This window comes from Hemibagrus wyckioides, linkage group LG17 (assembly GCF_019097595.1).
Source record: "Hemibagrus wyckioides isolate EC202008001 linkage group LG17, SWU_Hwy_1.0, whole genome shotgun sequence".
Lineage (NCBI taxonomy): Eukaryota > Metazoa > Chordata > Actinopteri > Siluriformes > Bagridae > Hemibagrus > Hemibagrus wyckioides.
In genome coordinates, this window is record NC_080726.1 from 9401868 (window position 1) to 9455167 (window position 53300).

Consider the following 53300-nt stretch of genomic DNA (forward strand, 5'->3'; position numbering starts at 1 on the left):
TTGTCAAACCTGTGAGATATCAGGGATTTCCTTCCCTTCTGACTGGCTGGAGTTGGATGTAGAATATTTCATTATGCTTACGTCCGCTCCTGCTGAACCTTTTCCACAGAAACTAAAGTGATTTCCTATTAGCCGATACGATCCTGAGGTAGCACCATTTATTCTCTTACATGTGCTTAAGTAACTCTGAACATATTGTACCTGTAACTGTGTGAGTAGTTTTATTCTCTATACTTTTCACTCGGCATGACACACTGTGGATAAATAGAATTATACTACTCTATTTTACCTAAATAAATGAATTCTAATCACATAAGAAGAATACATGAGGGTTCTCAGGCTGTCCGATTTGAGGCACGTCCTTAAAGGCTCTGTGTAGATCCCTACAAGAAAGAGGTCTCTTTTTATTAGCAAGAATTTCATACTAACAATATTTCTAGCAACCATTAACTATACAAAGACACCGTTAGTCTTTACAGCATGTGTAGACATCCTATCTAGTGAACAGAATGTTATTTGTGATTTGGCCTAACTCTACTATGTTATTAGGAACATGATTTTCTAAAATGGCACCCAAAATATTCAAAGTTTAGACACTATTTCTTGTACCTTTTCCTAAAAGCATGTTATTCGAATGCAAATTATAGGCTTATATTCGTTAGAATGTATTTGAATGTGACTCATTTTATGTAACACAATAGTTTGCAAAACTGCTGACTTTATGGTCACATTTATGGCAGATTCCCTTATCCAGAGCGAATTTTATCTCATTTATACAACTGAGCAGTTAAGGCTCTTGCTCAAGAGCCCAGCAGTGGAAGCTTGGTGGTGCTGGGATTTCACTCACAACCTTTAATCAGTAGTCTAATGTCTTAACCACTGAGCTAGCACTGCCCTGGTCACGTCACCTATAGCTTAGTGAGTCTGACCTTTTCAATCCTAGCATATTCTGATTGTTTACTGACATACACATTTAATTTTGTGACAAAATAAAGCTTAAAGGGGTGAACATTGAAACCCAGTGTTGGACACATTTTGTAACAATCCCCTGGACCCCCATGTAATTATGCGACAGGTTGAGAAACACTGGCCTAGTTACCTAGTTATCAAGCACATGAGTAGGAATATCTAGTGAAAAACTACTTTCTGCTTTCTTACTCAAGTAGTTACAGTACCGGTAAAGTACACTATAGTAACAGTACTTTTGACTGAGTAAGGATTTTGACATTTCTATTAGCCGATTTTTTAATATAATGCAAGCAGTTCTGGCCTCACAATTTGTTGAAGCTGTAAAAAGAAGACAAATTGTCAGAGCGTCCGTGAAGCTAAACCTGTAGCAGACCTGCCTGCATTATCCTGTAGCAGCCATGAGGGACATAGAACACACTTCAATGGGACAGTTCATTTTAAACAAGAAACCTTAACCACCTTACATCTGCACCGAAGTGACGTTATCAATAAATTCCTTTGCTAATCATGGTCGCGCATTAAACTAGCTTTACGCAGACTGACGTTGCACCTGGCGCTGTTTTCGACTTGCGTGACCACAAAAGCTAGGAGCAACCTGACGCTTTGTCATCTGTCTCACTTTTCCGTCACTGTTGTTGGGTTGTCTAGGTTGCCTGGGGAAACAACATCAGCAATCATAAGTCTGACACACCCACACGTTTCTGTCGAGTTCAGGCGGAAAATACAAGTGCTTGTCCCAAACATTAGACAAGCACGTGAAAGTGCAATTTAGTCTTAAGCTAAAACAGTTGGAAGCTGGAAACAATGGCTTGATGTGATTCATTAGTTAAACCAAAGCATCAAGATGTGTCAAATAAAGGACAAATGCCAGTATAAACAGAAGTACTTTTCTATTTTTTATTAAACTGCTTTCACATATAATGTATTGACAGTACAGTGGATTTAATGGCTGAGGTGCAATGAGTGCGTTTTATTTTTTAATCTTCTTATAGGGACAAAATGTGTCTGTTACATTTGAGACATTTGGCATGAATATTTTATATATATATATATATATATATTTTTTAACAGAAAGTATAGCTTCGATTAAAAATAAAATATACTGCACTTCAGATTTCTTCTGGGTTACTGGGATTGAGGTGGGATGCATCACTCTTTAATCATTTAATTACAATACAAACATACATGTAACTGGAAAAAATCCAAAAAGAGGATTATAAATGTAGTGTGTGTGTGTGTGTGTGTGTGCTGACCCTGGTGCCTCAGGCTTGTAGCATCTGTCCAATAAGAACAGGGTTTCTGTCTCTGATAAGAGATTCTATGATCTCTGTTAGCCTTTCTACAGACCTCTCCCAGAGCTCAGGGACCTGAAGGAACAAACAAAGACACACACACACACACACACACACATTACAAAAGGTTACACAGGTGTCATAACTAACGGCCCTTCAGCAAAGGATAAATGGGGTGTAAACAGAAAGCACAAACCACTTTTCCTAGTTCCGTTCAGGACAAGAAAGTCACGAATATAAAAGACCACAAAAAACCCCCAGCAACAAAACATAAAAAAGTGCAGAGATAAACATAGAGTCTTGCACAAAGCCTGAGTGAGTCAATGGACCCACCCCAGCACTGTGAGAAAGCAGTTAAAATGATGGGGAATGTACTTTATTACATAATCTGGGCAGGTTTCTGACTGTAACACACATGTTTAATATTTAGTTTAACCAGTGGCCTTCGTCGAGGAGATGTCCGACACGATAGCTCTGCGGAATTCTTAACAATTTACAGGCTGTGATATTAGGCAGCGAACACATCAAAGCCACCAAAAGAGCTTTTATTTGTTAAATCAGTCAAGCTCTTGAAAATGTTTATCTTCCTCTTACGGTCTCTCCGTGTTCGCGTTTGTCTTCTGGCGTGGTCTTATTTCATGCGACGTATGCGTTTTTAACGACCGCTCTTTTCCCGTCCCGTGCCGTGCACCGTCTGCTAATTGCCGTGCAACAAATAACGTCGATCCCGCTCCTAATTTGTCACCTGAATTGCTTTTCTGCGTGGAAATGAAATCAAAATGAAAATGGAAATTCCATTTGGATACAACGTTGGGTTTTCCACGTAATATACTTTCTCTGTTCGGGTTCAAACTCAAAGGGAGTGCATGCTTTCAAGTCACTTTCACTCAGGAATAAACTGTGTCACCCTGCCGTAGTTTATTTTTAATGAATTCCAATCGTGTGACGTCTCGTGTGGCTCATGCTGGAAATCCCACTTCTGACACTAATGTTTTCGATTTCAAAGAACGTCCATACGGCACGTAGTAACTCTAATGCTCGATTAGAACAAAGGGCTGCATTTTTTATACGATTTACGCGCTTAAAGCATAGCATAGAGTTTGCCAAGCTTATTATTATCTGTTAGGGCAGGGGTCGAAAACCTTGTCCATATATCAGAGGTGGGCTTATCATAAATTTATTCCACTAAAAGCTCTAATGTGCTTCCAGTCTCGTGTTTTGGTCGGCCACAAGCAATTGCATTAAGGGTATATCCCGGCTTCCCCCTAGAATTTGGCTAAAATGCATCATTGAGATGTCTACACTATTCATTAAGTTGGTGTAATTTAATATTTTAGCAAATCAGATGATTCAAATTCACATTTGAAGCCCAGACACAGCGCTAATAGATGCCCCGGGCATCAGTTTGTGTCTGTTAGATGTTTGTGTACTTTGTGTTTAAATGGGACTAAAGACTAACGTTCATTTGGCAACATTTTGAGTCTCACTAGCTGTGACTTTCTTTAGTATTAGTCTTAGAATTTGTGTAGAGTCTCAAATACAGTCCCTGTGGATTACTGTAGAACGGAGAAGTTGTTGGAATGAGCACATTAACCTCCAGTCAGCATTGTACATAATGTAATCATGTAATGGTGAGTTAAAGCATGGTGAGTTAGTCAGCATTATTACAGCCTTAAAAAATAGATGCTGACTCACAAGAAGTAGTAATTATCCTTTACAAAAGAAACAGTTTAAGGTAGCGCATCACGTTGGCAAAAAGTCAGCAAGTCGATTGGTTACAATTCTATTTTATTCATGTAGCGCTTTTAACAATGGACGTTGTTAAGCAAAGTTGCAAAGCAGCTCAACAGGAATATAAAAAATTCCGAATAACATTCACAAAGTTTAATATTTCAACTTATATTTAGCCTTAATGAGGAAGCCAGAGACACAAAAAAAAAAAACTCCCTGAGGCGATGGAAAAACTGTTGATCCATATTTAGCTACGCGTTGTGATGCTTTCTCTCCACATCTCATATAACAAATATGATCTGATTCTGCCTTGTGTGGCAGGATAGCTTTCCCAACCCCTTTTCCTTACCCTTGTTCCTGCCATACTTTTGCAAAGTGACTGCTTTTCATGCTAGCGAGAGAGATGTACAACTTTATTGTGTTTGGTTTTGTCAGTGCTTTGGTGTTCCTGTTTTTGTAAAGATCATAGTTCACAGTTTCGCTGTGGTGTGATGTACCTCCATGCTCTCTAATCCATGCAGTCTAATCAGATTAGTCAAAGCTAATGTGGTGTGTGTGTAGTGCAGCAGGAAGTGCTTACGATTCAGAATGAGTTTCAACACTGAGGTAAATCATACCACATAACATAACAGTGAGTAGTTAAATCTGAGAAGATGAAAACATTGCTGACCACCAGCCTGTCGTCAACTATGAATAAAAAAACGATAACCCGGACATGTAACGTCTCCGTCCTGGACTGCGCTGCTGATTACCTCATAAATCGAAGCCACACTGAATGACTTCAAGAAAGATTGCTTGATTAAACAAAGGAAACACCATCCCATCGCAAATAAGACAGGACACCATGCCATAGGGCCACTAGCCATACACTGACCGTGACTGAACAATTTCAGAACCAAAAAGTTATGGGTTTTGATCTCCGTTGTCTCTAAAACCAACAATAGGAAGTAAATGAGTAGCAAATGCACCTACAGCAGATTCTGTCCATGATCTAAAATCCATGCCTCATGACACAGACTTTCCACACGAGGGTCTGTTTGTGAACTTGCAGATGATTCACGACTCGCTTATTGATTAAAGTATTGCTTTCTCTAAGCACATCAAATTAAGAGTTGAAATCATAAATCTAATCCCAGCATTTCTCATGCAATGCGACACTGTTTAAATTTTTATTTTTGGCACCGACATGAAAAAAATGGCCAAAAGGTTTCCTGTTTTTTTTCTTATGTAACAGTCACTATATTTTGACTTAATTATTTTTAAAAAAGTATTGGCGAAGAAGCCACGCCATCTGTGTGCAGTCAACAGAAATACTCAATACACTGTAAAGCCAAAATCTCTTTACACAGTCTCTATATCTGACAGCTCAAACCGAGACATTTCCATACATCAAATATGCATGGAGGATTTTTTTTTTTTTTTTTAGTAGGGATTTCTGTCATATCTGCGTAGGGCGATGTTTTCCTCCCATCCGCAACTGTTTTACAGTCCTGTTGCAAAAATGAACCACAGCTAAACACAAAACTGTTCATGTGGTCGGTTTTGTTATTGGGCTGACATCAATACTGGCAAAATGAAAATGAAAGAAAGAAAATAAGAAATAAGTTAAGTCATGAAAGCCAGTGAAAGATCACCAAGGAGGATCAAAGATTCGACGCCTGCATAAGATCCTATATTAAACGGTTTCCACTGAGGAATATTGATGGTGGAATATAAATCATATATCATGAGAAAAGGTCAGAGTAAGTAAGAATTTCCTGGTGCTGATTCAGAGTTGGCTTTCTGAATGACTTTACCTTATTGCCTTAGTTTTCCACTGAATTTGTTCAATGGTAGGCCCAAGACAATTTATTAATTAAATGTAAACAGAAAGTAATAGTTTGGCCTTTTAAAATGCCCAGTTCCTTTAACAGGATTATTGTAATTCTGCTCTAAACTAACCAAGCAAGAAAACAGTAAAAAATATAAAAACGCTATTGAGAAAACGCCAGGAGATCTTAAATTATTCCTGTCCTGCCAATATTTTATGTTTATCCACTGCTGAGTTAAAGGTGTACTTTTCTCAAAGATCAAATGAGCTCATGCTATTCTCTGGTTAATAACAGAAATGAGATTTCTACTCTGGTTCGCTCATAAAGCCTTACTACGTTATAAAAGAAAAGTCGAACCCCACAGGAGTCGGAGAAACGTGCTAGCGGTGAAAAACACTCCGATCTGAAATGACCCAGCACTGAGAATTCAGTGCCCCATAAATCAGTCAGAGTTGGAAAAGAAGTGATGTGTGAAGCACCCAATACTCTCACGCTTCACTACGTTTCCACTGCGAACTGACAGCAGTCCAGGGGAAGCGGCAGAAACCCGACTAATGAGCTCGACTCTGTCTATTGTTATGGCTCATACTTAAAGAAAAGAGGGAATGCAATATGCACATCTTAATTCCTCTTAAAAGTCTCCATCTAGCAGACGTAATAACTTGTCACTTGTAATGAGAGAACTTTCCACCGATGCCCGGTGTCTTTTCCAGCTTTTTCTAAAATGGATAAAACATTCACTGGTGCTTTATGCAGCTCCAAGTTGAGGCACATGTCCTCTTATAGTGCAGGTTGATTCAGCTGGGAATTCAGACCTATAACTTTAGTAAGCAGTACAAAATCCTGCAGGAATTCAGATCAAAGCTAAATAAGATTTACAATCATTATATTAGACATGCATAAAGGTGTACTGGTGAAAACTGCATTGCTTTTAAATATGTTTGGGGAAAAATTGAATTGTTGAAACAATGTGATTCAAAGTAAACTGTGAACTTGAGAGAAAAATGCATTTGAAGACAAAACCTGATTGGTTGTGTTCTTGCTCAGAAATTACCCTGTTTTTGCTGCTGGTGGAATAAAAATGAATGGGCCTGAGAGCTGCTTTACCAAGATGTAGAAAGCTGCTGTTAATAAAGATGATAAATTTGATACACTTGGCCAACAGGGATTCTGGGAGTCGGGGCTTTGTGTAAACAAAACATGTGTCTCCATGTGAGATCTGCTGAAGATATCTATGGATAATTTTCATTCATTCATCCGTTCATTCATTCATCTTCAATAACGCTGACCTTCCATTGAGAGATGGAAGGAGCATGTTGAGGACTTACTTAATTAAATAGACATGGCTTGCTTTCAGAAGTAATCTTCATAGTGCAAGGTTATGGGGTAGATGAGATTCAGCTGGAGATGCTGAAGGCACTGGATAAGGATGGGGTTGTTTGGTTAACGCACTTATTCAATGTTGCATGGAGATCTGAGGCGGTCTTTTCTTAGACTAGAAAAATAGCATGGTGGTCACTCGTTTAAAAAATGGGGTCATTCTAATTATAGGGGTTGTTCCAATTATAGGGGAATCACACATTTATAGCAGAACTGTACAGCTTTGGGAGGAGTCAGAGGAGTATGCAAATCAGGTATATATATATATATATATATATATATATATATATATATATATATATATATATATATATATATATATATATATATATATATATATATATATATATATGTGTGTCTGAGGCCATGGTTCTCTCTCTAAAAAGAGTGGGAGGTTCCCTTAAGGTGAAGGGTGCAACCTAGCTCAAGGCATATGACTCTATAATATCTTATTATCTTATGTCTTTGCTTCTTATGATCAGGTCAGTGGCGATAGTGTCACGGCTACTGTACTGATTTGTGGTGGTCGATCTTCAGGTGCTGACTTTGCAGACAAAATTTGCCACTCAATCTACCTCACCCATCCTCATCCTTACCTATGATCATGTGTTATGGGTAGTGACCAAAAGAATAAAGGTGACAGGATAGAGATTCCTCCCCAGGACTGGTGGGTTTAATGTCTGAGACATGTTGAGAAGTTTGACAATCAAGAAGAGACTCAGACTAGAGCCACAGCTCCTACAAATTAAGAGGATCCAGTATAAGGATACCCCCGGTCAGTAGAACTGTGTAAGGTATGTCTCACTTGTTTGAAAAGACTCTCGGACAGACCCAGAACGCACTGGAGAGAGCTCCTAGCTGGCTTAGGAATGTGTGGGGATCTCCCCAAGGGAAGCTGGATTCTGTAGCTGGGAATAGAGTCTGGAATTAATTTCTCAGCCTGTTGGTACCACAAACCCAACCATGAAAAGCAGAAGAAATGAATGAATGAATGAATGAGCTACAATTTGATGCAATTTTGTTTATTAATGTTATATTATTGTTACTGGTACAATTGTGGAAAGGTCAGCCAATGGATTTGTTTTTAGATTTGTCACTAGTTTGGTGGACTGTATGCATATTACCTTTTCCCCAATGTCACTATTAAAATACACAACTTCTAAGTTAAAGTTCCTACTGATCTTGGATATAGAATAAAAAAGCCCAGAGAAAAGCAGATTTTGTGACACACCTGTAATTTCTAAAAAATCTTGCCTTCAAGTTCAGTTGAAAGATCACACTGGCATAGTTTCGAGCAATAACCAAAATGCAGTGGCACACATTGGGCTGGTTTTGTTCGAGAAAGGAAAATTTGCTGAAGAAAAATGGATGGCCCTTATGCCAGCCAGACCACACAGTGAGAAGCCATAGCCTAACTGTCCTTGGAAATTCCAGAGCTGCAATCAAGCTTTCCATCAGCAGCAAGCGAACCACCACTGCCTCGCACCAGCGCACACTTTGAAGATGGATCTTCAGCAATTAGGATCTCAACACTAACAATTTGCACCACTCCCTGGCCAGATTCATTGCTTTTGAATGGTCTTACACCTCCTGACATCACCTTTAGTGGAAAAAAAAATGGGGAAGAAATATAACAGTTTGGATCTGGTCGAGAGAAAAAGAGACTTTTTAATAAGCTGAGCACTAGCTCTCTGATTTAAATGACTAAATCACTCATGACTGGATTAGAAGTGTGTGTTAGAGCGATGTTTCCCAGCTACCACAAGAGGGCACCACCTCAAAGGAAGCACGAAAAACAATGCGTTGCAGACAAATTGTTATCATTTAGATTGTTATTAAATCCTTTATGCATGCTGAAATCATTTTTATGCTTTGGAAGCTCAATAGTCAACGACTTTTTGAGAACGATCACATGATGATTCATGATTTCCAGACTAATGTCTTGAGAAATTCCAACATTACAAAATAGATTCTGAACTCCACAGACGTCAGATAAATGTCAGTGAACGAAAACATTAGCAAAACACAGAGCTCATGAAAAATGTGGATGTTGTTCCATTTCAGAAGAAAATAAAATTACAAACGCTGACTTTGCCCTTTATCATAATCTTAATGGCTGTGACTGAAGTTACATAATACATAGTAGTACAAATTGTATTAAGCAATACGAATTAAGTTGTAGAGATTATTACAAATGGAGTAAAAGAAAGAGGTAAAAGAAAACTGAGAACAAATGCATGCTAGAAGAAACATTTCTTTCTTTCTGCAAAACAACATCATCGAGCCATATACTACTTCATAGTTCTAAGCTATGTCATGAGAACGAAAGCCTGACACAATAGACTTAAAAGCAGTGCTGTCTCTGCCTAAGCAGTATTGCATTTCTTGCTCTGACAGTGCATTTCTTTTAGGGTATTATGATAGCTCTGGGTACAGACTGACCCCCCCTTTCCATCTCCAGCCTCCATTCAGTGGACAGTAGCTAGAGGGGAAGACCATGACAGAAATCTCCAGCTCATATACCATCAGCTCTAGAGATTTGATATGGGCCTAAATCCCAGTGTCGTCCTCGGTGAAGTGTCCTCTCATGTGAAGATGGCTACTTTCGTTATGGATGAGCTCAAATCAGGTGGCAGAAGGGGTCACGCAGGGTTGGAGCTCATATTTGATGCGTTGGTGAATAGAAAATGACAACGAATCTTAAATCAAGTTGCTTTTTCGAACCTGGTTTTGATTGATTCCAGCCGCTAGGGACTCGCTATATTTTTTTTGTCATAAAGCTGAAACTAGAGCCTTTTGCCATGGAACAAAAAAGCCGTGTTGTCATAGTGCTTTTGATTAATTTGACTTCATAAATTATCAGCAAAAGTTTTTTTTTTACAGCACCTTCCAAGTTCGAATCTAGCCTCAGGTCACTGCTTAGGGAACAGAAAGATTAAATAACTTGTCTCACTATACACTTTACTCACTTTAATTTGCACATATTTAATTTCCTCCCTTTTTTTCCTGTAGGAAGGAAAATGTGTGGACCTATGCCAAATATCTTATGAGGACCCTGTCATCCCTAATCCCACTCACCTCATAGAGAGGGATCCTGTTTTGTTTGACTGCACATTTCTCCTTTTGAGTGCTTCTCCTCAATCTCGCCAGCATTTCTATTGAAAACGCTGCATTTCATGGTGTTGATTTAAGAGCAGCTCAGATAAACTAAGGTTCAAGAAGAAGAAAAAAAGAAGTGATAAAGCAAGTTTCCGCTTTGAGTTTGAAAAGGACGTGGTTATCTATAGAGTTTTCCCCGTCTAACTAAACATGATTCCACAAAGCTCTGTCTGTGCTGTCTGGGTCTATATCCTCTTCTTTCTTCTCGAGAGCACCTTAATCATAATCGGACACACACACAGCACCGGAGCAAAGAAAATACAGGAAGCTTTAGTTGCATTACGAGTGAATGCATTTCTATTTGAACAAGTGAGTGATTACTGTGTTTGTACGTGGCTTGGCGACAGACACACCTGCAAACAATAATGACTACAATGCACTCTTACATTCGCAGGTCTGAAGGAACGGAGGAAATATGTGTTATGACATCCCCAAGCCCACATAGAAACACAAAACTTCCGCAGCTCGGAATCTCAATGGACCACTGGCTATAAATATCGCATTAGGAGTCAACGGTGTCACGTATATCGCTTCCTTTTCAAGAAGTGCCGAAAGACCATCTTGTATGGTGTTGCATGTAACGACAAAACAGGAGCACCCACTCCTCAGAAAAGTATACAGTTCATGTTTTTACACGGATGTCAAAACAAGCCGACGTCGCAGACTAAACAACTGCGTTTAACAGACGAGCAGGGGTCGGAGTGTGAGAAAGAGGAAGTCTGATGGGAATTTCTCTCAGTAATGTGTGAAAGTCAAAAGAGAGTAGACATGAAACACGTGACCAATATAATAACTAGTACTGGGTGAACGAGGTCAAGGTCTAATTACGTTAAAAGCCTGTTGAGTAATCTGCTGTGAAATTAAAAATACAGTAAGGTACTAGAACTTATAGAAACGGTCCACCCTTGGCCAATGAACTGACAATGGAGACTCCTTCCACAGAAAACTTCACTAGATCAACAATTACATGCTTTTTCATCAATTATATATACAGTAAGTCTCTGTGTGAGTTACTACTATAAAACTGCTGTCTGTAGGATACGCCACTCTTTAATAGGAAATGTGGAAACCTTGGCAAATTGCAATATGAATAATAAGGGGAATAAAACACTTTGGAACATGATGTTATCTTGAAATAATCCACTTTGGGCTGGTAACAACCCCTTAATCTCATGAACTAAAGAAACCTCCATACTCTCTACTGACAGTTTGTCAGTTTCAGTTGTTAGTCAGTGTCGAGTAAAAACAAAACCCTTTCAGAAGATCCAAAAGCCCATCCCGCATTAAAATGCTGAAACTCTTAATTCATTGCTGACCGAGCAGTGGACACGCAAAGCGTCAGCCCGGGTGGTCCCCACAAATTTAAACCAAGTGTTCCCTGAGCATAGGCTTATGGACCAAACACATCACAATCAGTTCTTTTTTACCGATTTACTGTTTACAAACCAATTCGGAGGACCCAGTAAGGACCTGTCTTCCATAATAACATACCGTTTGTTTGTCAGAATATTGTCTCATGTTGAGTCTCAGCACAAGTATTCGTGAAAGTTGCTTGATGAGCTCCGATGGGTTTTGTGTAATCTGTCAAATCAAAGCTGGGTAAACAGCAGCTCAGTGAGTAACATTTTTCCCCGCAGACTCACATTTGCACATGCCAGTGCACATCTGGAGCTCTGCAGGCATAAAAAAGATCACGCGCTATATGCAGCACGAGTTGCCATGGGTTTCTGTGACCTCCTGTGGCTTTTTTTCCTTTAACACCAGGTTAACGCATCAGGGAACGGGAGGCCGATTCGGAGACTGTCAGCATGGATACATCAGCCTCAAACAAGGAAAACAAGGAGGTTTATCTAGCTTTTCCAACTGATGGAAAACAAATGTGCAACAAGTAGGCAAGAATACAGAAGTAGGAATCTTTTGGGAATAGAGAATGGCCATTGGAGCATAAACCCAGGACTAGAGAAATTCCAAAGTTTGAAGCAATGCTTCCTCTGAAACTCTAAACAGAGCATCACTAATTAGTATGATGTATCCTTTTGTTTGTTTTTAAATGAGACATTTTTACGGTTTTAGATCGTTTACTTAGTGCACAACAATTGGTTTGCTGTGCTTCCAATGAGAAAATACAGATCTTTATTTTAACCCAAAACTTACTGATAAGTCTGCGAATCTCCAGCCACCAGGTCACTATAATCCACCAGAACAGATTTGTCCTGGAGGGATGAAGACCGTCCTTTCCTAAAGTTTATTCCCTCAGTAGTTGTTCTGATGAGGTTGGTTGGAAGTGCTGTCTAACAGATCACTCCAAAATCTCCCCTAGATGTTTCATTAGGGTGAGCTCTGGTCACTGTGAAGGCCAAAGCATTTTGCATCATTTGCATCAAACCATTCTCATACAGTTCAAATTCAACAATCACACATAAGCGCTAACAGTCAGATTTTGATGTTGGCTCCTAAACACAAAAGACCAAGAGCTTCAGGTCAGCCATGTTAATTGTCATATTAATGAGAAATCCAACGCAGAAGTCATGGAGATAACAAATATTGGAGACAAAGGAGTAGAATGCAACGCAGATATATATACGATGCAGAGACTCGGCTCGACTAGTTAGCGATCTACGAGTGTAAAAGCGACGACAGAGTTATTAGCATGAAAGAAATATTAGCCTTGGAACCTTATATGGTTGAACAGCACTGTGGGACACTCAGGGAGGATTTTTCCTTTAATTTCTCTCCTGTGTATGTAAATATTTAAAAATTGGCACAGTTTTTTTTTTTTATTTCTGTACTGTCTTGTTCTGTAGTAAATACTTGGAGCTTAGAGCTTACATATGATTTGCAACACTCTCTTTGGCCAGATATTACACATTGTGTTTACACGCACGTCTGAGAGATGTAGATATGTATACAGTAAATACAGTCCAGACCATGTAAGCAACCCCGTGAGAATACGCTGGCAAGTACAAAATGCGTCACATTCCTGCGAAAAGACCCCACTTTCCAAGTGTCCAGTTTCACAACCTGTTATTTGCTGGTGGCTCAGCAGCACTGAGAATGGCTCTTTAGAGTTCCCCCCCTTCTTCACCCTTTCTCTTTTTTTTAAAGGAGTGGTGGATAATCTCCTCTCAGGTTTAGGATTCCTTTGCTGTGCTCTTTGAGGAGAAGGAAGCAGAGGGAGAGTAAACACCAGGGCTCTCACTCAGGGGATTAGTGTGCCCATATATCATCGTGACAACCCTTTTCAGCGAGTGATGGGTCACCAGGACCCTCAGCTATAAGGATCTGGTGACGTTTCCTGTCACCACTGGAATCATTGATCAGGTCAAAACTCATCAAACTGGCTGATCAGGTGGTGTGAATGTTGCCAGTTCCTTTTCCTATGGCCTTTATGAATAACTGTGGCTTGTAGGCTGTAGATTTTAATCATTTTTAAATGCTTTCACAAGAGGCACGGTCAAGCCAGGGGTAAGTTATTGAAGATAATAAATGACAAATAAAAACGATTGTAAGTATGAATTATTTAAAAATATGCAGAAATCAAATGTATGACACAGAATTTGCTAGCAAGCTGAGCCCCAGGCAGGGTTTGGACTTTCTCGTATAATTCAAGCGCTTTTATGATAGATAATTAACCATTTTCCAATATATCTTAGATAAATGTTTAAGCTTACTGGACACCCAATAAATGTGAGAGTTTATAGAAAAAAAAGCAACTAACATAACTTATTTTATTTCAATTCTCAAAAGTAATATAACACATTTGTAAGCTATTTGGCACAACTTAGAAATATTAAGATGTATTCCAATGTGCTTCTGGAAAGTTTTTTCAGCTCTTACTATGGCTTGTAATTTGTGATTTCTTTTCTTTGTTTGAGGGTCAGTTTAAGCTGCCAGCCAGGATAGTAGTGTAATAGTGTAATTTTAGAAAGCAAGTACATTTACATTTCTGGCATTTGGCAGATGCTTTTATCCAGAACGACTCATTTATCTCATTTTTTATACAACTGAGCAATTGAGGGTTAAGGGCCATGCTCAGGGGCCCAGCCGTGGCAGCTTGGTGGACCTGGGATTTAAACTGACAACCTTCTGGTCAGTAGTCTAACGAAACTCTTCAGCATCTAGAAGATACAGCAAACATATCTCTACCTAGTAACAAACTGGACAAGATGCAAGATTTGAACTCCTAATAAACAACCGAGGAAATAAAACAAGGATCCAAGAAAACAGAGCACCATGGTTTTAATAAAACTCGATTAGAATTAAAAAATGTATTTATAAAAAAATAAAATAAAAAATGTTTAGTAATCCTTATGAAATTCATCTATATAGAAACCAGCAGGGTATCTTGCGGACTGGAGAGCTTCTTGCGTAAACATTTGGCTTGGTGGAAAAACACTGTGGATTGTCTTTTAACAGTTCTCATGAAAGATTTGTGCTTCCTGCCATGTTATATTCTCCATCCTTCTCATGATCACTTCAGAGCATAGTTTATAAGACGCAGACACCAGTTCGCAAATAAAAGTGGCACCAAAAATACAAACAGGATAAAGAGGCACGAAACTATGATTGAGAAGCATCTGGGAAGAATCACGCTCATTATTCCAGGGCCTACATGAAGGATTTACACTCTGCCACTTCTGCATGCGATGATGTACACACGATGTCTTCCATCATGCCGAGCACACATCATCTCTGTCCACTCCCCTTTCTTCAAAATGAGATTGCAGCTGGAAGGGGGAAACTGTGAAAGTGCGATAGCGCTCCATAGGACATGAACTCTGGACTGAGGAATGCTCACATATCTAAGGACAACGCAGGCCTCCAAATGACAAATGCAGGGTGGAGCTTGTTTTAATTACATTGCACCTTGACGTCACATTCAGCGAGCGCTCCGTCTTCCACAGGCTCACATCCTGGCAAGCTCGGCCTCCGTCTAAAGACACCTAACTAATCATGAACAGCTCCCAACTGCTCCAGCCAGGGTGATGTGATATAGACTTTCCCACGCACAACAGCATGGTCACTTCATGTCCAACAAACAACCTGATTATATTTCAGCTTGTGTTTTGGCTGATTTAATATGTAGGGAATATAACATGACAGAGAATGCTCTTATAAGAAAATAATCTATGGCATGGCTTATCCATTCTGACACGAATTACAGAGTTATAGTTCCCATCCTAAAACTGATTATTTTCAAAACACCTCTTAGTTTTCTTATAACCACAGCAATTTGTCAAGAATTACAGGTTAATTTCTAAAAGAACAACACGTCATATCATTGATTGTCCACAAAAACAGTTACCCCTTCTATCATAGCAACTAGAAAGAGCAGTTACCTCACCAGCCTCGCTTTTTTCTCTCTCCTGAAGTTAAAATTAATATAAAGCAGCTTGTCACCAGAAGCCATAACCATACATTAACAGCTTTAACCCTGAGTGTTACAAAATGCTAACACTGGAGACTCCTTACATAAATGCTACATACTTACACTATATTGCCAAAAGTTTTGGGACTGTATATAAATATGGAGTTGGCCCACCCTTTGTAGCTATAACAGCTTCAACTCTTCTTGGAAGGCTTTCCACAAGGTTTAGGGAATAGTGTGTTTATGGGAATTTTTCTCTAGAAGCGCATTTGTGAGGTCAGGAACTGATGTTGGATGAAAAGGCCTGGCTCTCAGTCTCCACTCTAATTCATCCCAAAGATGTTCTATCAGGTTGAGGTCAGGACTCTGTGCAGTTCCTCCACACCATACTCACTCATTCATGTCTTTATGGACCTTGCTTTGTGCACTGGTGCCCGGTCATGCTGGAACATGAAGGGGTCATCCCCAAACTTTTCCCACAAAGCATGAAATTGTCCAAAATGTCTTGGTATGCTGAAGCATTAAGAGTTCCTTTCATTGGAACTAAGGGGCCGAGTCCAAACACCTGAATTCAATGATTTGGAGCGGTGTCCCAAAACTTTTGGCAACACAGTATATTTCCTCATAGGAAACTTCAGCAATCAACAATTGGACAAGACGTGTCATGTGACATCAACACAACACACAAATAGCCAAAGCCTTCTTCGATTCATGTGCATCAAACGTGTACATTTACCACTACAAAAAAAGTCATTACATGTGTGTCTTCACTGATAGGAGTTTAAAACAAGGTGTTTGCAATTTCACCAATTCAAATAGTTTTCCACAAAAAATGCATAATGCATTGCAAATTTTGAAAAATGCATCAGTGGCTGCAGCGATCATAAAAAAAACTGGTAGCTGGTAGTTACTACAGAACCTATAAGATGAATGCTTTAATATAAACCTGAGATTCGCCTTTCAGCCAGCACTAACACCTTTCGACCAATCAGATTAATATAAGTTAATATAAAGAACATGATTCATGTTCAAAATCTATAGACAATCTGAATCTGGGCAATTCTTGGAATGACTTTACATGTCATTTATAAAATGCAGCCTACCTTGGAGTAAATAATTTGCACACTGTAGAGTAAGACATTCCCCTGTTTGACCATTCTAGAGAGATCCACGATGGCCTTCAGCTCCTCGTTCTTTCGGATATCTGCCGCCTCTTCTGACATACATAACTGAACCTATAGACGTGGAGAAGAGGACCGTTAAAAGCAGGGTTACGATGACACACATATTTATTTTTCTAGGGTAACAAACACCAAAACCGACGTTATTTAAACACATTCAGTATCTGGTGATTGAACAATGCGGAATGGAAAACAACCATGTGTTAATGTGCATTCCCACCAACGTAGAATACAAATAAGTGGTTGCTGCGTCTAGACCATAATCCATCTTCCAAGAGAAGCCATTTCAGCATGTACAACAGTATCCTCCTGCTATTCAGAAAGTCGGGTGCTCGTGTAAACAGCAGAACCACTTCAAAGACAGCAATTAAAATGCTCAGTAAAGTTTCCACTGCACCCAGTTGCTAACTAAAAGTATGCCGTTGACACAGGCCTGGGGATTCTGTGACTAAACTTCTGCTGTGTTTTCCATGAGCTCGCTTCATTGTTTGCTGTGTCTTTCGCAAATCTGGATTCTCTTCTCAAAATGTCAGATTTTATGAAGGACTAGAATTCATCTGCACTTAATCTTATAAGCAATGACTAACAGAGAAACCCCAAATGACACTACAATCAAAAAACGGTTGTTTACTAGAGTCGGGGCTTTACCGCTACCATGAAACTGATTAACCGTTCAGCCCCGATACCCTTTGGCTTTGAAAAGACAAGTTATGGTTATCAGGTCCTAACAACAATCGCTATGCAATAATCCACAAACAATGCTGGGCCACCACTGTGACAAAAGCTATTTATATTATAGTTGGAGAAAATGCAATATTACAAAGTCAAAATTCTGGTACAGAAAGGTTTTCAGACATTACTTCCTGGTGTCAAACTCTGGTGTCAGAGGTCAAGTGGCTGGTCACATTGCCAACAGTCACATGACCCATGTCTGAAATGAAACTCATTGAAAAGCTGACGTGATGACAAGCAGGTGCCATCTGTGTGCAAACACACTGAAGAGCTGTAATGAGAGCACACACACACACACACACACTCTTGCATTCCCTAAGCCTTAGATCCACTGGCATTGTGCCTCACAGTCACATTCAAATGGTTGGGGTGTTTTCAAGACACGTTTAAGGGGCCTTTCACAAATCACAGTGGGAGTCTAATTAAGTTTCAATGAGATGACATTTCCAAAGTTTAAGACAGATTTGTTTTGAGGTAGACGTGTTGGAAAACGACCCGCTTGCACACTGTCCAGGGTTTTTTCCAGCTTCGGTTGCTGCCATCTGGCTTCAGAGGTGACAAAATGCTTGCGCAGAAGTTTCGCTGACCTTCTGTTTATGTGTATTACGGATTAGCAGTTCTGCCCAATTTCCAAAAACACAATGGGACATGATTTGAAGCTTTGAGAATTCAATGGATGTAATTAGACTTCATTTAAGACAAGAAAACATCCTACATCTTGTACATAGTCATACGGCGTCAGAGAGTTCATGTGGAATATTAACAGGATAGCGAACATTACGACACTGCGTTGAATTTTAATAGTCCGCGTTAATAGAATTTATGTGAAATGTGATATTTTGAATCAATTACAACAAACCTGCAGCATCTGTTAAACGGTCTCTGCTGTGTATAGACACTTACCTGTACAATAACAACCGGATACAAAAGGGCATGCTTTGTCTCCTCAAAAACCTTCACCATCTCCTCGGTTTCAGATAAACTCGCACCACTGGTCTGCAAAGACAGATGCATTATGTTAAGCTCTATTATGATTCATTTACTTAGCAGGAATAATCCCTGTATGTCAAGTATATAATGTATGTTTCTGTCGAACAAATATCAAGTGCAATATTTCAGTACAGAGATCTGGATGAAGTTCCTGGTCTTTAGCAGCAGTTCATTATTTTCTTTTATGCATGAGATAACCTCCACTGTCTGAAAAACACAAAAGAATAAACATTCAGTTACAGTGATTGCAGTTTGCGTACTGAGAATTATTATTAACCCTTTACTGGACACACACACACTTAACATGCACGCATTTCTTTCATATTATGTCAATAGAACACACATAGCGATAAAATAAATCTCTCAAGGCTGTGATGGGAACAAACTCAACAGTGACATAAGAAAATAAATGGTAGATATGAAATGGTTATGAGAAACACATGTGGATGCTTAAACCTTCTTGAAATATAACTAATTATAGTCTGAAGTAGAAAAGCATTTTAATCTGCCCTGTAGATTTTTGAGATTAAGTGTGCTGACTCGCACTAAACCATGTTAGACATAAAAAATCCTCCTTCATTACGGATCGGTCACAGGCTGTTACGCCGTAGCGCTTACACACACAGAAATGACAAGAATGTATGGAAGGAATGTTATTTTTCCCCTCAGTAGATGACGTAAGAGTGAGAGTTGTACAATTTAGAGTGCTAATAATATTAAGAAGTTAAACTGATGTTCAATCAGATATAGAAATGATTCGATTTCATGTCAGGAGCTTATTAGGGCAAATATCTTTTAGCTCTGAATTGGAGGAATAAAACAACATTTTGGTCTCATAAATGAATTACAGGAATATTCCGCTCAATCTCTACCATCTACCGCATCTGTACCATGTGACACACGACCAAAGACAATTATTTTTGACATATTACACTGTATTTGGAAAAAGAAAAGAAGACCCACTTACAGAAAAACTCACTTAAACCCACTAATAGCAGTTATTAACATTTGAATGAATTCAATATATTATGTCCATCCAAAAGCAAATAAGCATTCAGTTAACATCATTGTCAGTGACATCATCAGTCTTCATTGGTATAAGAGAAATAAAACACTTCTTGGTATTCGGTAATTGGAAAATAATCAACTTCAGGGTGCTGACAGTAACAGCACTTATTTATTCTCCTATAACTGCGTGTCCTGTGGTGTTTTTATTCCTTCCATCGCTTGTGAAAGTGACATTATGACCTCATCGCTTTTCTCAGTCTTTTATTGCAAATCTCATCCTGGCAAAGCAAATTATACCCAAAAGCCAAACTACACCACCTGCCCTTGGGAAGAGGATCAGATCACGGGCGTCTCGCACCAGAGAAACCCTATCAGGTAATGTGGATTAAAATCACTGATGGCTTTGAGAGAAATTCACTTCCTTCTCCACCGATTCTTCCTTTTCTTTTATCCCGAGGACCACATCAAGGATCGTGGGCACAGAGAGGACGCGAAACTCCAAACCACCACCTGAGGAGCGTCCCAGTTCTGCTGCCAATCCGTTATTAGACACCAAGATCTCTGCAGAACGCAAGATTATCAAAAGGAGGATATGCACTTGGCTCTAATGATTTAGAACTTGGAACTATTACAAAAAGAAGATCGACTTTCACATAACTTGAAGGTGTAGAGCCATGTAGGTGATGCCCAGATCGTTTTTTTTTTTTTCCCTTGCCAACGTCTGCCGTTGACGAAGACGTTGACAAAGACTAAGTTAAACAAATCATAACACCTTCTTTGCCTGTAACGTGAAACAGGAGAATCGTTTACGCTCAAGGGAAGTGGATGAAAAAAATATATATATATCGGTATTGGTTATATTGGTTAATATTTTTTTTGAGCAGCAGCCTGGGAAAAACATGCACGTTGTGTCATTTTGACATATTTTACTACATTGTAAGTAGAGTTTAAAACTGCAGGCTTTATCTTAATCACAAGTAAAGTTCTAGCATTTTAAAGCCTGGTTGTCATTGTCTAAATTATCAGTGCATTGATCATGTAAAAGAAACTGCTGCACGTTTATTTCATTTTCATTATTTATTTGATTTAATCATTTATTAAATTAAATATAAAAATAATAAGTACAACCATGCAAACTATGTCTTTATATCTAAATAGGTTACAGACATTTTTGCAGCCGCTTTTATTAAACCGTCTGCTTATCTACCTCATTATCTTTGTTGAAAGCCTCAATATTTCTACATTGCTTTGGGTAAATATTCATGGTGTTCTTCATGGCAATTTTTACTAAGCAAGCATGCGCGATGACGGACAAACGATTATACTGCAATTGAATGGAAGGTTTCGGAAACACAGCCACTCTGAATGACCGGTGCACAGTATGAAGCAAGCACATGAACTAAACAGGGTGACAAAATAACTGGATTTCGCAGGAAATCTGAGAAAACCATAGCTTGTAGTACAATGTGGAGGACCTCGGATGGCTCCAACGAATCCAAGAGCGGTTGATTGACTTTCACAAGTCAGCGTATCCGTTTCAGCATGATGTCTGCAGGTGATGCAATTATGGCTTTGTGTATACCAGTGTGGATTTGCAGCGAGAGTGTGGGAATGAGACCGTTTGGAGCTCGTGTGTTTTGGTTGTGTGTGCTGGGGAGGGGGATTCCATGCATTATACATTAGCCTAGGAACATCTGACACACCAAGGCCACCCAAGCAGATGCTACTTTTGCTGAGCACGGAGATGAGGTCATATAGACATTATGATCATAATCACTGTACCCTGACGTATTACAAAATCATTCTCATTACCATATGGTGGGATTCCAGGTTTTTCTGGAGCCGGCTGGAAAGCTCAACGGTTTCTGCCATGGCTCCTGAGATGAGGCATACTGACAGCGAGAGAGACTCTGGAAATGAGAAATGACACAATTGTTAAGCTCGAATAATACGAAACAGCAGGGCGCTGAACTCAGACTTGATGCACCTGTGAAAAGCAAACTCGAAATCAAAAACAAAAAAACGTGTCTATTTCGAGCTAATAAATATGAACCATCGCTCATTTTAAATACCTTATCATTTCATTCAGAGATGTCAATTAAGTAACTGCACTGATCCATGCAGGGAACATTCTTCAAGGGGCTCTGAACATTAAACAACAGTATAAAGCAAGCAATCAAGGATTGTGTAGAAAATAAACTTTTAGAGGGTCAAGTAATAAAACCCAGCAAGCATCGCTTGTGGTCAAAATACCTCCCACATATCAAAGGGTCAGAGTTTAGTCTGCAGATAATCAGACACAGGATTCGGAAGGATGCAGAGTTGAGCGTGAGCGATTAATCCAACCTTTCGCTTTAACATAAATGCGATCGCATGCAAATACCGCCATAACGAAGACTGCCTTTCTCTGAAAAGATCGAATGCAGCCGCGGATCCAACACTGTAAAGGCTTGACCTGAGAAAGTGGTTAACTGGGAGCTGAAAATGAAGCTCTCTGGGGAAGGGGTCTTAAAGCATTTTTTTTTTGTTGTTTTTCCACTCTAAACCCAGTTTGGCATTATGTTACAGGGCTGCCCTCCAAGCACAGAGTAATGCCTGGGCAGAAGAGCCAGGGGGACAAGCTGACAGCATGGAAATTTCCCTTAAAGCATCGATCCAACACCATCACATAAATATGCACACAAATCAAACTATCACTGAACAGTGATAAAACACAGCACCTTCTAAACCTTGGGTAGAATGTGTTGCTGACGTTTCCCAGAGCCGTGATTCTGGCTTACTAAGACATAAACTCCGGTATTTTAAAGGCGCTGATTTCGACCATGGGCTGTGTGTTGGAGCGATTGCAAAATTGAAATAAATACCTTTGATAATTGACTCTGCTGCAGCCAAATCTCGTTTGTACGTCACCTAAAAAAGGAGCAAAAGTGAAATTTTTTTAAAAAATGTCCAAAATCCACTCAGCGTGGACCGGTTGAATAAATGTGACGTGCATTAAATTCCAGTAAAGTGAAGGCCTCGTCTCTTACTTTCCACAGTGTCGGTGGTCCCTCAATAAGCTTGGCACTGGTGCCGCTGTACTGCAGGGCCAAATGCAGGCACTCAGTGCCAAACTCAAAGTCAAACTCGCTGCACTGTGGAGAGAAATCAGGACATGAGGCAAAGCAACAACAGAACCATGTGTTTGTGTTTAGGAAATAGTGAAATTATTTACTTATTTACTATGGATGACCGAGAAGGACCCAGAAGAGGAAAAAGGTAAACATGCATACAGATTAAGTATCCGTTCAAAACAAAATGGAAAACATGGAAGGATAAACTCGCCCACTCCCCTCAAGACCCGAGTTACCACAGATTCGTACTCATGCTAGTTTTCAAACTCTTCTGGATCAAAATTGAGTTTTGTTTTGTTTACCACATTACCACATGTAATGAGATTTGTATTAGGATCAAGTTACCCACAGCCGGTTTTTCTTGTAGGGGAGGCACTGGGACCGCAGATAAATAATCAAAAATCCAACTCACAGCTCTGAGATCACACTTCAGAGAGCTACCTGAGGTATTACAGAGGCAAGATGTATGCCATATTTTATCCTTAGCAAAGGAGAAAGGTCTTCATAGATAGAGAGAGAGAGAGATCAGTGATCTTAGAAAAAAAAGCCATCAGGTCCTGCAGTCATTTAACCCTTGGCATTTTGGCCTTCTGTAAAGTATAACACACTGGGGGTTGGGTGTCTCTTTTGGCTCTACAATAGCTCCATCATTCTCAAAGGATGTCACACTGTGAATACATCATTCAAGCAGAAAGGACCACTGTAAGAGCTTTGACACATGGCCCTTGGCCACATTTTACAAATCTGTCACTGCTTCTTTTTTATTGAAAAGACAAACTGCAGTAACCATGAGTAGCAAAAGTAGATGAAATGAAGTTCAAAAAATGAAGTCTGGACTACTTCATGTCAAGCACGGGAAGATATATAAGCTTCGGTTTGAAAAGCAAAGAGCTATACATTCACCACTGTAGGAGCTGAATGCAAAAAGGCCCAGGAGTGTTATATCATATATCAGCATTAGATCAGCCATGTATATACCTCGATAGCCTGACTATACCTCTTCACCATGTCAGACATCTTTGGGACTTTCATTCTCATTTATAAAGCGATGTGACAATCAGTACTCGAGAACTCTTATGTTCTACACCAAAGACAGCAGTAAAGGTGAACCCTCAGAGTTAAAAATAGCCAAAGCTAAATCTACTCTCTCTGTGTTTCTTTTCAACACTAAAATTTTTATACACTCTGATGTGTTTAGCTATTCTGGTGCTAATTTGCTGGTTGGTGCTGCTTTTTCCATTTCCTCTGAAAGGTTAGCGGTACTCTACAATGCTGATATCACAGATTTTTTACATTATCCAGAATTCACAGCAGACCCGTAAGAGCGCCATATGAACATTGTTGTATGTACAAACACTCCGGTTTCTACCGTGGTTGGCTTGCCTGCATTTGGGGGTTAAAACTGACGCCTGTGTTTTGGAATTCAGAAGCTTCAGGATTCAGAAGCTCTTTGTGTGTTGTAGTGCAGTACTGGCAGCGCGACTAGAAGCTCATTTCAATGCGTTGAGGAACTATGCAAAACTACTTTTCTTGGTTTTATGTGTTGTTATTACAAAGTGTGCTCAAATAATGCATTTTCTATAATCAATATATTCTCTTGTGAAGCCTATATTGGGATATGTATCATATTGTGGCTTTTGTGTATCATCTCATGCCTAATATACATACATACAAATATATTTGAATATTTCACAGTAGGAAATATCACCTGAGTGGAAATTTAGCAAACCTGGCAACTTAAGACATTCCTGAAATATGTGTTAAATAAGTAAGATGGAATTCGGGCACTGATAATAGACCTTGTAAACAGCAATACACGGCCCGCATGAAATCAGTAGCTGTGTTTTCAATCACATACTGCAAAAGTGCACCCTAGAGAAAGAGTTAGTCATATCCACCAACGGCAGCGTCTTACTTTTGTCAGATCGTTAGACTGCCAACTTTACTTCATGTCCAAACCGAACACAACACTGACACTCCAGCGTTCCAGGATGATTATGGTAGAGTGCATAAAGCCAAATATGAGTGAATTATTCAACAAACATGATGAAACCCTTGGACACTTCGACTGGTCTGAAAAACTACTGCACCTAAATCTCATAGAAAACTTGCAAGATTATTTGAAACAGCGGGTAAACCACCAGAATGCGCATCACAAATTATTTAGCTAAATGCTAATTGTGTGGATTTAGTGGACTATAAATTGCAGGAACCCAGATTGCAGGTCAAATTTTGACCAGATTGGGCATAACTAAGTATTTATAAATTAAGGAATCAGCTTATGTGCTGTGTAGAAATCTAGAAGATTGCTGATATCTGTAAAAGCTGTTGAATTCAACCTCGGGTGTGGCGCAATACCATGACCTGTATATGTTTAATGCTTAAGACATTCATACCTGTATTCGGATTTAAACCCAAAGTGGGAGTGGCCTAAACTCCAATTTTTGCAATAGCCTCTACTTTTTGCAAGACTCTGTTTTTTATTCATACCTACATTTTCTAACAAATTTAGTTGGTTTAATTTCCATAAATAAAAACGAACCTTGACCAGTTCCTGAGGATGAATGAAGTAAACATGTAAATGCTTACTTCCTGTATCCTAAAATCTCACCCTTGTGACATTTTTTGCCCTGTGAACCTTTAAGAATGCATCTCTGTAGATACAGTATTAGTTTGGATCACTTAATCTGTTCAATTTCAAATATATTCATATTCGGTTACATCCCAAATTTATTCAACAATTGTTTTGTACTTGATTTGATGTTAAAAATGTACATGATTTAAACTATAGAGACGGACTGCGCTGGCTAGCTATCTCCTGTAACAGTCTACTATGGGCATGTTTTATTTACTGGTCAATTAACTTGCTATAATACATTAAGAATTACAGATAGACAGAGAAGCAGCACAGCATATGCAATTCTGTTGTTACCTGCTTACAAGCCCCTTCCTGGTGCTGGTGCATGAAATAGCACCTCATCCAAGTGTAGTACATTTTTCTATGAATAAAAAAATACTCAAATGTGATTCGAGTTACCCGTTGGTAGGCCTGATAGATGACGTCATAGAGAAATCCTTGGGGCATTTCACTGGCCCTGTACTTGGTTCGCTCCAGCGAGTGGTCCAGGAAGCCTTCGGAGGTGGTGGCAATCACTGTGGACACCAGAGGACGAATGGCTCCAGAAGCCTTACAGCAGAAAGTGAACCTTAGATTCTCATAACACCATCAAAATAATGCTTTAATTAGAGATACTTTAAAACATAACACACTGCAAGTCAGGGTGGTTTCTAAGACACGTTGCTACTATTTTCTTTGCTTTTCCCGGAGATTCCCAGAGGAAGTTGCTTTTCAGAAAGAATTTAGAAATCCACAGTTGAAGGTTTAAGCCTAAGCACATAGCCCCCCTGTAAATAACGCACCCATAAGCCAAACAGGAAGCAAACTGAGCTCCTTATATCTCAGTCCATTATAGCTGATCACCATGAGGAGTGGGTAAGTAGTATGTTTTGTGTAAAGTAATGCTGTTGAAGCTGCTCAGGCTTTATGGATGTCTCTGCACTCAATCTGACATTCCTTTATAATCAGGACTAATGGAGAGATAATGAAGGCCATCTGGCAACAGCCTAAAGAAGATGAAACAGACAACTAAAATCAGACAAGTGACAGCCTTACCAGCACTTCATGCAGTAAAGTACACACTCGGACATGCAGATAGCACCGTGACCTGCAGCAATTACTCTCAGAGATCTTTCTGGTCAGTTCTCACTCACCTCATTAAAATGACACAATACCAATGGGACTGTGGTTTGTTTCAACAAGTCGGTCAAAACATTAATCTTAATGTGCGTGCTGCCGAATTACTGTTTCGGATTTGAGACAAACCAGGACACAAACACCAGCATACTTTTAACATTTTGCAATATTATGGTGTAAACATGGGTCCACAATATGGCAAAGGAAAATTGCATCATTATACTTTCTATTCAGTTCACTTCATATAAAGATGTCATTTGTAGTCCAGACTTACATTCCTCACTCTTGTATCTATAAACATTTTTCTTTTACTTCTAGTGTAGTCCCTGGACGATTTAACATCGAAAAGCTGAAGAATTAAAGAGTTAGGAGTTCTCCAATGTTTTTTGAACTAACGTATCAACCACATCTGTAGCATATATGCGATAACCATGGACAATTATTCCGACATGCTTCTCTAGAACATTAAAACAGTTTATAAAGCCTGTTTATAATGGAAGCCTAAGGGTAGTTGCTGGGGCTGCTAATAAACGGTTATGTGAAACATGCAGAGGATGCTTTCATGAATTTTTTGGTCATAGGTATTTGTAAAATAAGCACAACATAAATATCGTTTCATCCTGAAACCACAGGATGCTCCAGCGATTAAAACTTGAATAAATCCACCTCAGGTAAAATTGTCTATAATGTTAATCATTTTAAAACCTTAATTACTGGTTTTGAATTTGGGTTGTATGATTATATATGCTTAAATTATATTACATATGATAACAAGCAGATGCTTCCAGATAGGAGTGTGAGATACAACTGAGCAAGTAAAATCCTATCCTGCTCTGTAGCAGGTCCAAAGAAAGCTGAACAGGCTCGTTTCCTCTCAATTTTAAATAAAGAAAGCAGGAAACGGTTCGTTATTGAGGCACGGATGGGGGATCTTCCATCACAAAGGCTGCATGACTGGCTGTATTTCAATAGCAACAGTGAATAAAGTAACTTCTTTGTTTATCTATGGGCAAGATCATTCAATATGGTTAAAAATAGTCAAAAACGCACATTCAATGGATGGGATGTTCATCCATTAGGGTAGTGCAGCATTATTGTGATGTACTGAAAGACAGAAGAGTGACAGAATAGAATAGGATGAGGATCCAGCTATTCTACCTGTCTATGTTTTTTGACGTTAAATTTTTAGAACTCAACAAATGCCTCTAGTCTTGCGTTATAAAGCCAACAGGCTTTCACAGCACAGAAAACATGGGTCAGAATGAAAGTGTTGTCTGGGGTAATTGCACATAAACAATAGATGCTCTAGATTAGGGTTAAAAGGTTCCGAAAGCTAGATAAACAGACTCTCATACTCATTCAGAAAAAAAAAGAAGAAAGAAAACTGGTAGAAGATGAAGCTGTATCAAATCAGATTTGCTTTTTACCACTTTAATAAGAACAACTTCTCATTCATGAAGTTACCCAATCTTGTGGCAGCAGCACAATGCTTTTCTGCTCATCACGGCTGTACAGAGTGATTATTTAAGCTCAGACAAGTCTCACATAAACAATGTGTTTCTGTCTGCAGAACTAACACTCACTGAATGCATTTTGTTCTTTTACACCATTCTCCTCACCCTCTAGAGACTGTTGTGGAGAAAATTCAAATGGGGGTCATACTATTACCCAGTCCATATGGTACAAAAAAAACATACCACACTCAAAGTCACTGAGACAGATGATGTGTGGTGTGAACATTAACCGTGACTGCATGATCTTTTGCACTGTGCTCACACGCCACGTGATTGACAGATTGAATAAGTGCATGAATACAAAGGTGTATTATAGTATATGGGTAGCAGTAAATGCACAGCTACACAGCTGAACATTTGTGCAGGCAGAATGCTCTAACCCCTTGTTCTTTGGCTGCCAGTGTGATTTTGAGTAGAAACTCCTCGTCAACGAACGGACGCACAGCATCGTGGATGATGACCACCTTCGGTCTGGGAAGCACAGGGTCCTCTGAGCTCTCACTTAACGCCTGAAGGCCGCTGAAGATGGATCTATGTCTCGTGGTTCCTCCTTCGACCACTTTGACTTTTGTATGATGAAACTGTTGGACGATGTTCAGCATGGGGTCACGGCTCTCCTTAGCAACTACAACAACGATGCTTTTGACCCATGGGATTCTGTTAGAAGGGAAGAAGAAAATCAGGTGATTTGTCCTCACAGCTGATAATAAATTTTTGATCATTATCTCAATCACTTGACTTAACCTGGCCTAGAAAGAAACCAGCCACAGCTTCTTCTGTGTAATTATTCATACAACCATCGGTGGCGCTGTTGTGCTTAGTTCCAATCCAGAATAATTTGCCTTAAAACATCTGCTTACATTAAATAATCTATTGTGGATGCCAAAAATAAAACCTTGTCCTTTTTAATCTGTGATTGTCTGGACAGTAGTGACGCCTTCCTGTCCACTCACTACATATCCCAGAATACATTGCAAAGTCAACAAAACACACGCTGGTTTCTTTCCTTTAAACATGACATGAGACACCGGCTTTAGTAACCTAGCTGTATAAATCGTCGCCTTCACACACACACACACACACGGCTCTGCAAAGGAATTCACTCAACCTTCATAAACAGATTACGATCAGATACCTTTCAAAAGTTTCGATGGTGAAGCTGATGAGTGGTCTGTTGAGGAAGGTGCAGAACTGTTTGGGGGTCGCCAGTCCTGTCCTTTCACCGCTACCAGCGGCCGGCAGCACCACAGCCACCGGGAAATCAACGGCGTCGCGCCCCATCATTCCCTCACGGTGGTCGGATTCGAGTTTCAGGAAAAGCCCCGGATCGCCAGGCCGGCGCTCCCCCCTTCTTTGATTCGATGCTAGTCTGCTAACCAGCAAATACAGCCCGAAAAGAAAACTTTAAATAGCTCGCACTAACCAGAACGGACGACATTGAAACAAAATTCCAAATAACCGCGAACGTCTTAAAAGTGTACACTTCAGAGGAGATGAAATAGCGGCTTCTACAGCCTACGTAGTGCACTATAAAGGAAATCGGAAGGCATTCGGGATTCAGCCTTTACTTAGACTCCTGCACTATTTTAGCTTTAGCACGTTATCAACACACAACCGGTTATAGCGCCCCAGGGAGCAAAATTCCACAACATGCAGTTTTAATGGAATGTGGTATTATAACGCTTACGTTTTGACTCAAATCAATAATTTGTTAGAGAAAAGACAATTAATGCTCCGCCGATTTGTTTATTAATTATTAAAGGGGCGTGGCTACACGGGTGTTATCTGCCACCCCAGAGGTCTATTACTCCTGTTAAATCATATACTTCAATAACAAACCATATAGTTCTTAATAAATTATGTAATTATAGTGTAAATTATAAATCTCTTGGAAAGTATGTTATTATGTGTGTAATGAATAGATAGAAGATGTTGTGCTCTTGCCCCCATATTACCCCTTTTATAAAACCCAGAGGTGAAGGAGGATTCTCTTAGAAATGTGTTTTACAATATTGGGGTCCTATTTTATATTACAACTAAGTTGTAAGTTAAAGTTCTTAGTGTGCACAAACACTGCAAGTATTAAGGAAAAGATAGTCGGCTATTTCTCAATAGTTAGATGTATGAAAATATTTCTTTAAAATATTTATTCTGATTAATGGCGAACAGGTAAAGTGTGTATTATCTTGATGTAGTTTGTAATGTTTTGCAAACTGACAGTGAAAGTAGACCAAAGAACACAGACTCCGCCAAAAAAAGTTGTATCCAAATTATGACCATTTAATACTTTTTACGTCAAAACAGTGAAATTGCCATCGTATGAAATAGTGCAATATAATGCCTGCATAAAATTACAACATGTATTATTAGGATTAGATGAACCACATGATGAGAACATCAATACAAAATATATTACATCGACGTATACTTGCTAACAGTAGCTAAATATTTTGCAGTTACACAGGTAAATGCTTTGTATTTACACACATCACACACAGAGATTGTATTTACTTTATTTACACAGCTATATTGTTCTCAAACATGAGATATTCAGGGTCATCTGGCTTTCGATGCATAGTACAGCCAGTGATATGATTTCTCACAGAGAGACAGTCATGATCAGGTGATATTTTCGATATACTAAAATGCCAAACTCTGGCATAAAAGTCGTTATGGATTGTAAGGGAAGCACAAGCAGTGATTGTGTGGCTGTTTGCTGGAGTTTGGTTTGAAGCCACTTCTTGAATAGTCATTAATTTCCTTTCAACATTTTTATCCTTATAATCAATGTCCACTGCTCCTGAGCTCTTCAGCTCTGCAGTCCTTCTTTCACAGGTAGTCCAGAGTCTTATTTCTTTTGTTTTTTGATTCAAATGCCTCAGGACTCTGACTCATGCCAGTTCCCGTTAACCTTGCTATTCCGGTGCTTCCGCTTGCTTTTGGGCTTGTGGATCTGCTGGCGCTGAGTGATGCTCTCGGATTTGTTTGCCGATTCGTTGTGCTGTTTCAGGTAACGTTTGCACTTGCAGCCGGTCACTACTGTGATCTTGTAGGTCCTGGTGCTGCCGTCCTGACACTGCAGCTGAATGCGTTCGGTTCGGGTCTTGTCGTTGACACAACGCCAGTCCTGGCTGCCCCGGCGGCTCCTTGGCTTTTTACCATATCCGCCTATCCAGTTGGGGAGCACCTGGGCAGCGAGACACTCTCCTGCACACACCAGCTCTTTAATGGGGTTGATGCTGGTGCACTGGCCGTCCGAGATATACTTTGTGGAGCGCAGTTCTCTGCAGCCCATCGGACCCGGATCTGGAATTAGACAGTGAGGAGCAATTTTTAGATATTTTAAATTTACTAATGAACACTATCATAGTGCAATATTATGAAATGGGTAAATGGAACACACAATGACAGCAAGCAGTTCCCTATATGAATAAACATATGCTGTTTATTTACCTCTATACATGTGGAATTCAATATCTAGCCCATGAGGAACCAGTGGTGAGATATTATTAGCTTGAAAGCAAATCTATTATGGGTTGCATCTCTGTCCTGTCACCATTCCTCTCTATACAGCATACAGCATATGAGGAAATGGTTTAACACAGAAGGATGTTGTCTAAAAGTCTATTCCATTGTTGGATTAGCAGTGCCGTCTGATACTATGAACATTCCTCTACCCTCAGGCTACACCACCTGACAGTGCAACCCAAGCCAAGCTGCTTTCACCAAGCACACACACACACCTTGGCAACAATGAGCCCCCTTCTCTATGACAGTGTGTGATGAATGGAGAGCTGAGAGGCCTTTCTTTTGCCCCGCTTCAGGTAGCAGGGATTCAAGATGAACACGGTTCTGACCGGAGACGTTGTGAGCAACTGAGATGCAGCACCATTCACACAACCTGACAGGATTCAGTCAGCAGGTATTGTGTTCTGAATGCTCTCATCTTTGCCAGTCAACATGGGTGCGTGCCAAAAGAGTGTGTCATCCATTACACATTTATTCACTCTTTTAGACCCTCACTGTGATTGTCACTTTATATCTAACAACATGGGCAAACTTTAAAAGTGGTGGGAGAAACTAAATGTTGTGAATAGAAATTGAGAACAGCAGGTTGTTCTTTTAGCCGATAAATAACTGCCTCCTAGACTTATAAACTTATTATCATCCCTGATTAATGATATAGAGCCTTTCTCTTTGCTGTGTGAACCTTAATTATAAAGAGGAAATCCCAAGTGTTGTGTATTTCTAATTAGATAATAAGCTATAATAAGATATGTTTTTTTTTTTGTCATTCCCTTTACCTTTCCAACCTTATCATAATCCAAGGGTATCTAAAGTTTTCACCCTAAGACAGTTAGTCTAAGAGTTTCACAAAATCTGTGACCCACAAAAAACCTTCCTAGGAAACAGATTTATTATCATTTAAGAACAGATTTATTTTGTTACCATTATGTAACTGTTCAGACATTAGATACAGCAGCAAATATGAATGATTATATTTATTTATTGGAGCTATCCCAACCCAGTTACACTGCATCAGAAAAATGTGGATTCCAAACAACTTGGTTCATATAAACCTCATTTAAATTGAAGCTGACATTGTTTATATTTGTCTGGCGTTGTTGTGCTTATTCAACTCTGGTAACCAGCTGGGCGTATAACTATAATGTTATAGTACGTTGCTTAGTTGCTGGTCATGAGCTCCACCACAATAAGGTCATGTTGAAGAAGAAAAATCACCAGCCACTATGTTATGCATTACAGATCCCTGTGGGTTCTTCTCTACTGAGAACCATGTGCATTCAGGCGGTGCTTCTTAAATCTTTTTTGGGCTCCTTTAACTGTAAATAAATTCCAGGCACTCTTTCAGGATGGATTTGTTTGTTGAACATTATTTCGATTTTTGGAGACACTGGGCGTTCTATTTCTGAACTTTCCTCTGATAGGACACATTAGTTGACTTAGATAGATAGATAGATAGATAGATAGATAGATAGATAGATAGATAGATCACGAACCCTGCTTTACGGACCGCTGGGGTTCACCAGTCACCCTATCACTGCCCTAAAACGTGCGTTAAAGCCGCACTGATGAGAGGCGCGCGCACTCACCGGTTCGATCTCGCGCCGCGTTCTCGGACCCCCTGCCTCCACCTCGCGCGCGGTTCAGCGCCGCTTCATCCGTGGGTTCTTCCCCGGGATTCTCCGTCATGTGGGGATACACAATCTCCGTAGCGTCGTTCTTCATTGCAGCACTGGTCTTCATCAAAATGCACAACAAAAACAAGAGGTTGCGCGATTCATCCTTGTGCACGCGCATGGTTTTGGGAACAGCAACTTCAGCCGCGCTTTTGGACAAGATGCCAATGATGATGATGATGATGATGATGCAGCTGCAGTCTCGACTCGAGGTGACCGTTTCCCTGACATGTCTTGGACTTTATATACGCCGCGGCTCAGGTGAATAACGGCTCGACGTATTGCTCGCGCAGCCACGCCCACTCGGATTCCGGCACTCCTCGCTTTGAGGTGAATCCAGGCCACGCCCTAAACCGAAATACAGAGGACGTCTAAACAAAACGCCACCATGGGATACCGTGTGCGGTTTTGGACGCGTCCGTAACATCTGGCCTGATGTGACTGGCTTATTTGACGTCACCGGTATAAACTAGGTCATGTTTGGGAGCAGAAAACTGTTAAGTAAAATAAAATCTGGGCGCATAAATACTCTCCAGATATATCCAGCATATTTTAGATCACTCCCAAAATATTATGCTATTGTAGTGAAGTACTAAACTACCAAACACCAGGGCTTGTCTCATGGGTGGCATCCTTAACGATACCTCTTTGTATTTTAGTATGTCATTTTCTTCTGGGAAAGTGGATGTAGTCTTCAGTGCCTTGTAATTATCAGGATCCAGATGTGCAAAGCTGATAGAGACATATCTCAGAAGACTTACTTCAACCAAAGGTGATTATACCTTCCGACCCAGAACACAGATTCCTAAACATGGCCCTGTACATTTTAGTGTTTTTCATCCTTTAACACACATTATTCAGCTTTTCAGCTAGTTTACTTCCTTTGTAGTTGTAGTGGGAGTGTTAGAAGAGGGAAAATGCTAAAATGTCCAGGCCATGGTTAGGAACCTGTATCCTAATATTTTTCTCCTTCAAATATTGGACATGTTTTATAAATATAAATAAATAAATAAATAAATAAATAAATAAATAAATAAATAAATAAATAAATAAACTTCCCAACTCAAAACCATATTTTAGCAAAAGAAATATTTTATATACATAATGTGGAAAAGATCAAGGGGGGTGAATACTTATGCAAGCTTTAAAGGTTCATTATATTCACTTATCCAGGATACATACTGATGGTACAGACGTAGTCCTGGTGGCAAGTAACCGTTTTTCTTTTTCTTTTTTTCCTTTGTGTGTGTGTGTGTGTGTGTCTTGTCTAAAACAGTAGATGTGTATGAAGATTGGGTGTTCAAGTTTAATTTGAGCAATGAAAGATACAACATTTAGTTTTATTCATGCACTGTTAAGCAGCAATTTTTGTTATTAATGCTTCATTCATTCATTTTCTCATCAGTTATCACTTTAACATGATCAGGGTTGAGGTGGATCCGGAAACACTGGGCCTGAGGCAGGAGTTCACCCTGGATGGGATGTCAGTACATCACTTGTCTATATTAATACTAAGACAGGTTTAAAAAAAAAAAAAAAAAAAACGTGGATGTGCAGGTAAAATAGTAGAGTGTTTGGATATTTGCCAACTCCTTAAAATAGACTTGGAACAAATTGTACCCCTTATTGAAATATACAGAAGCTCCCCTCAATGTGAACTTTACCTTTTCAAATGAAAGAGAATGCAGTAGCTCGCTCACCCACCCACTGCCGGTCTGACTTCCAGTGCAAAAGAACAAGCCTCCTGGCTAAATGCGACGTGAGAGCAAATACATCTCTGTGGATTACTTAAAGAATGTCGAGTTACGACACACCAGGAAGCACTATTAAAGGATTAGGAGAAATATGTACATTATAGAGTTCAGGAAAACTGTTAAAACACAGCTCGATAAAGGCCCTACCATAGCACATTTACTCTTCTCCTAAACAACTTACTAAGTGTTGCAGGACTAGTAGAGGTCTCAAATGATATAGTTAATAAAAATCTACTGTTTTATAATCATGAAAAATATTTACGTTACGCTGAAATTGTGAAAATGTGGATTTGTATGGTTTGTGTGGAGAAATAAGAGAGTCCATTTTGAAGCTTAAAGCAATACCACAAAGAATGAAATCATATTTATTGCTATAAAGCATTTTGATTCTTATTCTAACATTTTCCTTTAAATAAAAAGGTTCACGTAAAATAGAAAGTAGTAGAGAATGGCGTTCACTGTTTGTGAGTCTTTAATCCACCTGCCTTAAGTAAAGCACTTATTTAGAATCCCATTAAGATCTTAGAGCTTTTCGGTTATTGATTTCTAAAATATATAGATTTATGTATAAGATGTTCATTATATTTTCAGTATATAACTGACATTATGTGCCTTTTAATCAAAGGATTAATTCAACCGTAATAAAACTACAAGCTAATACCCTGAAAAGTGAAGCAATGCTCACTGACAAAATCCTTTAAACATGAATTTCTTTCAAACTATATATATATATATATATATATATATATATATATATATATATATATATATATATATATATATATATATATATATTGGAGCTCATTTAAAATACCGTATTAGAAAAGTTAGCTAATTAATTATATAATATATATAATAATAATTAATAGACGCAAGTAAATAAGATCGTCTACACACTCACATATAGTCTTTCGAATCAAATCCAATTTCTAATATGAAAACAATTTATGAGTTTATTAAATATTAATTGTCATACTGTGCCTTTTTTAAGTTATGCCTCTATCTATCTGTTCAAAAAGCCTCTGACCGGCATCGTACCTACATCGAAGACCAATAGGATTACATGGGAACTCCAAACTTCATACCCTACCTATAATAGAGTCCAACACATTCTCTTGTAATGCCATATTCAGATCTTTTTCCCAGAGTGACCATAAAGCTTTGGTAGAAAACTTTTTTTTTTTTCCTGATTTTTAATAAGCCTTGAAATTGTTCCCTTTAACAAGACACTTCAAGAGCAAGAAGAGGAATTCAGACATACACTTCAGGTCTGAGCAATATAAAAGTCTAATATAAAAGTAACACAAGATATAGGAAAGTATAAAAAACTTTCCTGGAGCTCCTCAAAAGTGGTAAATGTTCCACTGATAAATGCCTGACATCTTAGACAGGCCCAGGTCTTTCCAGGGTCCAAAGCCCCTCTTACTTAAAGAAGGAGAAAATAAGAAATTCAGGGGAATAGGAGCTGAAACGGAAAGATGTCTGAGATTAAGAGGTAAACTTACTTGAGACCAGATTTTCAATGAATGACTAACAGCTGGACTGTCAGAAACTTTCTGCAGGGTAAAAGGGACATGCAAGTGAAAAGAAACAGGCTTAATGGAAGCAGTCTCAGTTTGGACTCTACTTAGCACGCCCTGTGTGTGTTCCTCTGCGCACACAGCATGACCAATCTAATAATCCTATAGTATTAGCAGTCCAATCTAAAACAAAAAAAAAAGTGTAGGTTCAGTGCTTTATGGCATGCTCCTGAAGAACACAATATGACTGCATTACATTTATTTAGAGTTTCCTGAAGGTCAAAATAAGTGACAAAAAAAACCCCCCACAATGTGTGAGGTCCAGCATGGATTTATTTCCTTGCAGAACATTTGAGAGGGCAAACTTCTCACAAGCAACATGTTAAACTCATTTGACAGTGAGGATGCATCTGACTCAAATTTAGCTGGATGTTCAAGTATGGTGTATGATTGTGTGCATATTTTTCCATTTTTAAAAAAAAAATAGTGATTCAATATACAGTATAATCAATATAAAACAGATCAACATTACATTCATAGTACAAGAATTTGTTTATGAGAAAATGATAGGGAAGAAATGAATATAGGATGTAAACACTGGTGGATGCAATCTATATACTGTATGTATATCATCATTTTAGTGAGACTGGTGACGATCAGATAGGTATTTAAGGGAAATGTGCGCCCTCTTGTGGCAAAAACATCTACCTGAGTACTTCAAAACCAAACTGCAGTACTTTCGTTTGAACTGTAAACATACATTGATCAGGCATAACATTATGACCACCTGCCTAATATTGTGATGGTCCCCCTTTTGCTGCCAAAACAGCCCTGACCCATCCTGCACTGTGTATTCTGACCCCTTTCTATCAGAACCAGCATTAACTTCTTCAGCAGTTTGAGCAGCAGTAGCTCATCTGTTGGATCGGATCACACGGGCCAGCCTTCATACTCCATGTGAATCAGTGAGCCTTGGCCGCCCATGACCCTGTCGCCGGTTCACCACTGTTCCTTCCTTGGACCACTTTTGATGGATACTGACCACTGCAGACCGGGAACACCCCACAAGAGCTGCAGTTTTGGAGATGCTCTGATCCAGTCATCTAACCATCACAATTTGGCCCTTGTCAAACTCACTCAAATCCTTACGCTTGTCCATTTTTCCTGCTTCTAACACACCGACTTTGAGGACAAAATGTTCACTTGCTGCCTAATATATCCCACCCACTAACAGGGGCCATGATGAGGAGATCATCAGTGTTATTCACTTCACCTGTCAGTGATCATAATGTTATGGCTGATCGGTGTATAAATGAATACGAATAAATTAGTCATAATGAACCAATAATGTGTTCTAAACATATACAAATACACATATGAACAGGAAATGTACTGTTTTTTTTGTTTGTTTGTTTAAAAAATCATTCCAAAAAAAGGTTCACACAACAAAAACAACAACAACAACAAACTATATAAAGGGGAGGTTTTTATTTTCATGTTGGTGCCACTGAGTCAGTAATGTCGAAGACACAGCTTTTATCCCGTCATCCTTAGTAATCCTTAGGATTATTGTGGTTAAATTTGCTAGTTTGTTTAGATTATAGAAAATAACCAACAAAAGTCGCAAGAATAGATTACAGGAATGTACAAACAAAAATGAAGAAAACAATACAGTAATCCTGTGCGAATCTCTAGTTGAAAGCAATTAGCAAATAACAGAGTGATGTGGCTGATGTTGAGGAGCCAGAAGTCACACATGCTGACAATGCTTCTGGGTTTTTTCCAGTATTTCCAGTGGGATCTAATCACTCCTTCCAATCAGGACACATCCACTTCAAGTATAAATAAAAAACAGATATGGATAGCCGGAGCACAAAGAGATACAGATTCAGAAACATGTATTTCGAGCACTTAACAGTTTATATTAGGGAGTTCTCACCTCTGGCTTACTCATTAGGTATAGTTTGGAGTTTATAAATTTCTGTAAAGCTGCTTTGAGACATTGTTAAAAGTGCTAAACAAGTAAAATTTTATTTGAATTGACCAGATACAAATAATGGCATTGTTCTTATTAACGTCCCAAGTTTAAAGGTCCACTCAGCAGAAATCTGTTCTCAGGCTTAATGGTCAAGTTACTCACTCCAGCATGTCTCATTGTGAACATGTTCAACTTTGTTACTAGTTGCGTGGTGTGTGTTTTGGCAACCGTTCGCCCGTGTGAGACATGGAGTCACGCAGCAAGGTAGCGTTCTTCTTTTAATAACCTCAGTGTGTTTGATTTCATTTCATCTGACATCAGATTCATATTTTACAGGAAAACAGTGACCCTTTACACGGCTTCAAAAGTCTCCATGTCAGTGAACTTTATCTTGCAAGAAGGTAATACTTCTGTCAGATTCGCATGTGTTTGGATGCATTTACAATCTAGCAGAAGATTACATAGAAATGATTCCAGGTGGATATGTTAACCGTCCCAAAACCTCTTTCGAAAGTCTTATTCCTAAGGTTGTGATTCAGTTAAACATCGAACACCAGTTGGAATATAAGCTTTGACTTTTGTAATATTCCTCTTTCAGGCAGCTCCCAGATGTTCCGGATTTGTCCAGATTCACCCTACTGAGATACATCTGGCTTAATAATAACAGGGTGGGGTTCATGACATTCATAATAATGTCAATAATTCAGTTGAACTAATAGAATTAGATTCCAGACAACACAAGTCATGCTTTTTTTTGTATAGTGATACTTTTTCCTGAAGGATTTTAAAATCTGATTTCTGTCCTCCCAGATAAGGCGCATTCATGCCCCTGTGTTTCACTGCTGTTTAGCAGAGCTGTACCTCCAGAATAATCAGATTACCTCAATCGCAGGTATTTCTCAAAGCACAACATTATACACGTGAATGTCATATTTCATAGGCATATTTAGTTTTGCAGCTTGTGAACGGTAGAGTAGTAGATGGCATGGTGTGGTGCCTTAGGACTTTGGTTGGATCCTGAGGTTTGTTTGGTATCTGTGTGGAATTTTGCATGTTTCTTTCCCTTATATCTACTTCAGTTCTCGTCAGTTACATTTACATTCATGGCATTTGACAGACTTTCTTGTCCTGTACTTTAAAGTTTCTATCATAAATACATCCTGATACTGGTTCACTAGGTCACAGTGTTAAAATACTATCAGTCTAAAAACTCTGTAAGGAAGGAAGAAAAGCAAACAGAGCACACAATTTCTTTTATGGGTTTTTTTAGTTTTTAAGTACTTGAGGAAGAGGTGGGTCAGATTCAGCTGTTCAGACATCTAGGGAAAGTTCATTCCATTTCCTAAGTGCCAGAACAGAGGAGAGTCTTAATACATACCTTCCTTGTACAGGTTGTACATAGTAACATAGAGCTAGGTGAACTATACTAAATTGCCGCTAGTTATGAGTGTGTGTGTGTGTGTGTGTGTGTGTGTGCTTGATGCCCTGTGATGGATATACAGCAGTGGTGGGCCGTCAGGGCCAGCAAGACCTTCTCTGCTGGCCTAAACAGCAGTGATCTGAATCACTGACTTGCATTTTAATATATTTAATATATTTTTCCATGAATGTGTATTAAATTATTCCCAAGAGTCTATTCTCTACATTTCATAGCTTTTCTCTCGGTTGCGCTGCTTCAAGTAGTGTATATTTATGATGAGTATTTATCCAATCATATTTCAGCCAGTGGCTGACGTCATGTGTTGCCAGGGTGAAAGAAATCTGCCTTAAGGCCTTCAGAATCAATAGTGCAGACGCCCCTAACTTAAAATAAGTGGCAATGAAATTGTTCCATTAACCAATCAGATTTCGAGTTAGCGTCACTGGGGCCATCTAGCCGGCATACGATTACGTCAGCAATTTCCCGTCCTTTGATTGGATAATTGGAGTAGTCAGAAGCAGCGAACTGCACAAACTAAATAAAAAATATATATATTTTAACTCACAAAGGCTGACAGAGGAGAAGAAATCGATTTGGTCGCAGACATCCTTACAAATGCATTTTCAAGGCAGACTGTAATAAAATTGACTATTCCTTGTGAGGTGTGAAATACTGTAGACTAATTTCTTTTTTACTTTGCTATTTAATGGTTGATTAGTTTTTATTGCTGTGGCGTCATAATGATGGTATAGAGGTGGATTAATTCAGGAAGGACAGCAGTGAAGGCCTAGGTGTGAAATGCACCACCCGCCACTGGTATACAGGGTGTATTGGCACCATAAAGGTCAGTGTTCCCAGGATAGATTCTAGATCCACTACGGCCAGGATGAAGTGCTTACTGAAGAGCTCTTTCTTTGTTTAGTAGCATCATCAGATTGTAATACTTTTTAACAATACATACTGTAAAAATGAAATAAACCTCATGCTTGAATGCACATGCTTTAAAGTAGTATTTTTTTTATTATTATGCACGTTCCTCACTCTTATTCACCGATAATGTGTCAGTTTTTCCTCTAAAATGTTATATTAATATATAATGTAAAATATATATTACAGTACGTATAATACAATGTAATAGGTTCAGTTTGTTATTTGGATGTTGGATCATTTTTAGCACAGCAGTGTTAATTAGTATTTATTTATTTATAACTCTGTACACATGCTGTCCGTTTTCCTAGATGGTCCTACCTTTTTTGGTATTTTTTTTTGGAAGTCTACAATTAGAGACTGAATCTCGTCGTTTCCTCACCACAGTCTGTGGTAATGTGTTAATCTTCTTTTAGCCATTGATTTGGGAGTTTCTGACCACAGCAGTGCTTCTAGCCAGATATTTGCGGTGGTTTCCCAGCCCAGCAGTTATGCTGATGTTTTTAAAAACCCAAGCATTACTGCTGTATCTGATATATTCATACCGGTGCCATGCCCACTGCCATGTGGAGGTCCTTCATGTACTGAAAATGAGTCTAAACATATAATATCTGGTTAGCAGTGGCACAAAGGTGGTGCCTTTCCACTGGATTAGAGAGGATCTACCTGTCTGTCTGTCTGTCTATCTATCTATCTATCTATCTATCTATCTATCTATCTATCTATCTATCTATCTATCTATCTGTCTGTCTGTCTGTCTGTCTATCTATCTGTCTGTCTGTCTGTCTATCTATCTATCTATCTATCTATCTATCTATCTATCTATCTATCTATCTATCTATCTGTCTATCTATCTATCTATCTATCTGTCTGTCTGTCTGTCTGTCTGTCTGTGTCTATCTATCTATCTATCTATCTATCTATCTATCTATCTATCTATCTGTCTGTCTGTCTGTCTGTCTGTCTGTCTGTCTGTCTGTCTGTCTCTATCTATCTATCTATCTGTCTGTCTGTCTGTCTGTCTGTCTGTCTGTCTATCTATCTATCTATCTGTCTGTCTGTCTGTGTCTATCTATCTATCTATCTATCTATCTATCTATCTATCTATCTATCTATCTATCTATCTATCTGTCTGTCTGTCTGTCTGTCTCTATCTATCTATCTATCTATCTATCTATCTATCTATCTATCTATCTATCTATCTATCTATCTATCTATCTATCTATCTATCTATCTATCTATCTATCTATCTGTGTGTGTGTGTGTTTACTGCCCAAATTAAGAAGACCTGCACATCCATGCACTTATCCATCATCCAATCACATGACATCTGTCTGTCTGTCTGTCTGTGTCTATCTATCTATCTATCTATCTATCTATCTATCTATCTATCTATCTATCTATCTATCTATCTATCTGCCTGCCTGCCTGCCTGCCTGCCTGCCTATCTATCTATCTATCTATCTATCTATCTATCTATCTATCTATCTATCTATCTATCTATCTATCTATCTATCATGTGCACCTACAGGAGCTCTGAGGCATCTAAGCTGTCTGCGAGTGCTGCTACTTCACAATAACCACCTGCTTAAACTGGAGGAAACAGTGGGTGAGCTGAGAAACATGCAGCACCTCCAAACACTCAGTGAGTCTCCATAAACACCCCATACTTATAAAAATGCAAGCTACATTTTTTCTCCATAACTGGTCACAAGCTTATTAATTAATATTTTTGGGGCAGCAGGAAGTGTTACAGCCTCACAGCTCCAGGGTCAATCCTGAGCTCAGGTTACTATCTGTGTAAATGTTGTGTAGTGTTCTATGCGTGGGTTTGGTCTAGGTTCTCTGGTTTCCTCTTCAGAACATGGCAGTAGGTATCCTCTATGCTATATTGAGAAATGTGGGAATGGGTTCCTATTTAATGAATTAGAATTTTGTATGCAGCTATTCCTAAATATGATTGATATGATAATTAATAAGTAATATCACACCATTTGTTTGCAACATTCCAGATTTGTTCCTGAATCCCTGTTCACAAGATCCCCTGTATCGGGAATACGTGGTCCATCACTTACCATCTGTTCAATTATTAGACAGAAAAGGTACATTTTCTATACATAAAGCCAAACGTATGTGGACACCTGACTTTCACACCCATAACTGTTACCACAAAGGAACAAAAGAAGTGTCTTTGTATGCTGTAGGATTAAAATTTTCAATTCACTGGAACTAAGACGCCCGAACCTGTTCCAGTGTAATAATGCCTCTGTGCACAAAGACATTAAGACATGGTGTGCCAAGGTTGATGTAGAAAACTCAAGTGTCATGCACAGAGCCCTGACCTCAACCCAACACCTCTAGGATGAACTGGAACACTGTGGAACGTGGGGATGTGGTAGCTTAGTTTTTAAGACATTGGACTACTGATTCGAAGGTTGTGAGTTCAAATCCCAAGCTGCCACTGCTGGGTCCTTGAGCATGGACATCAATTGCTCAATCGTGTAAAAAAAAAACGAGATAAAATGTAAGTCGCCCTGGATAAGAGTGTTTGCTAAATGCCTGCCATCCATCCATCCATCCATTGTTTATACCAGCTTATTCCTAATTAGGGTCACGGGGGTCTGCTGGAGCCTATCCCAGCACACATAGGGCGAAATGCAGGGGTACACCCTGGACAGGTCTGCCAGACATGTAAAAATATAATTCTCTTATGGCTGAATGAACAAAATCTCCACAGCCATACATCTAATCTAGTGGAAATCCTTCCCAGAAGTTTCTGGAATGGGATGATTAACAATGGCTGATTGGTCTCGTGTCCACATATATTTGGCCATACAGTGTGTATAATATTTAGTATTAGTTTTAATAACTACTTAACCATCTGGTGTGTGAATGATGTGATACATTGATAGAGGTGAGACAGGAGGAGAGGAGACGTGCCTTTAAACTCTTGAGTCCTGAGAGACAGATCATTCTTGACACACTCGCCTTTGGCAGACGAGCACTGGCCGAAAGGAAAACGACTGAGAGCACAAAGACAGGTACTGAAACTGTAGCACAATGCTACTGAATGAATGAATTACATGTGGTACATTAAAAAAATGTGAATATAACTGTCTATAGTCAACTCAATAATTATTGGCAACCTTCAGGAAGGCATTGCTGTGTTAGGTACTACAATGATTCGCCACAAAAGTATTGGCACCCCCCTCCTTTTTTTTTCTTCTTCTTCTTTAAATGGGAAGGGGGACTGGGGGATGATCAACAACCCAAATAATATACCATCATATCATATTGATGGATGTTTAGGCGGACAAGTCAGTAATTATATACAAAGTACATCTCTGTTTATATCAGTAGTAAGGGTGACTCCATGTTTGAGTGTGCCTCAGACCTTGTAAATTTCAATTAAACTAAGAAAACCAGGCATAACATTATGAGCAGTGACAGATGAAGTGAATAACACTGCAGGAAAAAATGGGCAAGTGTAAGGATTTGAGCGAGTTTGACGAAGGGCCAAATTGTGATGGCTAGACGACTGGATCAGAGCATCTCCAAAACTGCAGCTCTTGTGGGATGTTCCCAGTCTGCAGTGGTCAGTATCTGTCAAAAGTGGTCCAAGGAAGGAACAGTGGTGATCCGGTGACAAGGGCCAAGGCTTACTGATGCACATGGGGAGTGAAGGCTGGCCCGTGTGATCCGATCCAAAAGATGAGCTACTGTTGCTCAAATCCCTGAAGACGTTAATGCTGGTTTTGATAGAAAGGTGTCAGAATACACAGTGCATTATGGGTCAGGGCCAGGTCCAACACAATATTAGGCAGGTGGTCATAATGTTATGCCTGATGGATGGGACTTGTGGAATATTTCACAAGGTCAATCAGGGTGAGTGACGCAAAACCTACATTAATCAAACATTAATGCAAAGCTTGTTTTTTTTTTATACTGCAGTAATGATTATATTTCATGGTATAATTATCATGGGACAAGCAAACATGCTGTAGAAAGGTTTTATTGTTTTAATTGATTTATGTGAAATATGGACATAGGTTGTAAAGGACCTGTGATTAAGCTTTACATCATTATAAATGTAATATCAGTGGGACACCTGACACTGAACCACCACTGAAACAGAAACAGCATTAGTCCCATAATGCTGCATGGTCCTGAGAGTTGTATCCATGACTGTCAATGTGTTTTGGTTCAAATGTTTATTGTATTGAAAAATACAGGTTGCATCTGTCTCATACTGTCACAATATTATTGGATAGATTCAAACTACAGACAGACATGATTAGTCATTTTTTTTAACTGTATACTGTACAAGTGCCTGTAACTGAGGTAATGTTCTTCCATCCTTTCCTGATGCTCTTTGTCATTTATCCCAGGTCAGTGGAGCTCCAAAACCAAACGCAAAAAGTAAGTACACAAAATAGCTAGGAAGAACAAGGGAGGTTTTTATAGATATATTTTTGATGACTGATTTTGGTGCTAATTTGTTGGTTGGTAATCTTTTCATTATTCCCTGTAGAAATTAGGAGTTGTGTGCCACTCTGGGGTTGTTAAAGGAACATTGCTAGCATAGTTACAATGGTTTTAAAAAAAACTAAATTGAACAGAAGGGATAATAGTCAGGCTGACTAAACAGACTAAAGGACTAAAGCACTGCCACATCACTCTCATTATATAGAGAGAAAGCAAGGGCTAATTCCTATGAATGAGGAACTAAAAATAAAACAAACAAAAAAGGTGAAAAGCACATGTTAATAAGCATGGACTTTCCTATAAGCTGTGAAAAATAAACATGAATGTAGTACTGTCTGGTATTTCCAGATGCCCATTTGATGAGATTGGAGACCTTTGTGAGCGCAGGGCCATGCAGAGATCCATCATGCAGTTCTCTACTGTGGACTGGAGCAGCATGAGAAGAGCTCAGCAGCACCCCCTGGAGGAGCAGAGTTCACCTGCAGCCAAAATCCTTACTGTCAAATTCAGATAACACACACTGACTGCAAATTGTCATTTCTTTAGTATGTAGTTGCTACCCATTTTCCCTGCATCTTAGTTATGGGAAGATGGCACACCAAGTTTAACATTCAAAAATGGGACTCCATCCCAAATGGACCTTTCATATCTTGTGAGGTTTCTCAAAAAAGCAAGACGTGCAAGTGCAGCACGCAGACTCGAATCAGCTCAACCCGTAAAAAAAAAATTATACTTAGAGTGACGTCTTCCTAATTCTGCTGTAGACCGTGTAACGCTTTTCATCCGAGTCGGGACTACAGACTTGCCAACATGGTTTAAGGCATCGGCTTCAACATCTTTATCCTCTATACGCAATAACACATAGTGACATAAGGTTTAACTTAAGACCGGCTGTCAAATATATACTCTTTATACTAAATCTAATTTTGATACACATGATCACATACATAATGCTAGCCATAAAAGAACAAACGGTATAATAAAACGTGTCGCGTGTTGACGGAAAGCCTGTGCATGTGTTGAAAGCTTTGTTAGCTTTTCCATCAGATCTCACGCTCCAAAAACCCTTCCTCTGACAGAAACGTTCAGAAGGTCCCCAGATTTTGGACATGATGTACATCAGAGTGTTCTGGCAGAGGCAGGACTCGACGGTGATTATGGGAAATGACTGGGGTTAATGTCGTCTCTGTTTAATCCGCATGACTCAGTCTGAAGTTATCTGAATGGGGTCAGTGCTCTCGGTTTCTTTTCGAACATCTGATGTGCTGGTAACTTCACTCTGCTCAACAGAAAGATTTTCCATGCTGCTGCTCGTCTCTTCCAGTGCTTTCTTCTCCTCAGATTCTGGAGAGAATAGAAGCCCAGGTCAACATAATAATAATGGCTGGAACTGGAACTTTTTATATTTATATATATATATTTATATATATTTATATTATTACACATATATATTTTTATAAATGTGACAGCACAAGAAAGTACTGGCAGAGCTCTGTTGTGAAGTGGTTAAATCAAAAGGAACATATTAAAAGCCACAGTCGGCGAATACCTTTGGCCCTTTTCTCTAGTCGCCTGGCTGATTCAGCTTCTTGCTTCTGCCTATGCTCCTGGAGTTTCTTGCAGATCTTTTTATGGGTGAACCAGTGCAGCTTCTGGCAATCTTGGTTGCAGTAGATAACCTGAGGACAAATATCGAGGTCACATTATTAGCCACACCGACCAGGCATAACATTATGACCACCTGCCTGATATGGTGTTGGTCCCCCTTTTGCTGCAAAAACAGCCCTGACCCATCATGCACTGTGTATTCTGACACCTTTCTATCAGAACCAGCATTAACCTCTTCAGCAATTTCAGCAACAGTAGCTCATCTGTTGGATCAGATCACACGGGCCAGCCTTCACTCTGCACTTGCATCCATGACCGTGTCACCGGTTCACCACTGTTCCTTCCTTGGACCACTTTTGATAGATACTGCCCACTGCAGACCGGGAACACCCCACAAGCACTGCAGTTTTGGAGATGCTCTGATCCAGTCGTCTAGCCATCACAGTCTGGCCCTTCATCAAACTCGCTCAAATCCTTACGCTTTCCATTTTTCCTGCTTCTAACATCAACTTTGAGGACAAAATATTCACTTACTGCCTAATATATCCCACCCACTAACAGGTGCCATGATGAGGAGATCATCAGTGTTATTTACTTCACCAGATTAAAAGCCCAAGATGAAAACACCAATACCAAAACATGAAACAGGAAAGAACAATAAAATGTTACCATTTTGCAGATGGAGCACCTCTTCTCTGCTCCCTTCTCCCCACAGGTGGTGCAGAACTCCGCATCCATGAAGCCCACCTGCCCTGTGATGGCTTGAGTGAGCACTGACAAAGCTGTGGGGTCATTGCCCTAAACAAACAAAAAAACACTTGAGAAATTACTCAATTACTTATTATTTAAGATAACCATCTTCTGTAGTGTTGAACCCAAACACAAGATGCACCACCAAACGAGACGAGTTGTTTATTTCACAGAGTGTTATTTCACATGTATAAATACTACATCATTCTGTCTGCCTTTGTTTCTGTTGCATCACAGATCTATACAGGGAAAGATGACATGTTGAGGGAGGAAAAACACTGAATTAGAATAACAATCTGCGTTACGAATCTACAATTCAATTCAGTTATTCTTAGAAGTGGAATACTCACTATTTCCACAGGAGCTATACTTCTGACAAGCTGCTGGAGTAGCGTAGCATCGCAGTAAGGAAATTTCCGGATGCATTCCCGTATAAATTTTTCTTGGAACACCGGGAAGCAGTCACTGTCTCGCCCCTTTAACAGGCTGAAACAAAAAAAATAATTTCTTTCAACAGAGATTTATGAAACATTTTCCGCTGATGAGGGGACCAAGGACTGGTGAGCATCAGTTTTGTCACCATGGCAACTCAAGCCACACAAGACCACCATTCGAGACACAGAGATATAAACAGTGCTGTGTGTTTTAAAAATTATTGCAGGAAATAAAAATAAAGTAGCCATTTTAATGCTGTAAACTGATGCTGAAGGATGCAACGGTGGGTGTTGAAACATGCTTTTAATCAACTTTTAAAATCAAACATTTGTTAATAAGGTGCACGTCAGTGTCTGTAGAAGGGGAATCCAATTAATGTAGAGCTACAATCTGATTTCCTCAATCTTGTGGTTAATATTTAAAATCACAGATCTGAAATCCCTTTTATTAAGAACTGATCAGAGAGCTGACATCAGCAACCTATAATTGTCTTTCAATAGAACGAAAATAACTCGAGCATCTTACCACTTGATGAGGCCATCCAGTTTATCCTCCCGGTCTTTGAGGAAGGCGCTACATTTCTGCAAAACACAGCTGATGTAGTGCATCTTCATGGCCAGCACCTCGTTCATGTCCTGCTGCTTTACACACTTCTCGCAGATCAGCTCCATCACTTTACGACACTTCTCAAGAGCCTCTGCATCCACGAGTAGAGGATTTTCCTTCACCAGCATCACCATCTGAAAGAGGAGAGGATGTTTAGGATGAGAGCTTGGCAGTGATGTAGCAGAGCTTTCAATAAACTAATGATTTGAATCATTTAAAATAAAATGATTTTCTAAATGTGATCAAATCAAGAGCAAAAACATAATGCAAGTGATTTACCTTGACAGGGTTAAGATTTGTGCTCATGATAATTTTATGCAAAGGTCCAGCCAGTTTAGGAGGCAGTTTTGGCTCTTTTTCTAAGCCCTGTGGTTTTGTGTAGTAGTCGAGTCTCTTCCGGGAGAAGAAGTTATTGATAACGGTCACACAGTCGTGCTGCCCTGGATAGAGAACACACAGTCTCATCATGTCTACATTCAATAAATAATCTTCTGATATATAATCTTTTAAGTGTCTGTACCAAAAGAATTTTAATAAGCATTTTCACAGAGAAGCTGACATCCAACACTGGAACATTCTTTGCTTTAAAAAGGCTACTCTTTGCTGTTACAGTTGTCATTGCATTACAGTAACTAGGATCTACTGCTTATGCTTATACACTAACCAGGCATAACATTATGACCACCTGCCTAATACTGTGTTGGTCCCACTTTTGCTGCAAAAACAGCCCTGACCCGTCATGCACTGTGTATTCTGACACCTTTCTATCAGAACCAGCATTAACCTCTTCACCAATCTGAGCAACAGTAACTCGTCTGTTGGATTGGATCACACGGGCCAGCCTTCGCTTCCCACATGCATCACTAAGCCTTGGCCGCTCATGACTGCATCACCGGGTTCACCACTGTTCCTTCCTTGGACCACTTTTGATTAGATACTGACCACTGCAGACCAGAAACCCCCCACAAGAGCTGCAGTTTTGGAGATGATTTCCATTTCATCGGGAATCGTCTAGTCTTAGCTGCAAATTATAAAAAAATGTCATCTGGAATGCAGTTGCTGTCTATGGAGCAATCTCTGTGCTTGTGTAGATACCGTGGGATTTAGCCGAAGGGGTGAACATGTGCTCAAATATTTGCTAAATAACTGCCAGACAGTGTTATTATTATGCTAATGTTTTAGATCAGTGTTTAAAACATTTTGTTCCTCCCTAAGCAGCACCAGTTTCTCCAATGTGTCTATAACATAACAGTAGATGTATAGTTATGAGCTGTTAACAGTATTAAGGCTCTGTGAGCTCACCTACAAAAGCAGCCATTTGTGCTGCTGTTCTGCCTACTGAGTTCACCACATCCGTCTCTGCTCCAGCATCTAACATCATCCAGGTGATATCAGTCTTCCCTGAAACAGAAATATGCACAGTTTTAAAATGACAAACTTTAATAGTATAAAGTTGAATGAAGAACTGTCCAAATAATCGAAATCCTAGAGCATGCTGAGGCATACCTGATAGTCCTGCGAACATGAGAGCAGTGTAGCCGTGCTCATGCTCGTTGCAGTTGACTTCTGCGCCATGTTGCAGCAGCAGCTTACACATGTCCGCCCTGCCCTTATATGCAGCATGCATGAGAGGAGTCATGCCATACTGAGGAGAAATAACCAAAATAAACACAGAGCAGGTTTAATATAAATCAATCCCAAAGACATGGACTTATCAAGAGAAAGTAATTGATGCACTATATTGCCAAAAGTTTGAATTCAGGTATAGTTTTTCAAGGGTTGGGCTTGGCCCCTTAGTTCCAGTGAAAGGAACTCCTAATGCTTCAGCATACCAAGACATTTTGGACAAATTCATGCTCCCAACTTTGTGAGAACAGTTTGATGATGACCCCTTCCTGTTCCAACAGGACTGCACACCAGTGCACAAAGCAAAGGTCCATAAAGCCATGGATGAGTGAGTGGAGGAACCTCACCGAGTCCTGACCTCAACCCCATAGAACACCTTTAGGATGAATTAGAGTGAGCCAGGCCAAACTTGGGATGTCCACCTTTACATGCACATGTGTAATATGGAGTTGGCCTGCCCTTTGCAGCAATAACAGCTCCAGCTCTACTGGGAAGGCTTTCCATAAGGTTTAGCAGTGTGTTTTTGACCATTCCTCAAGAAGCGCATTTGTGAGGTCAGGCACTGATGCTGGACGAGAAGGTCTGGCTCGCAGTCTCCACTCTAATTCATCCCAAAAGTGTTCTGTCGGGTTGAGGTCAGGACTCTGTGCAGGCCAGTCTAGTTCCTCCACACCAAACTCGCTCATCCATGTCTTTATGGACCTTGCATTGGACAGTCATGTTGGAACAGGAAGGAGCCATCCCAAAACTGTTCACACAAAGTTGGGAGCATGAAATTGTCCGAAATGCCTTGGTATGCTGAAGCATCAACAGTTCCTTTCACTGGAACTAAGGGGCCAAGCCCAACCCCTGAATTAAATGATTTGGAGGGTTGTCCCAAAACTTTTGGCAGTACAGTGTAGAACAATTAGTAAGAAATATATTGGCAAGCACACTAAAGAAGTGAAATAAATTTCTAAAAAATCCCAAAATGCCTGAAGGTTTTGAACAAGAAAGTGCCACAAACAGAGACGAAGCAATCTATATAAATCAGGAACGCAGCTGCTTTGGAAGCCAAGTGTCCCTGGCATCTGATTTTGGCAGGTCACTCCTGGACATGCCATGATCTCCCTTGGTCTTCTACTGAAGGGTTTGATTATTATACCAGGACATAACTGTGCAGCATTAATGACTGGTTCATTTGGGTATTATTATTATTATTATTATTATTATTATGCACTTACTTCATCCAGGCAGTTTACTCGGACATCCTTTGAGCCAAGCAATCTTGAAGCTTCCTGTACATTTCCTACAAAACATTTCAGCCACATTACTATACAATATAATAATATAATACTACAAGGCAGTGCAGATAAACATGATCACCTGCCTCCTTATACATTACCTGAGGCTGCAAAATACAGACTTACACATGTTTAACAATAATGTACATCTAATAATCACCATAATTTTATTTCTCACTCCTTTATAGTCCATTAAGCTGATAACAGAGCACAAATCTCAGCTGGATAAAGAGGTCACCAACAGGTTGCTACCTAGCTGACGAAGCTAACTGGCTAATCCTTAATCTCACTGATGGTTATTTGGCTAAATACTGGAATTATTTATAATAAGATTTCGCTAATATAATAAACTGCAGCATGCTTTAATGACTATTCGTGCCAGTTTAAACAAATGAGCTAGATACATCATATATCTGACTAATAATGTTATCAGCATCCCATCAGTTATAAACTAAGTTAGCTGGCTAGCATGCTAACCGTTAGCTAACAGTTACCTGCAGCAATAACCTCCAGGAGCTCTTTTTCAGTGTCGGTTAAATCTCCCTTCTTTATAACAGACATAATGATATAAAGATAAATCGGATTGTATATCTGAAAAGACGTATTAAATAACTTTGCTGTAGTGAAGATAACTACAGTCTCCTCTGTGTGCTCCACAATAATGCATGAAGTGCAGCTGCAGCGTGCGGGCTTTAAGCTGTCAAGTGGGCTGTACCATGTGTACTTTAAAGAGGGGTGTATTGTGGAACCTTCCGCTGTAAATAAAAAACTGTAGCTTTCAGAGGTGTTAAATTTTATATATAACTGTATAAAAGGTTATATTTAATTGTAATATAAAATAGTTTCTCACTAACACGCTGAATAAGTAATACCATAAATTAGTTATGCAGTGCAGTTCCCCTGTCGTAGTGGTTTAGGCAACAAAAGTCTAGAAAATTCACCCAGATTTATCAGCAACAACACCTTTTCTGTATTGGTTTCATGAAGATATATTACATTAATTATATATTTATTAATTATAGGCATAGATAGATAGATAGATAGATAGATAGATAGATAGATAGATAGATAGATAGATAGATAGATAGATAGATAGATGCCAAAAGTTTTGGGAAAAGTAAGAAAGTAATTGATGCACTATATTGCCAAATCATTGAATTCAGGTGTTGTTTTTCAGGTGTTGGGCTTGACCCCTTAGTTCCAGTGAAAGGAACTCTTAATGCTTCAGCATACCAAGACATATTGTTGGACAATTTAATGCTCCCAACTTTGTGGGAACAGTTTGGGGATGACCCCTTCCTGTTCCAACATGACTGCACACCTGTGCACAAAGCAAGATCCATAAAGACATGGATTAGTGTGTCTGGTCTGGAGGAACTTGACACTCCTGACCTCAACCCAATAGAACACCATTGGGATGAATTAGAGCGGAGACTGTGAGCCAGGCCGAGACTGGGACGTCTGTCTTTACATGAACATGAATGTAATATGGAGTTGGCCTGCCCTTTGCAGCTATAACAGCTTCAACTCTTCTAGGAAGGCTTTCCACAAGGTTTAGGAGTGTGTTTATGGGAATATTTGACCATTCCTCTAGAAGCACATTTGTGAGGTCAGAGACTGATGTTGGACCAGTAGGCCTGGCTCACAGTCTCCGCCCTAATTCAATGATTTGTATGGGTGTCCCAAAACTATTGGCAATATAGTG

General features: G+C 39.4%; 3 protein-coding genes and 1 long non-coding RNA gene across 5 annotated transcripts; 1 reads left to right on the forward strand and 3 right to left on the reverse strand.

Moving 5' to 3' along the window:
- Positions 1-1872: 1872 nt before the first annotated feature.
- On the reverse strand, positions 1873-29601 carry crppa (CDP-L-ribitol pyrophosphorylase A). Of its 2 annotated transcripts, XM_058414173.1 has the most exons (10): positions 29138-29600; positions 28383-28659; positions 25772-25921; positions 22651-22755; positions 22486-22531; positions 21434-21531; positions 18746-18820; positions 18527-18619; positions 16814-16945; positions 1874-2336 (listed from the first exon to the last, which is right to left on the reverse strand). In XM_058414173.1, exons 1-10 carry the CDS (start codon positions 29284-29286, stop codon positions 2232-2234), a joined length of 1230 nt encoding a protein of 409 aa, XP_058270156.1. In that variant the 5' UTR covers positions 29287-29600; the 3' UTR covers positions 1874-2231. The 2 variants fall into 2 exon arrangements, with proteins under 2 accessions (XP_058270157.1, XP_058270156.1); XM_058414174.1 differs by lacking the exon at positions 25772-25921 and having other exon boundaries at positions 1873-2336; positions 29138-29601.
- Positions 29602-30365: 764 nt separating this feature from the next.
- Positions 30366-33492, reverse strand: sostdc1a (sclerostin domain containing 1a). Its single transcript, XM_058414592.1, has 2 exons — positions 33117-33492; positions 30366-31308 (listed from the first exon to the last, which is right to left on the reverse strand). The coding sequence occupies exons 1-2, from the start codon at positions 33322-33324 to the stop codon at positions 30881-30883; spliced, it is 636 nt and encodes a 211-aa protein (XP_058270575.1). The 5' UTR covers positions 33325-33492; the 3' UTR covers positions 30366-30880.
- A 3625-nt stretch (positions 33493-37117) lies between these two features.
- LOC131368192 (uncharacterized) lies at positions 37118-43886 on the forward strand. The gene is made up of 6 exons (XR_009207015.1): positions 37118-38856; positions 39054-39123; positions 39266-39347; positions 42334-42447; positions 42815-42904; positions 43715-43886. It is a non-coding gene; the product is annotated as an uncharacterized LOC131368192 (long non-coding RNA).
- A 907-nt stretch (positions 43887-44793) lies between these two features.
- ankmy2a (ankyrin repeat and MYND domain containing 2a) lies at positions 44794-52280 on the reverse strand. Its single transcript, XM_058414453.1, has 10 exons — positions 52090-52280; positions 51536-51600; positions 50193-50331; positions 49989-50087; positions 48966-49126; positions 48606-48820; positions 47996-48131; positions 47565-47693; positions 46837-46966; positions 44794-46631 (listed from the first exon to the last, which is right to left on the reverse strand). Exons 1-10 carry the CDS (start codon positions 52154-52156, stop codon positions 46492-46494), a joined length of 1281 nt encoding a protein of 426 aa, XP_058270436.1. The 5' UTR covers positions 52157-52280; the 3' UTR covers positions 44794-46491.
- Between the last annotated feature and the right edge of the window lie 1020 nt (positions 52281-53300).

Excerpts from the sequence above, each read along its gene's own strand:
- crppa (XM_058414173.1), bottom strand. The coding sequence starts at position 29,286 with ATGATGGGGCGCGACGCCGTTGATTTCCCGGTGGCTGTGGTGCTGCCG. Across the intron at positions 21,532-22,485 it reads AGCAGAGTCAATTATCAAAG|AGTCTCTCTCGCTGTCAGTA; the intron begins GTATTTATTTCA and ends TCTCATTTCCAG. Across the intron at positions 2,337-16,813 it reads TGCAAATTATTTACTCCAAG|GTCCCTGAGCTCTGGGAGAG; the intron begins GTAGGCTGCATT and ends TTGTTCCTTCAG.
- sostdc1a (XM_058414592.1), bottom strand. The coding sequence starts at position 33,324 with ATGCGCGTGCACAAGGATGAATCGCGCAACCTCTTGTTTTTGTTGTGC. Across the intron at positions 31,309-33,116 it reads CGCGGCGCGAGATCGAACCG|ATCCGGGTCCGATGGGCTGC; the intron begins GTGAGTGCGCGC and ends GTCTAATTCCAG.
- ankmy2a (XM_058414453.1), bottom strand. The coding sequence starts at position 52,156 with ATGTCTGTTATAAAGAAGGGAGATTTAACCGACACTGAAAAAGAGCTC. Across the intron at positions 50,088-50,192 it reads CATGTTCGCAGGACTATCAG|GGAAGACTGATATCACCTGG; the intron begins GTATGCCTCAGC and ends TTTCTGTTTCAG. Across the intron at positions 47,694-47,995 it reads GTATAGCTCCTGTGGAAATA|GGCAATGACCCCACAGCTTT; the intron begins GTGAGTATTCCA and ends TTGTTTGTTTAG.